The following is a 72,089-nucleotide window of genomic DNA, read 5'->3' on the forward strand; positions in this document are numbered from 1 at the left end:
CTGTTTCTTCTGCCTGGATGCTAATCTGGCCTTGTTCAGGAGTTTTCTGAGTTTGACTTTGACTTTGACTTGTTCCGCCTTCTTCTTCCTGAACACGTTTTTCTACACCTATCTGATCCTGCTCAGGTCTTTCGATTTCTTGATTGTCTTCTGCCTGAGCTTTCGCCCTAATACCTATCTTTCCCTCCTCAGACTCAGGAGTTCTAGTTGGAGTTGCAAATGTCTGAGTCCATTGATCTCTCCTTATCAGGTCCTCCTCAGAATTAGTATTGGCTTTGATTTCTGTAATCTGATTACGTTCTTCTATTCCTGACTCATCCGCACTATCACTCTGTCTATCTAAGTAAGTTTGACTTCTGGTTCTTATAATGTCTTCAGGTATATCAACTACTGGAATCCATTCTTCCTGACTGGTGCTCGGTTGTTCCTCATCAGCTACTTCAGTATCGATATCTTGGGACCCCTCAGCTGCACAACCTTCAGCTTCTGTTTCATCAGGTTCAGTCACTCTTTTTGTGTGACTTACATGGATCCAGTTGGGAATTCCCTTGCACTTCACAGTTGTGGTGGTAACCAATATTACTTGATGTGGCTTTCCCCACCTTGGAGCTAGGCAAGATTCTCGAGTATGTTCCTTTATCACAACCCAGTCACCTGGATTCAGATCATGTGCTGCAGTTGAATGCCTGGCGACAGCATCTTCCCCAACCCGGTGAGAGATAGAACGCACTTGGTCAGCCAGTTCTTTGCAGTACTCTAGTACTAAGTCGTCAGATGTAGTTATCAGTTTGTGTCCTGGCAACCATGCCTGCCTCATTGCTCATCCCATGAGTATTTCATGGGGACTCAAGCCTGTGTTTCTATCTGGGATGCTTCTGAGTCCCATCAGAACAAGAGGTAAAGCATTATGCCATTCCAATCGGGTAGATTCATATATCTTTCCCAATCTTTACTTAATTGTGCCATTCAGTTGTTCTACCACTCCAGAAGCCTCTGGGTGGTATGCACAGTGCAGCTTTTGCTCAATTTTGAAGGCTTCACAAATAAGACCAATTATTTCATTATTAAAATGAGACCCGCGGTCTGATTCAATCATAACTGGAAAACCGAAACGTGGTATGAGTTCTCTGAGTAGGAGTTTGGCTACAGTGATGCTATCATTTTGTCTAGTAGGGAAAGCTTCCACCCATTTTGAAAACAGGCAGACAATGAGAAGGACATACTTCAGTCCTCGACAAAGGGGGTAACTGGATGAAGTCAATTTGTAGTCATATGAAGGGACCCTCTGCCTTCCCAATCTTTCCTGGTAACACTACAGTTTTCTTCCCAGGATTCATTTGTTGACACACTAAGCACCTCTGGCAAAGACTCTCTGCTACATTCCTGAATCTCGCATTGAAACAAGTTTGTCTGAACAACCTGATCATTGCATCCCGCCCTAGGTGGGAATCTCCGTGATACATCCTAGCCATAGGAGCAAGCATACAGTCTGGTAACACAGGCCTACCATCAAGGTAAACAATGACACCATCTCGAGCCCTTCTCTGACATCCTATCTTTTCACACTCTTCCTTCTCTTTTAGTTCTGCTCCGTCTTGTGGTATATAAATAAATAATACCGGATCTAGGTTTGACTGGACATAGCAATAACAGATAGCTCAATAAATAAGAGTCAAGATTCGAGGTAGTAGGAGTTTGCAGGTTTAATACAGCATAAAGGACAGGAACAGGACAACCTGCACGGGAACAGGATGGCAGCGCTGCCTGGGACAGGATTGGACTGGCGTAACATTTAATAACAGTACACAAGCATATATACTAAAACTGTTGCATTGCAATACATACAATAGGCGGAGCAGTGGGTGTGGTCAATAGCAGTCGCGAAAGATAAGGGTGAAAGTGGGTGTAACAAGAGGCGTATACATGGACATGTGATGTAAACGTAACAGAATATGTCATAAATGGGGCGGAAACATGGAGGGGGCTACCTAAGGAGCCGGGACCTCTAACCTAATGGTGCGCGCAAACTGACAATGACGTGTTACTAGGAGAAGCTGGGGGCTATGAACTCTGCGCTAGGAGCAGAGACTGAAGTCTGGAGAGTCAGGGCGACATGTACCTAAACCCTATCTAGTATCTAATGTTTAGAGGACATGTTGATATAAACTAAGAGTCAGGAGGGGAGAGGCTAACAGATACTAAGACTGGAGCATGCATTATTCTACATGTAGTGCGTGTTGAGGAATATTAAATGACCATTAATACAGTATTTCTCCTACATGGAGTCGTAAAGGCTAGACAATGACGGAAACTATTGATGCGATTCAGTAGCTTAGGAATGCAGAGAAGGAGGGCTGGACTGATAACTAGAATCATAACATACTCTTGGCAGACTCGTAGGCAGAGCCAGGCTGGGCCGGGCACTGTGAGGCAGGAAGTAAGTGAAGGGTCGAGGATACAGGTGGGGGCTGTATCGCTCCTCAGCGAGGGCTCAGGAGACAGGAGCTGAATCTGGTGTCCGGGCCCTTTTGAGGCCTAGAAACGGGGACTTTTCAATGAAATAACGTGCACACTGAGAAACGTGGCAACGTAACTTTACATAGGCCTGATACTCGTAGCTTTCACGAGAACTGGAAACTAGCATACTAGAGATGGACACAACTGTAATTGCGTCTTTAATCAAACATGGGGAATACATATGCATATTAATCATGCACACATAACATAAGATGGTGGACACGTAGGGACACAGAACATGGCAAAATTTACTTTTCCACATTCCCTCCTTGTCACTACGTTTCCATCAGGAAACATCAATATTCATGATACCCTCTATCATTTCATACAGTATCATTTGCTCGTCTCGAATTTTCTTGAAACGGGATTTAGAACGGGACTTGGGACTAGGAATACAAGAGGTAGCACAAATGCCACAAATCGCAGGGCCACATTGTAAACAGAGGCAGCAACTGAATATGATCGCTACTGCAATACCCAGAAATGACAATACTTTCCATCCCCAGGCGGAAATTATATTCCAGAACCAACCGGACCATGTCCAGGTGCCTGGATCTTGGTGTAACATATGGGCAATATTATGGAGTCTGGTAATAGCTGAATAAACAGACGGTGCGTTATTAGGAATGAAAATGCAGCAACTAGATCCGATGACTCTACATGCCCCGCCCCTATCGGCCAGTATGACGTCAAGGACGAGACGATTCTGGAGCACGACAATTCTCATAAAGGATTGCTCTTCGGTTAAGTTACCTAGAGCAGAGGTAGTCTCAATCACTACTGCTTCGAGTGTTCTGGTTAATCTACGTATCAGTTTACTATTCACGACAGTACCTAAGTAGGGAAAGACACCTTTATTGATATCTATGTATTGTTCTAGAGCAGTTTCAGTATAATCGACAATCGGGAGGTCTCTTTTGTGTCTAGTATGTACTAGGTGGGAATTCCTATGGTAGTCAGGTGGGGCTAGAAAAACTGGTGGCAGTAGGAAGGCAATGTAACAGGTTCCCTCCCAATCGAGGGGCAGACGAACATATGCGGTCTGACCACAAACAAAATAAGAATGACGTGAAGCTTTGAAAATAGATTTCCTACTGCCACTATACTTGACAATAGTAGTACAATCACTATGGCCTACATGTACGGAACCATTATTTCGGACACATAATTCGCCTTTGACTGGTAGTACCGACATAGCAGGTAAGTCTGGAGTAGTATCAGACTGAACATTCAGGACCATAAAATTCGAAGAATAATTACCCAAATTATAAACTTCATTTTCTAGATCTAACCCTGTTCTGTGGGGAAGACCTTGCTTGTCTGGAAAACATGTACTGTTAAGAAAAGACATATCTGTTGAGGATGACGTTAACGTGGACCATGCTCCACACGAACCATTATGTGAAAATGGATAAGGAAAGAGTGGCAGAACTCCCTTCCGTGTCTGGAAAGGGGGGAGTCGACCACACACCCAACAATTAGTGGCATTGCTGGTCTGGTGTGAATAATGTAACATGCGGATAAAGGAATTATTTCGCATAGCAAGACGATATGTAAGTTCATGAGGAGGTAGATCACTAAACGTATGCTCTATTGTAGCATTAGCAGACTCATTTACATTAGAAACTGGAAAACACAAATAAAATGCATAACTTGTGCAGGTAATCATAAGGCTGAGATATAGCAGAAAACATAAAATAATAGTGCAACTTTTAGAGTTCTCACTAACTCTCTCTCTGTGGGGGTCTATTATATACATGTCAGAAACCGGTCTAACCGTTTCACCTAGGGGAGGACTTAGACAATCAAACTGGCTGACTTATTTTACTAGACCTTAATTTTTTCTTATACTCCTGCTGCGGAGTTTTCTCTAACAGGGAGGAATCTGTATCATTGTCTTTTGCGGGACAGTCCTTAAGAATAGTACTTTGGCAATCCTTAAAATCCTCGGAAATGTTCTTGGAAACAGTCTTTAGTCCGTAAAACTTTTTCACGTGAGACAGGTGGACCCAGCCCTTCCTGCCTTCCAGCTTGACGGCAGTACGGGTGGCCAGGAGGACTTGCTTGGGCTCCTTCCAGCGAGGCTCCAGCGGACTTGAACGATCAAAATTCCGGACAAGAACCATGCATCCGGGAACGATTTCATGCGGTGCCACCTCGGTATTGTCTGGAAATGCGGCGGCAACCTGTGAACGACAAGAGTGTAGGGCAGACATCAAGGAAGCTAGGTAATCTGTCAGCATATTACTTGAAACATCGGTAATACTTCGAGGTCTAGGTGTACCCCACATGTTAGGGGGGCGGCCGAATACGACCTCGTACGGGGACAGACCTGATCTGGAATGTGCGACCATGCGCATATAAAACAAAGCGACTGGCAGAGCTACCAGCCAGTCCACACCTTTCTCTTTACATATTTTGGCGATGCGGATTTTCAGGGTCTGATTATGCCTCTCTACGAGACCGGCTGCTTCAGGATGGCGTACACAATGGAACTTCCACTGGTACCCTAACAAAAGGGAAATATGTTTCATGAGCTCAGATGAGAATGGCTGGCCGTTATCAGAATATACGACCCTAGGGAGTCCGTAACGGGGGAAGAATTCACGAACCAACTGCTTGGCAGTGGTCGTGGCTGTGTAATCTGGGACTGGATATGCTTCTGTCCATCTGGACAAAGCGCATACAACTACAAGGACATACTTGAAACCTCGACATCGCTCCATCTGAATATAATCCATTTGGAGGACTTCAAAAGGGTGGTCAGGGGGCTGGAATCCACCTTGTTCCACCGGGACACTTTTACCTGGATTGAACTGGCAACATATCATACAGGTACGGACTTTCTGCTTGGCTGCAGCTCGTAAATGCTTGTTGAACCAAATGTTCTGGATACTATCTAACATAGCTTTTTCTCCTAAATGTGCTGGACTATGTGCGGTATTGATAATGACTTGAACCATAGAGTCGGGGAGAAACCATGTGGCTTTTCCCTTCGTTACCCATCCCTGATCTGTCTGGACCCCTCCTTGTTCGGACCATTTCTTGATTTCATCGGGAGTAGCATGTAACTGGATATCTATGACATCTTGAGTGGGGTCCTTAACTGTCATACAGGTAGTCAGATCTGGAGTATGTGTCTGTGTCGGATTAACTGAAATGTCTGGAGTCTGTGCTGTAAGCTTGGCTGTGCGATCTGCTAGATCATTACCTTGAGAAATAATGTCAGTAACTTTCGTATGTGCTTTGCATTTCATGATAGCAATAGATGTCGGTAAGTGTATGGCATCTAACAGAGCTTGAATAAGGAGACCATGCTGAATCTTGGTTCCATGAGAAGTCATGAAACCTCTCTCCTGCCAGAGCACTCCGAAGTCGTGTACAACTCCGAATGCGTAGCGTGAATCTGTATAAACATTAACTTTCAGGTTCTTGGCGTGTATGCAGGCTTGGGTCAGAGCAACTAGCTCTGCTGCTTGAGCGGACAGAGTGTCAATACGGTGTGTTTCTATAACTTCAGTGTCAGTAGTCACTGCATACGCGGCTACTAGTTCTCCTGTACTTGTTCTCATACATGAACCATCCACATAAAGTGTCAGGTCGGGATCTGGTAATGGAATATCCGTCAGATCTTGTCTTGGCTTAGTCATAGTGTTAACTACTTCCACACAGTCGTGTGTGGCAGGATTCGAATTAACTGACGGTAACAGTGTAGCAGGATTTAGAACGTTGCAGCGTCTGATTTCTATGTGTGGCTGGAACAATGTCAGTTCATAACCTGTTAAACGTGCAATTGTCAAGTGTTGAGTCTGTGTTCGGTTTAAAAGAACTTCCACGGAGTGTGGAACTTGTACTGTCAAGGAATGTCCTAATACTATGGAATCACTTTGTCTGATAGCTAGTGCTGTGGCTGCAACTGACTTGAGGCACGCAGGCAGAGCCTGGGCTACAGGATCTAGTGTGCTCGAAAAATAAGCACAGGGCTTGTATTGTCCTGCTTGATCTTGTGTGAGAACAGATAATGCTGTACCTTCACGTTCAGTGACGAAAAGTGTAAAAGGCTTACTGTAGTTCGGTGTAGCTAGAACAGGAGCTTGGCATAAAGCTTTCTTTAACTCATTGAAACTAAGTGTATGTTCAGATGTCCAAGGGAGGACAGTCGATACGGCTGCCTCCTGTGTCGTTAACTGTATCAGTGGCTTAGCTAGAAATGCATACTGAGGAATCCATTGTCTGCAGTAAGAAGTGAGGCCGATAAAAGCACGTACCTCCTTCTGGGTCTTGGGCTGAGGAAGACTCGCTATTAACTGGATACGGTCAGGTGTCAACTGCCTACCCCTCTTGGACAGTAAGTGGCCTAAATAGATCACTTGCTGGACACGGAATTGAAGCTTCGAAGGGGACACCTTGTGCCCCATCTCGGCAAGGAAATACAGGACTGTAAGGGATGCTCGCTCGCAAGCACGTTCAGAACGGGCTGTGATCAGTAGATCATCGACATACTGGAGCAGGGCAGTGTCTGTTGGCATGTGAATGTTGTCTAGTTGTCTCTTAAGTGCTTGACTGTAAATACTAGGACTTTCTGTGAAACCTTGAGGAGCTCGTGTAAATTGGTAGCTCCTTCCATTTAAACAAAATCCGAAAAGAAACTGGCTGTCTGGATGAATGGGGACACTGAAAAACGCGTTCTTGAGGTCTATGACTGTAAAAAATGAGGCTTCGGAATCAATGGCTGTCAATAGGGAAGAGATATCTGGGACAACTGGGTACTGAGGAATAATACATTTATTGAGTTCTCGAAGGTCAATCACTAATCGATATACTGGGGGTGCATTTGGATCAGTACGTTTCATGACTGGAATGATCGGAGAATTACATACATTGGAGTCAGTTTCTACAACTACTCCTTGAGCGATGAGCTCGTCAATTATTTTAGATAAGGCTGCTACAGCCTCAGGTGGCAATCTGTACTGTCTGATTCGTGGCAGGACTATACCTGGCTTGAGAGTCACACGATGAGGTGTGATTTGCATGAAACCAACATCAGTTGGACCTTGCGCCCATAGATGCTGCGGAACATTAGACAATCTCGGATCAAAATCTCGTAAAACATAGTGACCCTTGAAGTCACGTAAAAACAAACGTATTCCCTCTGGGGAGCAGCAAATAACTGCACCTAATTCTTTCAGTGTCTTAATACCTAACAAATTTTCTGGACATGACTTCGTAAGTAACAGATCAGTAGTGCGGGACAATGGACCTACTTCTAGAGTAACTGGCTTAGATATCTCGTTTACAATAGGCTTTCCTGAAAATCCAAGGGAAACATTTCTAGAGCCTGAGAGCGGAGCCCCTGGAACTTCGGCGTGACTGATGGTCGTCCTACTTGCCCCTGTATCAATCAGAAACTTTCTGTCTTTCCCTAATACTTGACTGTGAACATAGGGACCCTCTTGATCTACAGGTATCTCGATGAGAGGCAAGCCTACCTCCCTCTCTAGGCTGTTTCATGAATATGGCTGATACTCTGGATACTCGGACTGTGCATACTGGTACATCTGCTGTGTAACATGCTGTGTTGCAGCAATAGGCTGCGGTGCTGGAACTGTCTGTTGTGCATTCTGTGGCTGAGAAGTCTGTGAAACTTGTTCTTGTCTAGGCGGACGTGGTCTTTCTTTAGTCTTACCGGTAGCTATGTTGTGTTTCAGAACTGCACATTCGTTTATATAGTGACCTGGCTGTTTACAATAATTGCAGGTCCCTTTAACGGGAACTGCAGGATGACTGGCTTGATTCGTACCCCTCTTCTGACTGTCTTGAGGAACAGATTGTGCAACTAGTACTTTCATTTTCGTGTCTTTCATACGTTTTCTTTCATGATCTTGCTCTTCTCTGATTCTATTCTGGTGGTACTGGAGCATCTGTAACATCTGGGACGGGGTACTAGCTTGCCAGGTACTTTCGACTTTCAAAACTCGGTTCTTAACTTGTGGACTTGAATTCTCGACTAATTTAGTAACAAAGAGATGAGGGTATGACTCGCTACTTGTCTTCAAGCCACTGTTTATAATAAAACATTTCTCGAATCTGGAATAAAAATCACTAGTGTCTTCGTCTTGTTTCTGTTTACAGGCTGAGATTGCATCCCAGTCTTCCTTTTTAGTGGCTAATAACCTTGGCAAAACTTGTATTAACAATTCTGGTAATTCTTTACATTTCTCTCCAAGACCGGTACCTGGTACTCGTATCTTATCTTCAGCTTCTAGAACTGCCCAATCGATCTTTTTCTCTCCCACCTCCCATTCTTTTTCCTTGAGTTTTTCATATACCCCTGCGGGCAACAGGACTTTTAACATTTTAATTATATCTGGATACGTGTATTCTCCCATACGGAGCATGTCCTTTAATTCTCGGTGGAACCCTGCTGGATCTTTGTCATGACAGGGAATTAATTTCTTCATCTCTAAGAGTTCCATCTTTGTAATCGGGGTGTAAACAAATACTCGTTGCATTTCACCATCTGCTGTCCTGACTGGGTGTACTTCTCGTAACGGATTCTGTCTATCTATGTAAAACGGTTTACTTTCTGGAGGTGAGACATGAACAAAATGCGGGTTCAAAAACATACTATATTTGTGGCGCTGTTCTAGAATGACACTAATTAAATCGGTACCTAAACCTTTCCATCTATACTGGAGTAACTCGTTCAGGACATCGTGTAACGGACCTGGATCAGAATGTTGACCCTCATACAGAGTAATGAGGTGCTGGATCATATACATACCCACCAGTCGTTGCTCGGCTGGGGGCAGTTTCAGAAACATTTGAGCCACTATTTCATCTGGAAAAGTGGTAGAATCAGTAATCCATCGGACTGCTGATCGGGCTAGTTCTTGTTCATGCATAGTACTTAACTCACTATAACCGATTCGTGATTTCAGAATGTGATCGGTAGCTTGAAATACTTGTTCTAGAGAACCTTGTTCTGGTGCTGGGTAATGAAAAACTGACTTGTGTTCTAGGCGTAAATGGCGGTCTGGAAATCTAGATTTTCCTACATACGCTATTCTGGCGGGATTCTCGTCGTCTACCTCTTCAGTAGAAGAGTCATTCTCTTTCTCGCTTACTTGTGCTGCTTTACGTTGTTCGTGTAACTTTATTATTTCCTTACGAATTCTCTTGTACATACTCTCTATACTACTGATAGTTCTGTGTTTACCCTCGGCTATATTATCACTCCACCTTGTCAGGATTCTCATTTCGGCCGGATCTTTGGTCGGATAATCTTGTTCCCTTATTAAACAATTAATTAGAAACTTTAATATCATGAGCTGGATCTCAGCTTTCCTTTGAGACATGGCTTCGCCAATACTTTCTGGATCATCCCCTGTACGGATGAAACGATATATTCTGTCTAGATCTTCTTTCATATTCGGTAGGGTGTCCAAATACCCGGTCACCCGTCTTACACGGATGGAATTTATAACTGTACTATCATCACCTGCAACTGGATCATAGCGGCATTCAGTAAGGGCTCGTCGGATTTCTGCAACGGACTTATATTTGGGCGTACGCTGTAACGCACGTTCATGTAACTCGACTAACGTTACACGTTGGTGTGGTGGCGGGGTACCAGGAGGACCTCCCCCTGCGGCCCCTAAACTAGAATCGTCGACTGATACTCTTCGTGCTGGCGCGGTGGGAAATTGTAATGTGGGCTGGACCGGGGGTACCGTAGCAGGTACTCCGGTGTCTGGAGGAGCAGGATTTACATTATTTACAGGAGCTGGCGGAACAGGATTTGCATATTCTGGGACTGTGTCGTCCAAATAGGACGAAATAAAAATATCAGCTGCGGTCGGTTGGTGACGTAGCTTGATCGGAACTAATGGTGGCGGAAAATTACTGGATGCCTCCGGGGTCGCTTTTGGCAAGCCCTCGGCAAGAAGAGGGTACATACCCTTAATAAGGGCATTCCTCTGTCTGTCTGACTGTTCGGTTTTAACTCGTTCACCTATCTCGATTAGTTCCCTTTCTTGCGCTCTTTCTAAGGATTCTCTACTTAATTCTGACTTTCTGATTTCTTTTTCGGTTCTTTTATGAGATTCTTTGCGCCATAACTCGATGGCATCTTTCTGTGACTGTCTGGCTTTCTTTTTCCATAATGCTTCTTCTACTCGCATGATGCACTCGGCATCCCACGTACCTGATACGGGCCATCTATACTTTTCTTCTAACTGTTTGGTGTACTCCACCCATAAATCTAGATATAATATGGCACTTATGCCATGCTTCTGATACATAAAGTGACCTGGACTGTCCCTAGGCGGGACAGGAACTGCTGCTTCTAACAGACCTTTTCTGGTTTTTAACTGACGTAGTTTTGAGAACAACGGCATGACGGAACTGTAATCTAGACACAATACAATACACAATGAACACGATAATTACACCACTTTCATACCACGACATTAAAATACGTGAAGAACATTTAAAATAACAGTTCGAACAGAATACTACCTGGAATACGGGAAACAGAATACATGAATTTTCTCGAGAACAGAACTGACTAGAACAGAAACTAGATGCACTGCTAAAACAGTACGAAACTTACCGGTCTCATAAAGAGACACGTCAGGACCCGCATCCACCGAAGTGGACACTTCGTTTTGGGTCTGTGTACCACCAAAACCCACGGACCAGAGTCAATTAGATTGACCCTGTCTAGATACTACCCCAGCAACGGTACTCACCGGGCAGCAAGAACGGAAGGCCTCTGACTGGACTGGACTGCTTCGACGCCGGACGGACGAACTTCGGACTTCAGTTACGGGTGGGCCTCCGGATACCTCGGACCTTGGACTCTCGGCTTGGGCTCTGGTCGGGACTCGCCGCGTTCCTCCACCGCCTCGTCTGGATGCTGGACCGCCACCTCCGTCTCCTCCGTGGGCCTGAGGGATACTTGAAGCAGAAATATCTGCACGTGCACGGTATGGTTCCGTCACGGCTGCAGAGGGTCAGGGGGCCGGCGTGGCTTCACCGGCGCGTGGGGAAAGGGCAAGTCCCTATTCGGGCGCCATTATGTGGTATATAAATAAATAATACCGGATCTAGGTTTGACTGGACATAGCAATAACAGATAGCTCAATAAATAAGAGTCAAGATTCGAGGTAGTAGGAGTTTGCAGGTTTAATACAGCATAAAGGACAGGAACAGGACAACCTGCACGGGAACAGGATGGCAGCGCTGCCTGGGACAGGATTGGACTGGCGTAACATTTAATAACAGTACACAAGCATATATACTAAAACTGTTGCATTGCAATACATACAATAGGCGGAGCAGTGGGTGTGGTCAATAGCAGTCGCGAAAGATAAGGGTGAAAGTGGGTGTAACAAGAGGCGTATACATGGACATGTGATGTAAACGTAACAGAATATGTCATAAATGGGGCGGAAACATGGAGGGGGCTACCTAAGGAGCCGGGACCTCTAACCTAATGGTGCGCGCAAACTGACAATGACGTGTTACTAGGAGAAGCTGGGGGCTATGAACTCTGCGCTAGGAGCAGAGACTGAAGTCTGGAGAGTCAGGGCGACATGTACCTAAACCCTATCTAGTATCTAATGTTTAGAGGACATGTTGATATAAACTAAGAGTCAGGAGGGGAGAGGCTAACAGATACTAAGACTGGAGCATGCATTATTCTACATGTAGTGCGTGTTGAGGAATATTAAATGACCATTAATACAGTATTTCTCCTACATGGAGACGTAAAGGCTAGACAATGACGGAAACTATTGATGCGATTCAGTAGCTTAGGAATGCAGAGAAGGAGGGCTGGACTGATAACTAGAATCATAACATACTCTTGGCAGACTCGTAGGCAGAGCCAGGCTGGGCCGGGCACTGTGAGGCAGGAAGTAAGTGAAGGGTCGAGGATACAGGTGGGGGCTGTATCGCTCCTCAGCGAGGGCTCAGGAGACAGGAGCTGAATCTGGTGTCCGGGCCCTTTTGAGGCCTAGAAACGGGGACTTTTCAATGAAATAACGTGCACACTGAGAAACGTGGCAACGTAACTTTACATAGGCCTGATACTCGTAGCTTTCACGAGAACTGGAAACTAGCATACTAGAGATGGACACAACTGTAATTGCGTCTTTAATCAAACATGGGGAATACATATGCATATTAATCATGCACACATAACATAAGATGGGGGACACGTAGGGACACAGAACATGGCAAAATTTACTTTTCCACAGTCTTGCAAGTCTCTCGCTTCCTCCCACATTTTCACACCTCCAAGCAACATAAGTTGGCAGCTGTTTCCACATGCATCAATTTTCTTATTTATTGTCATCTTATGTTTGGCACAATGTTGGGCTAATTGGTCAGCATATCGGGTACCTGCTGTCACTCTGTCGTTGCCAGATTGGTGAGCAGCACACTTGACCACAGCCACTGTTTCTGGCAATTGGATTGCTTCTAGCAAATCTCTTACATAATTTCCATTTTAATAGGAGTACCTGATGAAGTCAGAAACTCCATTTGCATCCAGAGTTGGCCAAAGTCATGCACAACTCCATAACCATACTGACTGTCAGTGTATATGGTTACTTTCCAATTTTTCCCAATTTTGCAAGCTCTTGTCAATGCAATCAATTCGGCTACTTGTGCAGACTTGACTCCAGGTAAATAGGATGCTTCAACTGGACCCCATAAAGTACACACAGAATAAGCAGCACTCAATCCTCCTTCCTCATGTTGCATGCATGAACCATCTACAAATAGTTCATGTTCTGAATTTATTAATGGCTCTTCTCTTATGTCTGGGTGAGGTTTGGTACAATACTCTGTAAGGTCGATTGTTGCTGGGTTCAAGACAGTACATAGGGCAATAGTCACATTTTCTGCACCTAGAATGATTCATTCATACTTAGTCAGCCGACTAGGAATCAGATATTGAGTCTGTGTTCTCGTTAACAGAATCACAACTGCATGTGGAACATACACGGTTACAGGATGTCCCATAATGATTGATTCACTTTGCTCAAGACTCATGCAGGTTGCAGCTACTGCTTTCAGACATCCCGGCAATGCAGATGCCACTTGATCCAGTGTAGCAGAAAAGTATGCCACAGGACGTCTCATTAGACCATGGGTCTGTGTCAAAACAGACAGTGCACAATTGTCACGTGCATCACAGAAAAGTGCAAATTTTTTTGAATAGTCAGGCATCCCTAAAGCTGGAGCAGAACACAGACATTCTCATAATTTCAAGAAAGCAGTCATGCTGTCGTCATCCCATTCTACTGGGTCTTTTGCACTTTTCTTTGTCATCTCTATCAAGGGTTTAGCTAGGACTGCAAATCCCACAATACATTGCCTGCAATAACCTACAACTCAGAGAAACATTCTGATTTCTCTCTGTGTTTGAGGTAGATTCATGTTTCTGATTATTTTGATTCTTTCTGAAGTAACTCGTCTGACACCTCTCTCTATCTGGTGCCCCAGATATTTCACTGACGTGGTGCAAAATTGTAACTTTTCAGGTGATGCCTTATGTCCTCCTTCAGCTAAATGATTCAGCAATGTAACGGTATCAACAACACAGTCATTTTGTGTTTTAGATGCCACCAATAGGTTGTCTATATACTGCACCAGGACAGACTGTCCGGGCAGCACCAAAGACTCAAGGCACTTTTTCAAAATGTGAATAAAGATCGAAGGACTCTCTGTGTACCCCTTAGGGACATGGTTCCAAATGTACACATGGTCGTCGAAATTGAACGAGAAAAGATATTTGCTATCTGGATGTAATGGAATTGAAAAAAATGCATGACACAAGTCAATCACCGTGAACCATCCGGCTTCCCACGGTATCTGATACAAAATCACTGCAGGATTTGGCACAACCGGACAACATGGGACGACAATCTTATTAATCTTGTGGAGGTCCTGTACGACCCTGTACTTTCCGCTCGGTTTCTTTATGCCAGTAATGGGTTTTGAGTTATGAGTTTTGCTGCCGGGGCTCACTGCTGAATTCTTGCTTCTCTGTTGCATGGCCGGGCTTGGCTCCGCCTACAATCACCGCGAGCGAGCGACCGGCCGGGCTTGGCTCCGCCGGTCTGACACAAGGACCACAATCCCCAGGATCCCTTGGGGCGCAACGACGCCGCCGCTGCTGAGCGCGCCAGGAGGCGCTTAAAGCAGAGCCAGGTGCTGAGTCCTTTGACAATCACTCTTTTGCTGCCGGGGCTCACTGCTGAATTCTTGCTTCTCTGTTGCACGGCCGGGCTTGGCTTCGCCTACAATCACCGCGACCGGCCGGGCTTGGCTCCGCCGGTCTGACACAAGGACCACATCCCCAGGATCCCTTGGGGCGCAACGACTACGCCGCTGTTGAGCGTGCCAGGAGGCGCTTAAAGTAGAGCCAGGTGCTGAGTCCTTTGACAATCACTCTTTTGCTGCCGGGGCTCACTGCTGAATTCTTGCTTCTCTGTTGCACGGCCGGGCTTGGCTCTGCCTACAATCACCACGAGCGACCGGCCGGGCTTGGCTCCGCCGGTCTGACACTAGGACCACAATCCCCAGGATCCCTTGGGGCGCAACGACGCCGCCGCTGCTGAGCGCCCCAGGAGGCGCTTAAAGCAGAGCCAGGTGCTGAGTCCTTTGACAATCACTCTTTTGCTGCCGGGGCTCACTGCTGAATTATTGCTTCTCTGTTGCACGGTCGGGCTTGGCTCTGCCTACAATCACCGCGAGCCACCGGCCGGGCTTGGCTCCGCCGGTCTGACACAAGGACCACAATCCCCAGGATCCCTTGGGGCGCAACGACGACGACGCTGCTGAGCGCGCCAGGAGGCGCTTAAAGCAGAGCCAGGTGCTGAGTCCTTTGACAATCACTCTTTTGCTGCCGGGGCTCACTGCTGAATTCTTGCTTCTCTGTTGCACGGCCGGGCTTGGCTGCGCCTACAATCACCGCGAGCGACCGGCCAGGCTTGGCTCCGCCGGTCTGACACAAGGACCACAATCCCCAGGATCCCTTGGGGCGCAACGACGCCGCCGCTGCTGAGCGCGCCAGGAGGCGCTTAAAGCAGAGCCAGGTCCCTCGTCCCGCAAGGACGCGCGCGGGACGTGCCGGACGAAGCCCGGACAAAGGGCGGACAGTCTTAGACAGTCCGAGACTGGCCGCGACTGGACTGGGCCGACCACTCTGCCCTTATTAAGTTCGAGGCATCTTCTTGCAGTAAGACTATTTTGCCTAAATCTTATAGAGGATTGTTGTTGTGTCCTCCCTTTTTCTAGTTTGAGTACTGCTTATTCTGGGCTATAAACTTCCAATATTCTTTTGAGCGCTAACCTGCAATTGTGTAGCATGCCGAAAAAACTAGCTCCAACCACGTCCAACACAATGGATAATTACATGGTCCAAGTGGTAACGAAAATCAATAGCGAAAGGCGACAGTCATTAGGACTAAGTCAATCCCCAGTTCTCCCTCCTTTGAGTCCATCTCCATCATCCTGCATGGGTGATACATCCTTACAGGCTGCTGGCAGTGATGCTCCTGAAACCGATCTTCATGCCAGTGGCAAGTATGATCAAAGCGCACTCCCAGCGGTTGATTTAGAAATTGACCCTGAAAGTGATGCTGATTCTGATCCTGAGACACATGTCCATGTCATAGAAGATGATCTTTCCTCTGCAGAGCAGGAAACTAGGACAGCTAGAACATGTAAAAAGACCCAACCCAAGCGTGGCGGGCTACGCTCAGGGTTAAGGAGGAAAAGGGCTTCACCACCACGGAAAACTAAGGATAAGAATATGGATGCGCAAAGCATATTATGGATGATGAGCTATTTCTTAGGATAGCAGATATGATTGAGTGTAAAATCAAAGCTATTATCAAACCAATGGTAGCCAAAATTGATAAGCTCACTGCTGAGGTGCAAAACTTGGGTGGGATTCAGAATAAGGTAAAGGGGGAGGTTGGTAATATAGCAACTCTGGTTTCAAATCTAGCAGGTATATCTGGGGAGAATGGTGTGAGTGTGGTAGAGGCTGAGAGGAGTACGACAGCAATCATCCCCTCTGGTCAGGCACCAGCAAATGTAGATAATCACCCAGTAGTAAGAGAGGAGGTTTTGCCAACATCAACCGTACCACCTGTATTTTGTCAGGAGACAGACTCTCCTCAATTTATAGTAGAAGCTTCACCTTTGGTGTTGGTACTGGCAAACGTTCCACCTTTGGTACCTGGGCAGCCAGAATCCCCAACATCTCTCTCTAGTAAGGCGCTGCACTGGCTGTCAGGTAACATGCAGATGGCCCCTGGAGGGAAACAGCAGTTAGCAGGGGAGATTACGTCGGCTAGAAGGGCAGCCTGGATAGGGAACAGACCGAAAAAGTTTAAAGGAGATTGTGTAGTGGTGAACTTCTCCCATTCGGCTGTGCTCCCTAATGTTTTGTCAAATATACTCCCCCCTCAACGCAGGAGTGGCACCATTGTTCCCCTCACCTTAAAATTCTTTTATGGTGAGCGGCAAAATGTGACGTATCCTAAGACTCCAGGGCCAAGGTGGGACACCATGATGAATAGGTGGGGTGCGGGCGCACCAGCTAATGAATGGGGGATTAGCCTAGGAAATAGGTTTGGGATCCTGTCAGGCCTAAACGACTGCGACTGACTCTTGAGGGATCATAATACGGCGTGTATTAGAGTATCTGAGGTCTGTGAAATGAATGACACTATAGCTCAGAGTGCTGCCCTTACAAGTGACATCCGCACGCCCCTGACCAACACAATGGGTAAATGTAATATCTCAGTGGATCTGGAAGGAACAAATGGCCCTAATCAAACACCTGATTGTATGGTTGACAACACAGCACAAAACAAAATTGATTTAAATCAGGAGGCATTAGATATTAGTCTATGCGGGGGTTTACTACCCAAAGAGGGCATGGTTAGCGTTGACCCCCACACCGAATTTGAAAGTACGAATTCTCTTGCCCTATTAACTCTGGTGTCATGGAATGTGGCAGGGCTGAGAAGTAAGGTAACATCTCTGGACTGGCTAGCCTTTCTGGATAATAAGGATATAATCCTCCTTCAGGAAACATGGCAGGTAACTCCGGAATTTAAGCAAGGATATCTAAACTTTTACACTTCTGCCATCCTAGCTTACGGGGAAGACCGAAGGGAGGCTTGCTCACATGGGTTAAGCAGGACAGTAGATATTCCGTTACTCAGCTGGTCACAAATAGCCCGGATATTTTGCTAATCAAACTCAAAAGTTCAGACTTTAAGGACCTCCTTGTCTTTAATATTTATTCCAGGGGGCTCCCAGGTGGTAAACCCACCAAAGCAGTTGATCAGTTAGATATTCTCCTTGAGCGATACCGCTCAAAAGGTAACATCATTGTGGCAGGAGATTTTAATTGCTGTTTTGAACCCCTAGACAGCTATGATATGGATCTTACAGTGGAAGAGGACTACATTTGGAAGATCCCTCAGCTGACAATACCACCTATTAAAAAATGGTCAGAGGCAGCACTACAACTCAAAGTCCTATGTGTGGAGCATGGCTTACGTGCCACTAATGGAAGAATGGGTTCCGACAAACATGGTGCCTCTACCTTTAACAACGGTATATCTCATAGCCGCATAGATTATATCCTTACAAATAAGGAGAACTGGTCTATTATTGATGACATGCGGATAGAGGAACGGGTAGAGAGTGATCATAACCCATTAATCATGTCATTCAGGTTATTTGATCTACTAAAACGCGAGGGCCTGGGGGATTGTGTGGAGATAGCCCTCTCAAATAACCATAGACGAATCAGATGGGCAAACTGTGTAATGAATGAAGAGGGTGTTGCTGCCATGAGGGATCTGACTGTTCAGGCTATAGTGGAATTAAGGAACAATTCCACTGTGGAGGCAATCGTGTCAAATGCCAGTCGGATTCACGACAGTTTTTTTAATCAGTTAAGATCTTTCTTCGTCAAAAAGGTGACCAAAAAACAGAGTAGGCCAGCGAGAAAGGAGGATCAATGGTATAGCAAATCCTGTAGGGTTGCATACAGGACCCTATCGGATGCAGTAAAAACCAAAGATATAGTTAAGATCAAGACCGCCCGAGTCACGTACAAAAAAACACAACTTAAGGCCAAAAGTGACTGGGACAATGAATACTGAAGGGAGCTCCTGAGTGCTAGTAAAGAAAGATCTATGTGCTCCTTTTGGGATATGGTCAAATGGGGTAGGGGGATTAAAAGGGGTGAACCTATCAATTATGTTTCACCAAATGCTTGGGTCTCTCACTATGCGTCCCAGTTTGCCGCTGTGGACGAGGAGGGAGAAGAGAGCGAGGCTCTTTTAAAAACAATTGAGGGCACAAATTACCTTTCCTTTACCAAAGCTGATATCACTAAAACTTTGAACAATATCCCTAAAGCTAGGGCACCAGGCCTGGACTCCGTTCCAGCAGACCTTTTTATGCATGATAAGGACCTTTGGGCCTCTTATATCCATCTGCTAGCTAATGGCATTGCGATGTGCTCACCAATACCTGAGTCCTGGAAGGGTGCCGAGATTATTCCAATTTTTAAAAAGGGGGAGTCCTCGGACCCAGGAAATTACAGGCCAATTAGCTTGATTGCTTGCATACAAAAGGTAGTGGCAAGGCTCTTACTGCAGCGTATTCAGGGCTGGATAGAGGAAAAGGATATTCTGTCGCCTCTACAGGCAGGGTTTCGTAGTCACACCAGTACTATTGACCAAGTTTTTAGATTTGTTTTATTATATTGGCGTGTAGTGTTACTAGGGGGGGTATGCTTTTTGCAGTTTTCGTTGATCTTAAATCAGCGTTTGTTTTGGTGCCTCGTACTAAGCTGTGGGCAGCGTTACAAGAACAGGGCATCCCCCTTGATATTTTGTCACTTGTAATTAGACTGCATGAAAATAATTATGCCCGGGTCCGCTGGAACCAGCAGGGAAGTGTAACTGATAAATTCCCTATCACCAGGGGGGTTCGCCAAGGGTGTGTACTTGCCCCTACACTCTTCTCACTATACATCAACAGGGTGATCGGCTATTTTGAACAGCAACCAACCGATGCCCCCAAGCTGGATGGCAAGCTTGGGGGCTGATGTTTGCAGACGATACGCTATTAATTTCGAAGACACAGCAGGGCCTCCAAAAGGCTGTTGGAGTCATTGAAGCTTTTTGCAAAGACCATGGTCTTGTCATTAATACATCTAAGACAAAGTTCATGGTCCTACATAAAAATACATTTGTCAGAGGGAAGATGGTTATGGATGGGGTTCAACTGGAGCAGACCCAAGTATTTAATTATCTGGGCATAACCTTATCATCCAAATTAGATTGGAAACAGCACACCAACCAGCTGGTCACGAAACACGCACAATTGACAGGAGCACTCACTAAGGAATTTTACTTATCTCATACTAGGCCAATTACCCCGGTTCTAAAGATTTATGACGCTAAAGTTGGAGCAGCAGTTCTCTATGGGGCGGAACTGTGGGGGCTCAGCAATTTGAAAAGGCTGACGGCTGCGCAAAATAATTTTTTGCGCAACATCACAGGCTTACCGGCTTCCACTCCACTGATCCCTCTCCATTGCGACCTAGGGTCTCATAGCCTCGAGGATATGGCCAGATATAGATCGGCTGCCTACTGGAGGAGATTATGGGTTACTCCAGAATTCTCCCAGTATGCACGGGCCTTCCTCGAGGTAAGAGACTTCGATAAGGCTCACAAACTATTATGGATGAGGGAGGTAAAGGCAATATACAAGGCTATGGGATTATCTCCATTGTGGGATGACCCAGTAGGGAATCTCTTTCCACCTAGAAAAACATTTCGAGACATGCACTGGAACATGCTCAAGGTAAAGAGATTTGGCCGCTGTATTGAACCATTTTTTACGTCAGATTTCCTAGAACTTAAGCATTCTCCGGCCATAGAGGCATAATGGGATTGGATTACCATCCCAGGGGACAGGAAGAAATATCATCAGCTTAGGGTGGGGACACTACCATTAAATGCTCTCACCGCAAAATAGCAAGGGGAACAACGATCGGCCTGTCCCTTTTGTCCTGATCAGCGGGAAGTCATTGGGCATGTTCTCTTTGCCTGTCCAGAATATAAGGTTCCTAGGAGATCTTGGCTAAAACCTATTTGTGTCCAGTTAGGTCTTAAAACGGGTTGTGAGGCAGTCAGGATTTTACGTACTGACAACTCCCAAGCCGTAGTTATAGCCATAGCTAAATTTCTCCACTGGATGTGGATAATTCGGGCCCGTAAAATGAGCCTACAGTAATTTTGGCCTAATGACACTTGAAACTGTAAAATGTATCTAGTGAGTAATGTACCTAGTGATGAATTTTGAAAAATTGTAAAATATTTATGTCTTCTTTTTAACATAACTTATTTAATGATTGTAATTTATGGATTTTATGTTTGGTGGTTGGCCAATAATTGCTAATCGAGAGACGAAGTGATGAACTGTGGATTTTACTAGCAGTCAATGAAGGGTAATTTTAAAAACTTTTAAATTGTAAAGATTTTTGAAAATGTTCAAGGTTGTAATCGTCTTTTATGATTGAAAAAATCAAAATAAAGACTTTTTTGAATGTGAATTTGGGTGAATTACATGGACTGCTCATTATTTCTTGTAAAATGGCTTGCTCGACCAAACACTTTATTTCTCCCAGGACACCTGCTTTTATTTCTGGGCTCATTTTGTACTGTCGAATATTTGGGTAAACTGCACCTTCTTTCACTGTCACTTTTATTGGATCGACATCTGCCATTAATCCTACATCTTTTCCTGTAAAATCCCACACTTCAGGTTTTACCGTATGCTGTAATTCTCTTGGTACATATTCTACAGTCATCTTTTTATTTCCAGTCTCCTGTTTAGCTAACTTTAATTTACAAACTCCATCTTAGTCTGGGGTTTGAATTTCAACACCACTTGGGGTGCAAAAGATTGTGCAGTTCATTTTACATAACAAATCTCTACCTAACAGGTTCACTGGACTGGAATCGCACACGACAAATGTATGCCTTTCTTTAAAGTTGCCTATTCTAACTTCCATTGGTTCTGTAACTGGGGTACTAATTTGGTTAATAGAAACGCCCACTACTTGGATCACTTCTCCCGAGAGGGGTAGGTTTGGAACGTCTGCTGTTCTCACAGTAGAACGGGTAGCGCCAGTGTCCAACAGAAAGGCAACATCAGTTCCCTCGACTTTTCCCTCAATGTATGGACCTGACTGATCTACCGGCAAGGATGCGCAAATTACGCACTCCTCGTCCTCCCCTCTCAGGCACCGTCAGTAGGTGTCTTCGTCAAAGAATGTGTCACTCAAAAGAAATTGTGGGGGGAGGAGCCAAGCCGGCAACCGCAATGGCTGCTTAGTCCCTCGGCTCCGATCACCATCTCATCCTGAGACCACATCCTGTATGCACTACCGCAGCAAGACGGTGTGCGCGGGGACATGAAAGCGTCCGCTTCCCGATGGTGAAGCCCCGAGGTCCGTGCCTGCTTCTGGAGGCGAGTTAGGGTCGGCGAAGTTTGCGGCCCGCGACGGCCCTGAGACCGGGGCCTCGGCTGGACTGAAGCGGGTCCCTGAGTGCATAACAGCGGCCGCCGGTGACCTGGAGGGACCGGTCAGCTCCGTGGTGGTGTGTAGCGGCAGTTTTTCTGGCGGGCCCATATTGGCGGACTGTGCGCAAGTGTGAGGACCGTGCATATCGTTCTGCCTCCATGTGGACGGATGGTGCGACACGGTCTTCGATAGTTCTCCGCCGAGAAGTGTTTTGTCCCGCTCATGGCGGGAGGCTCCCGAATTTCCAACGAGCGGTGCCTTTTAATTGCTCTTGGTTACACCGCTTGCCGCCTTGCTGCCTGTGCCGCGGCCCCGCTCCGGCCCTGCTCGGCCCCGTGCAACTATGGAGAAGGGGTACATGATACACGGGGGCACGGACCGGATCTACATCTTGGCGATTTGATGGCTTCCCTAGCTGCCCTCCGTGACACCTTGGTTCAGGGCGCCCGATTACTGGGGGGCAAGTTGGACGGGGTGGCCCTCGCGGTGGAACGAATGAGATCGGCTGACCCGTCAGCACATGGCGAGACGCCGTCTTCGGCACCCAGAAGCTTCAAGATGGCGCCCATTACTGCAGCTGGAGGATCAGAACCACCGTGCCTCGTAACATTCCATGATCGTGCCCTTGGATGCACTGGACAGTTCAGCGGCGCTGGACTGCATTTGACTTATGGACCCTTTTCCTGCGACCTGCTGCCGGAGATCCTGGTGCTGCTCCTGTCGTTTTCGGACATTGCTATGTTGTTCTCCTGTGTTACCTCGTTGCATGATGTGTGGGAGGTCTGTTTTCAAGCTGGGTCTTGCCCGTCGCACTTGCTGGAGTTTGGTAATGTTGCTGGATCTGGTGATATACGTAAGACTGGACAGGGATGACTAACTCTCCTTCGGGTCCTCGTCTTTTGGGCTGGGGGCTGTGAGGGTTACGCGACACGTTGCCTTCCTTACTGCTGCGCTGGGTTGATTTTGTCCCTTGCGACTAGTATACTCTGATCTGACTTTTGCTGCTTTGGTTCCCATCCTGTGTGACTATAATGATTATGTGAGGAGAGGCCGAGGGTCTGCTGTAACTTTGCTTTTTATTTTTGTTTTTGGTTTATGCTGCATGGGGTACTGTTTTCATAACGTGGTTGTTATAGTGGATGTTGCTGATATGGGGGGCGGAATGTGCTGTTTTTTTAGCCAATCCTGTTCCATGCTTATTACTGCTTCCGCTCCGCTCGCAATAGTCCCGTCTGTCTACATTTTGCTCAATGATGACCCCTTGTACGTTTAGGTTTTGATTGCCGGCTGGGGGCGCTGAAGGCCCGGGAGCGAGTCTGTCTCTCTCCTCCTCCACTCTTTATATTTTTCCCTACTGTGGGGCAGTTCCGGGGCGACAGGCACACTGTTAGTGGGTTTGCCCATAGCCATTACAGGGGTGCGGGGTGGAGGGTGCGGGGGGGGTTGTTATTTTAGTTTGTTTTGTTCTATGGTCTCTATCGCTCTTTTCCGGCTTTGGGAGGGTTCTTTCCTCTTTATTAGGGTTGGCTGTCTCTGGGTCGCACACCTTCTTCTTTTCTGTGTCTTCACAAGCTTTTCTTTCCTGTTCTTGGGGGTGGGCTCTCTGGGTTTACACCCAGAAATGTTGATTCTGTAAAACTGCTTGTTGTCCAGTCTTACCGCTGCGGCTGCTCAAATTCTATACTTGCCGAACTCATAGCCTATCTCTGATGGTACATGGGGTGGTTCCCCCTTGTTTCTACTGTATCCCCTTATGTATGGTGTGTAGTCCTTGTTGTTGCAGCCCCCTCTCTTCTTCTAAATTTAAAATGAAACCCTCATATCCTGTGTAGCGCACCCCGCAATCACGTCTGGTGTATTTTGTACTATCCTGAGTGTAGATTCATCTACGGTTATCCTGTTTTTATTGACTGTCTTTGTGGCCGGCCACGATGGTTGTAGGCTTACGCATGTATCTTCTACTTTTCACAATAAAGGTTTAAAAAAAAAAAAAAAGAAATTGTGATGTCACAACGTCTCTCCTACCACTTCCCTCCCAATTCGTGGTATCCACATTGTGCTTGCCTTTGCTCCCAGAATCTGGCATAGCTGCAAGTGGTAACTGGTTTTGTATTACCTGTTGATGTTGCTTCCTTGACACCCCATTCTGTGTCTGTGAATTCAAATTGTCAGTTTGGACAGGGTTATTATTTATTACAGCTTTACACTCGCTCTTCCAATGCCCCAATTTCCCACACCTGTGACAGGGAAACTTCTTTTTGGCATCATCTCTGTTGAATTTTCCCCTTGGTTTGTCCCCATTTCCATCTCCTTGATTCTGACTATTTTTCAACTGACTTAACTGGAGTTCTTGTTGCTCTGCTATTTTAACCTGTGCTCACATTACCTTTTCTTCTAAATTCTTTCGTTTATTGTCAATTTCATCCCCACAGTATTTTGCATGTTTTAGAATTTCATCTATAGGTTTGGCTTGCCAGCAAATCTTATGGTCTTTAATCATTTGCGAGATTTCTGGCTTTAACCCTAACACAAAATAATAAATAAAATGGGCCATATCTTTCGTATCAATGTTTCCAATCCACTGTACTGCTTGAATACCTGTAAAAGGCGTTCGTAATATGCATGTACTGATTTATCTTTATTTTGGGTAGTTCTATCTATCCTTGTCCAATCTGTTTCTTTTGAGGGTACTTTCCCTTTCAAAAATGTTATGACTTGATGATATTTCTTCATAACATTATCGGAAGGTGCTCCTGTTTTTGGGTCTCTAGGATACTCATCATTAGGCCAATCAACAGTAAGTTTGCATTCTGTCCATAAATCTGCAGGAACACAATGTCAAATAACCCATTCAAATCATTTAATAGCGCTTTCGAAACCTTTACAAACCTTTCGACTTGCCTGTACCACTCTACAGGTTTCTCTCTGTGTTTCGGGAAATCATTTGTAAATGATAAAATATCCTGTCGGGACCATGGAACATGCACATACCCTCCTCCTGGCATTCCTCTCATCAGGCATAACCTTTCCACCTTTTCTGTTTCTTTTAAAACATATTCAGATGCAGTGCTTTCTCCCTGTGCTTCCTCCTTTATCTTTGTCCATCTAGCTTTCCATCTTTCTATATCACCCCATTTTTGCAACAATGACAATAATTCCTTAATTTGCAATTTACGTCCTGACACATTCATATTTTCCAAATCTTTTTCAGAAAATTCAGCTCGATAAGGCTTTTGTAACACTTTATATATACCAATATCAATTCCCATGTCAGCAGCCATATTCATTAATTTTTCATGAAATACCTTAGTGTTCCGAGTAATACTCCGACATATAAATAACAATTCATCTTCATTGAGTGTATTCAACCTTTCTAATCCCACATTTCCAGCAATCATTTCTTCTAATTCAACTCTTAATTTAAAAATATCCAATACTTTGGCTGTGATTTAGGGTTTTCTATTTCTCTGGACCATCTCTCTATTTCTTCTGGAGTTATCACAGTAGCACTTCTTGTACCTGAGGACGTTTCCATCCGTACCTCTCTAGAGCTTGCGGGGGTGTTTTTCCTGCCCCAATCACCCACCGGTTCTCTTATAGGTAAATCCATCCGGGAAATCACTGACTCGCACTTACTTGCTTGATCATCAACTATCAAAGGTTCCTTTCGAGGTTGCACTACAGGTGTAGTCAGAACTGGAGTTTTAGGACTAGACTACTTTTCTCCATATAACGGTACAACGGGACCTATGGTTACCGGAATGGTCAAGGCTTCAGGACTAGATTTAACTGTGAGATTTTCTGAATTAACTCACTTCCCTGTTCATTTATTGCTTCTCGTTCCTTTTCCTGTAACACTTTTTTTAATTATGTTTCATGTACAACTTGCGGAACCAAAGGTGGTTTTAAGAACGGGGCGTTAGGATTAACTCTATTTGCTTCTTCATTGTAAGGTGGTGGGTTTTTCATTAACAAATCCTCTAAGTAATCCTCATCCGAATCACCATTAGTCATTAAATCTTTCCTTTTCTCTGTGCACCGGCTTCCTGATGGTTCTTCTATGGTTAATACAGGATACAATCCTTCCACTATCATGGACGGTCTCCACTGCTTCATTTGCTTATCTCTTGTTTCTCGGGGAAATTTGGGATAGAACTTACTTAAGTTCCTGTCAGTTCTGGGTCGATCTCGCTCAAAAGCCTCAATCTCCCATTCTTCTAATGCTTCTTATTGAGTTAATCTAGGTCTGGGATCTAATTCATTCATGCGTGTTCTCAAATTGTACAAAATCCTACCATTAAAGGTACCTTTTTCTGGGAATGCCAAAATCCATCTTCATTAGTGTATTCAGTCCAATTCTCTAACCACACGCAAGTGTGATAGCCCCTTTCTACCATCATGTATGATGCAGGCGTATTTGGTGGTGGAATGATAATCCCTTCTCTGGTTTTAATGACTTTATCTTTCTTAAAGAAGTTTTTAACTCTTTTGAAAATTGCCATTTTTCTTTTATCTCCGTACATGATATGAGGTCTTCCTCTTATGTATTGCTCTTGCGCAAAACCTAAGTACCTCCTATCGGGTCTGTTTCCTATAATTTCTGGATCTAAATGCCACATATAAATTTATGCCGATGTAATTTGTGATGACACTCGATTGTTCAGTAAATGCTTCCAATACCAGCTTGTTTCTTATTTTTCAATGACCAATCGAATTTTTAGAATTCAAATAAAACCCAGCCAATAGGTGCGCGGCTTTTCCCGTGAGACATGTTCTCACGCTCCTGCACTCACCCCTCCTTTACAATATTACCTCAGCAACACACCCGCTGTCTCAACCAATACCAGCGTGGCTCTTGGTGATGTCCGTGCAGCTCCGCAACTGACTCCCTCTGTTGCAAGGTAATACGAAAAATTATTTCCTTTCATTAATTAACAACGTAGAAACATTCGCCACTGTGGCTAAATTCAAAGGATAGATGATTTTGCACTCGCTGCGAGTAAATCCCTTCCGCTTACTCTTCATATACTACGAGTAGATCCCTTCCGTCTACTCTTCATACAAGCATTAGAGCACCTGTTACTCCCTCGGGCTTTCTAGGTGATATAAGGCCAAAGTTTCACCAGCAAACTCCTTTGCTATCATTTATTCACCCATTTATACAGAAAAAATCCCTAATCAGTACTTCCGGTTTTACCTAACCATGCACTTACTTCCTCAGGCCAGTGACCTCACTGCAGTGTGGCTTCCATTTACCACCCGCTATTCTGCCCCCGGGGATTCCAAAACAAACATATAACAGGTACAAACAAGTTTGGTTAATACATAGATCAAGTACTAGTCAATACTCCTAACGCGACTAACTACCTACCTTAACTAAACCCTAACCATAGCTCTGCTACTGAGGTTCCATGATTTTCGACTTTGCTTCATAGTCAGCCGCCATTTTGTGACAGCCGCCATTTTGTGTTGCCCTCACTCAGGCGACACGGCGAACACAGTCTTTTTGCTTTTCCAGCCGCTCGTCTCTCCTGTTAAAAAGTAACCCTTTGTCCTTGTTTGTTAAACCGATGTCAGGGACTGGCCGAGTTAGTTAATCCATGTCTAGACTGATTGATCCTTGTCTTAGTTGATTGTTTGGGTCCCACCATTCTTCCTTTACTTTATCTTGTTTAACTGGCCTTCACTATTCTCTCTGTGTACTCTCCTGTTACACAACTATCCTTTGAGGTTTGCAAATACGTCCTGCCACCTGCGAATTGAATTAAATGCATTAGTATTGATTAACTTGAGGGGAGGGGAGAACACGGGGTCTGAAAGAAGGGCGTACACAAGATACTCGATAGCTTGTTTTCTAACTTTTCTCATTTGTCAGTTTTGTATGTTTTGGGAGTAGGTATTGTAAATATGTATGGTATAAAAGACTTTGCGCCACGGAATGAAGTGGCAGTCTCCTGAAAACCTACCATTGGTGTATTTCTTGGACAACTGTGCTTAGCTGCAGCTAATAAACCTGATTTTCTACGCCTAACGGAGTGTCTTGTGTCTCTGTCTGATAAGGCAGGTGAACCCGGAGATTTTAGGCGTGCCCTGCGCCGCTCGGCCCATAAGGCCAAGTTCTCCAATTTGCGTCCCAACGTGGGGCGACTTCAGTGGTAGAGGTTCAGCCCGAAGGTCGTGAGGAGCCTCGCAAGAAAATTCTGGAGGATTCGCAAACCACGTCAAGCGACCCCTGTATGACGAAAGTGGACCGAAAGTCTTGTGCAGGGCGGCTACTCCTTTCCGACGGCTGTAGACGGCTCTGCCCTGATTGTTGCCCTGCCTTGGCCCTCTGGTGATGATTGGTATCGTGAGACGTTAGACGGACACCTGTTGGCGTGAGAAAATATTAAGTTAAGTATTCGTGGGTAGCGCCCACTCTTTTGTTTTGTTTTTGTTATTCGACTCATGCATTAGTCGAAGCCGAGGGGTAAGTACGTTTGTGCTGTATTAATTGCCTTACACCCCTTGAAGTCTGTGAATAGTCCAGTTTGTTACGAAATGCCTGGACTTAGTAAGTTTAAGAAATTTTGCTGTTTTAATTGTACTAGGGATTCCCGGCTAGAGGACTTTGGTCCAATTCCTCCGGTTAGAACTCCCACTTATGAGCTCTATTCGAAACATGGTCTTGGTCCTATTATTTTTAATGAAACATGGATTCGATATACAAAGAAAGATGGTGTTCTGCAGTGGCCACAAAATGGTAGCTTTGAGCCTGATATATTAGACAATTTAGAAACAATTTTATTTAAGAGCAAAGCCCGGCTGGCAATGTTTGACTCTTTCCGCCTACGGCGTAAGGAAGCCAAACAGAAAGAAATTAAACAAGCTTAAAAAGATAAGAAAGTACAGGATTTGACGATTCTACAAGCTGCCCGACAGTTTAAGAATGATGTGACTGATCAAATGATTGAAAGATCAGAACGACAGCATCATATGGCAATAGATAGATGTTATCCTGTGTTGCCTCCTTCCACAAAAAGTAAAGATCTTGACGAATATCCTTTAATGTCTCATTTGTTGAGATTACCTCCACCTTATGTATTAGGTGCTAATGCACCCCCAGTACAACCTGTTGTTCAGCAACCTGTTGTTCAACCAGTTGTTCCGGTTCTTCCACAATTGCCTCTTCCAGTAATTCCACCTCCTTTGCCACCGACTTCCGTACCTCAGTCTCCTTCACCGTCAGTTTCTTTTACCACTGACAGTTCTTCTCCTGCTGTGCTTAACACGTTGTCTTCGGTTTTACTGTCAGATTCTCATACGGCTCGTCAACGATTAGTTGATACTGTTTCCGGTATTTTGTTACCTTTCTTCGGGTCTTTTAATTTGACTCCTGCTTCATCCCGAAGACAATCCCGTAGTCATATTCCAGATACTGATGAGCAAATTAGGTTAGACTCTCTCGCTCACAATTGGATCATGAGTGGTTCACAGTATAATGTGCGTGATATCCTGGATACTTTTCTTCAGTGGAATGCACCTACACAAAGATATGTTTTTAATGCTATGTGTAACACTCTTGTTAAAGGATGGGGTGATATGGCTTTGGATTTACCCCCTCAGGGTTTGTTTGATATACAGGCGAAATTTGATAAAGGTCTTATTGTGGGTTCCGATGTCGAGGAAGCTGTTCGAACACTTATCACTTTTAGGTCTTCCTTTTTCTCTCAAGCTTCTCTTGAACCTGATCCTGCAGTAAGGCATAAAGTGAAACACTATCCTATGCGAGAGGTTCCTCCAATATGGAGAGAGGCAGTTCCATGTGCTAATCCGCCTGTCCCTGCTCATTTTCAGCATATATGGGTACATGTCCCTTGGAAAAGATCTGAAGTTCTGGCGCTTAAACAGTCTCTACCGAACCCTCGCAAGAATCCTGCTGGGTATTATAAAGAGTTGTCCCAGACTGTTGATGCGTGTGTTATGAATTTGGCAGATATTGATTTGCTCATGGGAAATGTAGTCCCTCAAGCATTATGGGCTCGGATTCGTAGGGAAGACCACGATCAAGCTTTAGGTGGTACTTGGGCTGTTTTAACTGCCGCAGATGCAGCACAAGTAGGTGGTGCTAAACCCGATGATTTGATCACTGAATTGCCTGGTAGAATATTAGCTCTAATGAAAACGATGATGCCTGCCCTCCGAGTTAATTGGGATAAGTTAGCTGCGTGTAAACAGAAGAAATATGAGAGTGTTTCGGACTTCTTTACTCGTTTCGAAGAGACGTTCATCGACCACAGTAGTCAGGATATGAGTACGGAGGGTGGACAGTGATTATTTGTGGATAAATTTGTATTTAATTTACTTCCCGAATTATCGCATAAATTGAAAGACTCCGAGAGTTCATGGGCTGTTTCTTCGTCTGCCCAAATATTGGCTACTGCTCAGTATTACGAGAATAGGGATAAGGAAGAAAAGGATAAAGTAGAGAAAAAGACTAAAGAGTTGAAAACAAAGGTTATTTTGCAACCAGCCTATCCCCCTCGTTCTGTTCAGCGTCAATTGCAACAGCCTCCAGAGTTTCAGAGATTATTACAGAAACCTGCACCGTTTGTCCCGCGACCTTTGTTGGGTCCTAATCAATGCGCCTATTGTAAAGAGGAAGGTCATTTCAAGAATAATTGGCCGATTTTATTACAGCGTACAGGTGGACTATCAGGGCCACGAGGCCGTGGTGGTTTTCAGTCGACACCTAGGGGTAGAGGGCGAGGTGCGTTGCCTCAAGGACAGCGTTCCTTTCCCCCTCAGAATACTATGAATTATTTTGATCAGCAGAATTCTCAGTCTGCACAATATTATAATGACGATTATTGTGTTGAGAACGAAAATCCTGATTTTCATACCAGCTAGGACAGCCGTAGACAAAGCAAGGGAGTGGTATCAGTTCCAGTGGATCAGGATGGGCCTTATGTTAACGTTATTGCATTGGGTGTTTCAGAGCCGTTTCTTTTGGATACTGGTGCGATGAGAAGTTCTATTATCCACTCCAAACTCCCTGGGGCACCTTTGTCTGGCTTAACGAATGTTTCTGTAGGATTCTCTGGCGCCCCAGTTCGCAACCCGGTTTCTTGTCCTTTGCCTATCTCCATTGGTCCTTATGATTTGGAAGCCCCGCTCATTTTAACAACTGGTTGCGGAGAGAATTTGTTGGGTTTGGATTTATTGAAACGTCTACATGCAACGTTGTATTGTTCCCCCTCTGGTGTACATCTTACTTTGGGTGATAAATTGGTTTCCCCTATGTATTTATCTAAGGATCAACTACCACTTGAATTGCGTTCACTTCCAGCTACGCTTTGGGCCACGGGTCCGAATGATGTTGGTTTGCTCAAGATTCCACCTTATGTGATCACTATCAAACCTGATGTTCAATTGCCACGTATTCCTCAGTACAAGATTTCTAACGATGGCGAAAGAGCTCTGTTGGCTATTGTGTATGATTTAGTTCAGAAAGGTGTTGTTGAAGAAACGAGAGGAAATGTTTGTAACAGTCCTGTTTTGCCTGTTCTTAAACGCACTGATCCTTCTAAGCCTCCTGTATATCGTTTTGTGATTGATCTTCGAGAGGTCAACAAAATTGTTGTCCCTCAGTTTCCTGTAGTTCCGGATATTACTGCTTTGCTCACAATGATACCTGCTTCGGCTGCTTGGTTCTCAGTTATTGATCTCAAGAATGCTTTCTTTAGCATTCCTATTCCTGAGGAAAGTAGGGATCTCTTTGGTTTCTCTCTTGGAGGCCGAAGTTTTAGATTTCAACGTGCACCTCAAGGCTATTGTGAGAGTCCCTCCATTTACAGCCAAGCTTTGAAATCCCAGCTGGATGTTTTTTCTTTGCCTCCAGGTGCTACTCTTATTCAGTATGTGGATGACTTGTTAGTGGCTGCTGATTCAGAGGATGTTTGTAAGGATGCGACTGTTTCGCTTTTGCGTCATTTGTCTGATTTACATCATAAGGTGTCACCTTATAAGTTACAATATTGCCGCCAAGAGGTTACCTATTTAGGTCATCTCTTGTCGAAGGAGGGAAGGCGATTGACCCCAGAACGTATTCATGCAATTTCACGAATGTCTGTACCATCCACACAAAAGGAAGTGCGTGCCTTTTTGGGCATTACCTCTTATTGTAGACAGTGGATTCCAAATTTTTCTTTGTTGGCTAAACCTCTGTTGGCACTTACTCTGAAAGACACACCCCAACCTCTTCCTTGGACGGACGAATGTCAGAAGAGTTTTTCTGATTTACGTACTGCTTTGTGTTCTGCTCCTGTGTTGGGTACTCCAGATTATAGTAAGCCTTTTACACTCTACGTGCATGAACGAGAAGGTTGTGCATTGTCAGTTTTAACACAACAATTTGGAGACAAACAAAGGCCATGTGCCTATTTTTCGGCTACTTTGGATCCAGTAGCCAAGGCATTGCCTAGTTGTCTCAGAGCAACAGCAGCAGCGGCAATCTCCATTCGCCAATCTGCTGGATTGGTATTAGATCACACGCTTGTTGTTATGGCACCACATGCAGTAGATACTCTCTTGAACAGAACAAAAACGCAACATCTCACGAGTGCTCGCTTGTCTGGATATGAGTTAACGCTTTTAGCTAGCCACATACATATCAAGCGATGTAATGTTCTAAATTCAGCAACATTGTTACCTAATCCAGAAGAGGAGGATATACACAATCAGCATGATTGTTTTCTTCGTACAGAGGAGGAAACTAAAGGCAGAATAGATTTAAAAGATACACCACTCGTGGATCCGGATGGGATCCTATGGGTAGATGGGTCGTGTTTTAAGCTTCCTAATGGTGATACGACTGCCGCCTATGCTGTTACCACTTTGCATACAGTAGTAGAAACTGCACGTATTACACACAATTCAGCACAAGCAGCTGAGTTGATTGCACTGACGAGAGCGTGTGTGTTGGCAAAAGGAAAGAGAGTTACTGTTTACACCGATAGCCAATACGCCTTTGGCGTGGCTCATAGTTTCGGTCGCTTGTGGAAGGAAAAGGATTCTTTACTTCCCATGAGGATTCTTTACTTCCCATGGGACTAAAATACAGCATGGTCAGTTGGTTACTGACCTTCTCGAATCACTTGCCTTGCCTATCCAAATAGCGATTGTGAAGTGCAGTGCACATAAAAGGATCACTGATGATGTGGGTCGTGGGAATGCTTTTACAGACGAAGTAGCGAAAGAAACAGCGAAAGATGTTAAGAGTCGTATGTATGTTGCAGGTCCTGCAAGATGGGTCAGAGAAGGAGGTATGTGTGAAGACACAGTGGAAAGTGTGAAAATGATCCAAGCAGAAGCAACTGAGAAGGAATTGAGTAAGTGGAGAGAAAGTACGGGAATGTTGGATGAAACAGGATGTTGGACGGAATTGTCGGAACACCAACGTTGGCTGTTACCAGATGCCTATGTACTGCCTGTAGTTACTATGGCGCATGGTCCAGCTCATATCAGTGCGAAAGGAATATGCAAACTTTTGGCTCCAGTATGGCAGAATGAAGGTATTCCTAAATGTGCCGAAAATGTGGTAAAGCATTGCATTGTTTGTTTGATGCATAATCCAGGAAAAGGAACACCAACTCCGGCAGGTCATTTTGCTCCTCCTACGTATCCTTTTGAGGTTTTACAAATAGATTACATTCACATGGAACGTTCCAATAACCTCAAGTATGTCCTTGTGGTGGTTTGTGCCTTTTCCAGATGGATAGAGGCCTACCCCCTAAAGGATAATACTGCCTTGTCCACTGCTAAAGTCCTTTTGAAGGAATTCTTCCCAAGGTTTGGTTTGCCGCGCATTGTCTGGAGTGACAATGGAAGTGAATTTGTGGGTCAAATTATGAAGAAGGTGTGTGTGGGTCTTGGGATTAGGCAGAAATTCCATGCGGCAAACCATCCTCAGTCAGCGGGTTTGGAAGAGTGCTATAACGGCATTCTTAAGCTCAAATTAGCGAAGATACAGGCCAGCACGGGCCTTGCCTGGCCTGACGCCTTACCTTTGGCACTTTTCTCTACGAGAACAACTGTACATTCTCGTTTAGGACTTAGTCCTTATGAGGTTGTTTTTGGACGCCCAGCTAATGTTTGGGGAGTCCCTCGACCAAAGAAATACTCTGACATTCCATATCCATTGTTGGTTGATTACTTGCATGACCTCACCACTAAATTACGTGTTATTCATCAACAGGTTCAAAACGCTTTGCCGGAGGCCTCCTCAGATCCAGGTCATTCCATTCAACCTGGTGATGTTGTGTGCCTCAAAAATTTCCAGAGGAAGAAGAATCTGGAACCTCGCTGGGGGCCGCCGCGACAAATCCTTTTGACGACACATACAGCTGTTAAAGACGTTGGGAAGAAAAACTGGGTCCACGGCGTGCACTGTAAGAGGGTACCCTTGCCTTTACCCTATGATCAGTGGGTTCAAGAAGGCGTTGGTGATAGTGAATGTGAGAAAGTACCCCGATTTGTACCTTTTAGTAGTGCACGCCTGGACTGGACAAGTTCTGAGAAAGAAGATGACGACGTGCTGCAAGAAGCTGTACCACCACATCTGAGACTGGAGACGACTAACCCAGAGACTTTGTTTCAAGACCAAACGATACCTGGAAAGATACAACCTAAGACCTAGGTTGTCGAAAGACAGTTGAACTTTGTTTTATTTTTCCTTTGGTTACCTTTTTTTTTTTTGAAAGACATTTCCTTTCCACCATCCATCAAGTTGCAGGGTCACGGTAGGAGTCTTAGGCTGTGACCTGAATAGTGACTAGGTCAACAGGACTTGCAGTGTCATAGGACGGCTAACAATCACAGCTAAGTGATCTAGGAAGATTACCGTGAGCAACGCCTTTAGAGAAATGGATATTGAAATGGAAGGGAATGATGTTAAGCTTGTAAAAAGAAATAAGTACAAGAAATTGTTGTTTAGTCGATGTGGCGTAGCATTATGTATTCTAGTGTGTTTATGTAGTTTATTAGCTTGTGTGGGATGGGTTATGCACACTATGCAGCAGGCACCTGTCCCAACTTCTGTTCTTTTGCCCTTTTCTCCTACTAACTCTCCGCATAAGTTCTATACACTCCCAGACCATGAACAAGTTAGGAGAACAGAATATTTTAACAATTCATTCATCCAGTTGTTATATCAGCATCAACTGATAGTTAACACTACTGATTGCTGGGTTTGTGGGCTCATGCCCCATAACGCTGAGAAAGGGATGCCATATTTAGTTCTCCCGTTTTCATATGTAGGTTCTGCTTGGGCTTATCTGGCTATGTTCTCCAATGCATTTCAGAATCAACTTCGATATCCTCCTGGTGATATATATACTGGTGGATCAGATTATAGTTATAGTCCTTTGATAAAGGGAATAGTGACTATGGCTAAAATTGCCGATATTAGTAAGATTCCCATTGACGAGAAACAAGCGTATGATGGTTGGAATATGACTCGTTACATTACTAGCCTCACTGATAAGGCTAGACAAAGAAGATCCTTACCAATTTGGACTGTACCTCATAAAGGTATCTTATGTTTGCAAGTAACTGGTCAGAATAATAAGAAAACACAGGAAAAGAGTGTTTGTTCCCATACCTATGTCTATTCCCCTTTGATTTCTTCTCCATTAGTACCATCTCAAGGTACATATTTTGTTTGTCACAATAGGGCCTATTCATGGCTTCCTGACAATTTTTCAGGAACATGTTATATAGCTTTTCTTCTTCCCCCTACATACACTGCTCCTTCGAGTCATCACAGAAAGAGATATGGTAGAGGGATATTGATTCTGGAGACACAGCTGGACAAGAGGGAGGAGACTTTATTAAAGGGTTTCTTCCCTTCTGGGGCCCAATGGTCAAAAGCAGAAACATTAGACAGCTAGTTCGTGTTGTCGAGGCTACGATAAATGTAACTTCCGGAGCCTTGAGTAACTTGACGGCTGAACTTCAGGCGGATCGTCTTATGACTTTGCAAAACCGAATGGTTTTTGACATCGTTCTTGCAGATAGAGGAGGAGTCTGTAAATTGATTGGGTCTAGTTGTTGCATTTACATTCCCGATAATGCTCCTACAGTACACCAAGCCATTTCTAAATTACACGTGATTTCTGAGTCTATTCATCAGGACACAGGAGATTGGTCCGTGATGGGATGGTTTTGGGGACTACTGTCCACGTGGGGATGGAAAGTGTTAACTTTCCTTGGAATGATTTTAGCCATCATTTTCTCTTGTTGTCTCTGTTTGCAGTGTGGTCCCGCCATCTGTGGTCTTTGTGCCACCTTGTGCGTACCAAAATCTGCGTCACAGAAAACAGAGAACATTAGGATGATGTTGCAGCAACAGCTCAATGACCTCATGACCATTGATATCGACTCAGGTTAACTTGAGTCCTTTGTGTTTTGCCTGAGTAATGGCAAAAGGAGGGTCTGAGGTTCCGTGATTTTCGACTTCGCTTCATAGTCAGCCGCCATTTTGTGACAGCCGCCATTTTGTGTTGCCCTCACTCAGGCGACACGGCGAACACAGTGTTTTTGCTTTTCCAGCTGCTCGTCTCTCCTGTTAAAAAGTAACCCTTTGTCCTTGTTTGTTAAACCGATGTCAGGGACTGGCCGAGTTAGTTAATCCATGTCTAGACTGATTGATCCTTGTCTTAGTTGATTGTTTGGGTCCCACCATTCTTCCTTTACTTTATCTTGTTTAACTGGCCTTCACTATTCTCTCCGTGTACTCTCCTGTTACACAACCATCCTTTGAGGTTCGCAAATACGTCCTGCCACCTGCAAATTGAATTACATGCATTAGTATTGATTAACTTGAGGGGAGGGGAGAACACGGGGTCTGAAAGAAGGGCGTACACAAGATACTCGATAGCTTGTTTTCGAACTTTTCTCATTTGTCAGTTTTGTATGTTTTGGGAGTAGGTATTGTAAATATGTATGGTATAAAAGACTGTGCGCCACGGAATGAAGTGGCAGTCTCCTGAGAACCTACCATTGGTGTACTTCTTGGACAACTGTGCTTAGCAGCAGCTAATACACCTGATTTTCTACGCCTAACGGAGTGTCTCGTGTCTCTGTCTGATAAGGCAGGTGAGCCCGGAGATTTTAGGCGTGCCCTGCGCCGCTCGGCCCATAAGGCCAAGTTCTCCACTACCAAAATAACTGATAGGGCGTGGGTTCACCTGCTCGTTTTACCACACTCACCTGGGCCCATAAAACACATACACACTTTGAACAGGTGACCCTTTACGCTCCAACAAGTTTAAGTTTTACCTACTAGGACCTATACCATTGACTTACCAAATCCTTGTTGCTGGTACCTAGAGTCCTAAGGGATCAAGGGTGTTCGAATAATAAGTAGCTTAACAACATTTGCATTTACCTTTAAATAACCACAAACTCGGGTAAGGTATAAACACTTTATCTATGTAAATTCTTAAATGTCAGAGCCCATAGCAATTCAATTAAAGCTTGTTCAGTTAGAAAGACAATGATTAAAGTAAAATATGCAGCGATTTGAAAAGAAATGTCGTTAAGCATTTGAACATAGGGAGGGTAGAAAAGGGAAACGATACAATGACAAACTCACACAGATTTTATATTTACCTAGAATGGTGTGAAGACCAACCCTGGCCACGGGCTGGGATTAAGGACAGCACTCCCGAAGGTTCAGGTGTCAGTAGACAGCACAGGTGCAGATCAGGACAGGTGAAAGCCAAATTAGGATAGATGCCGACTGAACCAGGTACCCTCAGCTAAGTGCAACGCCAGCGTCACACCCCTCTCTGCGGCTAACAGTGGACCCCGACTGGGTTATCGAATCTTCTCCCTCAGAATCCCGATTGGGTAATCGATACTCCCACCAAACCCCGATTGGGTTATCGAATCTTCTGGCAGAGTGCTCCGCCAGCAGCCAGCAGCTCTGCTCTCGCTCCCTATTGAATGCGTTGGGTCAGTGACAGGTCAGCTATTCGGACAAGTCAGACAATCTAACTAGCTAAGCCTACCTTAGTTATACCATTTTCCAGGACGGTGTACCACCCCCCAATGTTGCAAATTAGTGTATTCCCGCAATTTGATTGGACAATAGGCGAGGAGAGGTCATCACACCATACCAGTTATGAGGTCACTTGATTCATTATTCAGATTTATTTCCCCTCCCAATATTTTATGTTCCCATGCACTTTTATTCAACCCAACAATTAATGTTTCAAATATGAATACAACGTAGAAGAAGATTTGCAAGTTGTCTTCCTCTTGGAGGGTCATCGGGTCAGGTTCCCAGGCGCATCTCAGTCAAGACTGTCACTGGTACTGGTTCAATGCCATGACTCGAGGATTCTTGGACTCTTGTGCGCAGGCTCAAGTCTTTCAAAATGGAGTGCATCAGGGTTACATCAGGCCCAAATACGAGCTAATAGCAAAGTAGAAAAGAAACAGTTTTAGAACAAAGAATAAATGAATGCACTGTATACCACTTATCTCTACTCTATTCCCATTACTTTATTTTAACTACAGCAGTAGGTATTAAGCAGAATGAACAATTTAGTAAAAGCAGCAATGCAAGCTTTAGCACATTAAAACACAGAGTAGCCATCTTAGTTCTAGTGCGCAGAAGCAAAAGTTTCTCACCAAGCAGAGAATACGTCATGTCACGTGAGTGTGACAGACGCTTGCGCAGTAGAAAATCCCGTGCTGCAGCGGCCATTTTAATGCATTCGGATTAAGGTTAGTAAAAGCACATATGCAAGCTTCCCCAAGATGCTAGAAATGTTGTGTGGTGCACTTATTAGTAAACATATTGATTAGCATATTATACGTTATTCTGAGAGGGTTGAGTCCAAGCAAGTCGCTTTACGTGCGAATCCTTGCTCCATCACTAACCTAGGGAGAGAACCAAGGAGATGCCTTGAACACAAAGAGCACATCATGCTGAACGATTGGTGTTGGTCCCATCCTCCGAGGACCACCCCAAGCACAGTCATGGGCAAAAATACAATCCCAACCAAAGGCCCTGCAAAGCATTATGGGACAAGATTCTAGAGTGCAGTGAATATTATAGTATCCAATATCAAAACATTCCTCAAATGGCAGGCTCTCCAGGCTAAGCTGAGAGCTAATACTATAATATTCACTAAACTCTAGAATCTCGCCTCATAATGCTTTGCTGGGCCTTTGGTTGGCATTGCATTTTTGCCCATAACTTTGCTTGGGGTGGTCCTGGGACGCTGGGACCACCACCAAATCGTTCAGCATGATATGCTCTTTGTGTTCAATGCATCTGCTTGTCCTCCCCCTAGGTAAGGGGTGACCCCAAAATCATCACCTCTCTCATTGCCTGGTATTTTTCTAAGTTTACTTTTGTGAATTGGTTATATGCTTTTTAGTATGTAAAGGTAAAGTTATTTTATCAAAGAGTTGTGGGTGCAGTAGCTAACTCCACTACGTAATGGAATGTTTTCAATGAAATGGGTAGTTACCAAATCTACGTGTTCTCCGCTAGTGCCCACGGTTAAAAACAAGCCAGACTTGTTGGCTTTGCCAATGCTTACTGTCAGTATCAGAGAAATGAGTAACAACACTGATTTGGTTGCAAATAATTACAGTTCTAAATGTTTCCATTCTGAAGATAGGAGACTGTGAATTACATTTGACACATATATGACCATCCTCTGCAGCATTTACTCCCCGCAAACTGTCCACGGATTCAATGAGCACACGCTTTGAACACCATTTTAACCATTGAGAGGAACCAAAAGAAACTCACACTGCCTTCAGGACCACTCAGAGTTCTCAATAGTGCCCCTTCATGAAAACTCATCGACAACCTGAACTCACCCCAACACCTAGAGGTGGCTCAGTTCTCCATATGTGCTACACAACATTTCTGTGTTGCATGAAGAAAATTGCAGAAACACAGCAACTTGTAAAACAAAGACACTTACGGAATGCAAGATGTAGTAAAATAAGCAATGTAAGGATGAACTCCAGCACTCATATGGATTACTTTAAAGGTTTTTACAGGCATTCTTGAGGAATTGATCAATGTTTAGCCTGTACATGTGATAGAGCAAGATTTCGCATCGCGACTTGCTCGATTCATGAACCTCGAAACCGTTGTAACCTCGTAACGAATTGTATGTTTTACTAATATCTTTTATTTCCGATATATATGTATGATAGAGAAGCTTGCCTATGTGTTTTACTAATACGATTAATCCGTGTTTTTAAAATGGCCGCTGCTTGACTTTCCTCTTCTGCGCATGCGTCAGTCACACTCACGTGACTTCGTGTAGAGATAGTTTTGGAGGGAAAGGGTGCGCATGCGTAATAAGCAATAAGATGGCTATAACGTGGTGAAGCTTTGTGCTGCTGCTCTTGTGAAATTGTTTGTTGCACTTACCAATAATGCATAGTATATTTTTATAATGATGAACCTAAAATGTGAAATCATGACATGTAATACATTCATTTATTTTTATGTACTAATTTGTTTTCGCTTACTTTTCATGTATCACGGGAAATGGGGGTCCTAATGGGTCGTGAGCCATTTTGAAGGTCCTTTCTGCGCATGCTCAAAATGCGAGGCCAAAGACAACCTTGGACCGTGGAACTCAGCCAGCTGGCAGCCACAGTCAAGATGCTCCTGGGAGAATTACCTCTGACCCAGGAGGATGGCGCAAATGTCCCTATATTGTAACAAATGTATAAGTTTTCATTGTATTCCGTGCGACTTCTCGTGGGAACCCAAAGCTTGCTAGGCGGCACCTTAGGATGCAAATTAGGCCTTAGAATAGTCTGTTCTGATTGGTGTGTTAACCAAAGCCTACCTTAGGACCAATCCAAATTGGGGATTCTGACACTTTGCAACATTTGGGGGGTGGTACCCTGTCCCAAAACAGTATAACTAGCCTAGGTTTAGCTAGAGAATTTGTCCGACTTGTCTGAATAGCTGACCTGTCACTGACCCAACGCACTCAATAGGTGACTTGATACAGAGGTGCTGCGGAGCTCTCTGTCCGAAATTTGACCATAGACTCTGAAGGTTTTACTGAACCTTAAGTGCTGGCGGAGCACTTTTTCTGGGAATTCGCTGACCCAATCGGGGTCCTGATTGATAGCTGCAGAGAGGGTGGAGCGCAGGCGTTGCTTCCGAACTGCGGGTGCTGGTCGTGTCCTGGTGGTCCTGTCCTGATACGAATCTGGGTTTCCTGTCCTGTCCTGGGGTGTCCATTCTGCACCTGCTGTCCTACTGAGGGTTATCCTTCCTTGAGGGTTTTCCTGTCCTTAACTGACCCGTGGCCAGGGTTGGTTTTCACACCAGTCTAGGTAAATATTGCTCTGAAACTCTTAAACTGCACCTTTCTATTTTTCTGTCTTTGCTTCAATAAAGACATACCTTTGCACGTGATAATTTTCCATGCTTTCTCCTGCAACCATTGCATTTCATAAAGTCATTTGCATTTGATTTCATAGCGTGTTCCTATGTTACCCTACCTTTTAGAAATCATTTTCTGTATTGCAGTTTGCAACTTCCTGATATGGTCTTGGTTTTTCTCTCGAAAACTGACTAAGTAACTCAGATTTATAGCGTGTTCATCTTGCCCCTTATCTTAGTTTTCCTCTCACTTAGCGGGTTCCCTGTCGCACTAGTATTCTATTGATAAAGCTGTATGACTGCCCTTTATTTGAATTTAAGATAAACTTTTCAAAACTTCCAGTTGTCCGTGGTCATTTTATAAAAAGTAAAGCCATATTTTGAATGGTGTATTTTGCTGCCTTTCCTTTTACAGCTAGCTCCCTGACCCATCGTGGTCATAGGTACCCATAACGGTGGATGGTAAGTTGGGTACACTGGAAATAAATCGAAAAGGAACTCACAATTATTGGTAGTAGATTGTGTGGGCACCTGATCAATGTATATGATAAAGTAAAGTATATGGGCCCGAAGCCAGAAGTGGCGAAATTATTGGTCGGGTGACCCGCGATCTCTAGCAGTAATTTTCTGGTAGCAGAGTGATGGTTAGGGACTAGTTAAAGGATAGGTAGGACTAGTTAGTCTAGCCAAATCGGATGCTGCTATAAGAGTAGGCGCTTCAAGGGAAATTGATCACTCACTTGAAAATCGTTTACTTTGAAAAAAATTATGAAATGTTTTAAAATTGTTATTCTTCTTATCATACTGTTATATGTATTAATCCATTCGTACGTAAAACGTCTTGCATGTTGTTAAGAATCCCCGGGGAATTGAATAGCGAGTGGTGAATAGAATCCATTCGCGTTGAGGTCACCTGCTCTAAGGAAGGTTGGTGCAGGTTAGGCAGAACTGGAAGCACTAACTAGGGTTTTTTCTGAATATATGGTTGAATAAATGTTAGTAACGAGGTTCATTGGCAAAATTCCCGTTGCGGCGTAACCTAGTCAGGGTCACATCGGAAGAGTAGCGGGTTCATCGAAGCTTGCGTGAAAGCAGAGGGGTTCGCTGGGGAAACCTTAGTCTCAGATATATCCCGGAGAAGTGGATGAGTCTAGGGGAGTAACAGGTTCTCTAATGCTAGTGTGAAGGGTAGGCAGAAGAGATCTACCCGTAGTGAGTGAAAAGTAAATGGAAGTAGTTTACTTGCAGCGAAACAAATTCTTTCCTGTCTAGACACTTGAGCACGGTGGCGAATGTGTATTCGTTGTGAAATAACCAAGCACTAAGCACTTTAAAAAGAAAGAAAGTTTCCGTTACCTTGTGAAGGAGGGAGTCAGTCGCGAAGCGGCTCTGACGTCACTCCGTGCCGCGCTGGGATTGGTAGACACAGCGGGCTGCTAGCGTAGCTGGAATTGTAAAGGAGGGGCGAGCGCCGGAGCGTGGGAACTGTCTCACAAAAGGGCCGCGCACCCATTGGTCGAGATTATTTGAACTCGTGCATTTCATTGGTCGCACGAAAATAAAAGACGCACTCGGATTGGAAGTGATTTTGTAAACAAAATCACTCGTAAAATCGTATGTGGCATTCGTATAGACCGCATACCAGACCTGATCCACGTTATATGGGATTTGAGAGAGGGGCGTGGCCTGGAGCCGTCGATGGTGGACGTGTAGTTCCCCAGCTCCGTCCTTAGCCCTGTAATATTAGCTGATTATCCTGCATTTCCCTACCTGCAGCGCACCTGATCCCTACCTGGATTGTCTCTGGGGGCGTGCGGAGTGGAGCGGTGCGGCTCTCTACCTGGCAGTCCGCTCCTCAGGCGAGTTCGGAAGTCGGAGCCTGTGGCGGCCTGTGCGACGCCGTGAAGCCCCGGCCTCGCGTGACTGGCCTGGCCGGCCTACCCCCTGCCCTCTTCGCGGTTCAGTCGGAACCCGGGCTTGGATTCCTGAATTGTTCCCGACCGGGGCTACGGTGAGAGAGGTGGTCCCCTGCGTGGTCCTGGGACCCTGCTGCCCTCTGGCCCGGCTGATTAGCAGGGGCCTGCCTGCCTGATGTGGTGACCTGCGGGACGCGGGAGAACTCCTGGGCTGTCCTCCCCCCACCCGCGGAGATACCGGGACCCCGGCGCTTTATCACGGGGGTCGCACACTGGCGAGCGGACGGCCCGTGTGATCTCCTGCCGCCACCACGAGCCCAGCTCCGCCCATAGCGGGCTTTCTGACACTCCTTGCCAGGCCGGCCTGACCACATCGAGGTCCTGCGCCATCTTGTCCGCGGCGAGTCCCCCCTGGGACGTAGCGCTCTTACTCTGCCTGCCCCTGGACCACCGGCCGGAGACCCTGGGCGTCCTGCTCAGAGTGGCGAGCACTACCAGCACGCAGTCCTCAGGTGCGGGGACCGGAGGAGGAGAAGAACGCATAGCGCTTTGACGCCCTTTACCAAGCGCCACAGCCCTGACTCTTGCCGCGCTGCTAGCCCTACAGTGCACTAAACCCCGCCATTTCTTCCATACCTCTGGCTCGGTGGAGCGGGGGCGATAACTACTTGAGGACCTACCGAGGCGCACCTGCCCATCCCCGGCGTTGTGACACCGAGTTATTAACCAGTACTGCGACTACCAGCCCCGGGGTCTTCGCTACTTCCACCTCAGCTCCACACGTGGTGATCCCTCCATAACCACTACTAGACACCTGCCAGGACTGCAGCGGACTGCTGCACACACTACAGCGCCACCCTGCTCACGAGATCCATGGGCAAACACAGGGACAAACCCCGGGCCCAGGGCGCACAGATGGACGCGCAATCGACGGGCTCAGACGACCCACTGGCCTCCTCCAACATGGAAATCATTCCGCCGACTGGTAAGGGATCACAGGACGCCAAGCTGGATCTGATCCTGAATGAGATACGCGCGACGCGAGAAGCGCTAGAAACTCGCATGGATACCATGGCGACCGGGCTGTCCCTGCTGAAGGCTGATCATAACAAGTTGGCGGACAGGGTGGCGGAGCACAAACTAGCGCTCGACGACCTAATCCCGCAACAGACGGAACATTCCGCGAAATTGGAAAACGTGGAGAAACAGCTGAAGAGACTCTGGGATAGGGTGGACGATGCAGAAGGACGTGCCTGCCGCAACAACGTCCGCATCCTGGGCATTCCGGAGAGAAGCGAGGGAAGGGACCCCACACGATTCGTGGAAGATTGGCTGCGGAAGCTGGTGGGCCAGAGAGACCTCACCCCCCTCTACAGTGTGGAACGAGCCCACAGAGTACCATCGAAGCCACCACAGCCGGGGGCGCCTCCTCGCCCCCTGATCGCTCATCTCCTCCACTTCAGAGACCGAGACACAGTCCTCCGAGCGGCCAGGGAGGAAGCACCGATACGCTTTGAAGATACGAATATATCGGTCTACCCTGATTTCACTCCCACTGTCCAACGGGCCAGGTCCACCTTCCTCGGGGTGAAACGTAATTTACGGGACAGGAACATGAAATATGCCCTTTTGTTCCCTGCTCGGCTCAAAATCCTGCATAACAACAGGTCCCATTTTTTCGACTCGCCAGAGGAGGCAGCGGAGTGGATGGAGGTCACCCTGTCCCCGCCGACGTCGCAGGACCCACCCACAGGCCGCCGAGGGGGCTCCCGCAGGAGCTCGCCGGGACGACGGAACCCCACTCACAGTCCCGACCGACATTCCTCTCCTGGAACATCGACAGTGGTGCACCCCCTTGGACGCACAGCCGTGGACCACTCTTCGCCTTCGCCGCAACGGCGTCTCACTGAGGCAGCGCTGGCCGCCCACGACGCGGGAGCACCCGGAGACAGACACACCGACACCACCGACACCTGCACTGAGGTGTCTGGCTCAGTTGACAGCTTACAGCTCTACCCAAAGATCACAGCCCAGATGGCGGCGGAGTTCTGAGCCACGAAGCGATTGATCCTCTCCGGGTGGTAAAGTATGACTATTCCCCCCTCCTTCACGTATGGTGAGCTGCATGTGTGGGGGCCCATAATCTTGTGGGCTTTCAAACTCAAGTAGATCGTTCAGTGTCGTACGACGGAGGCCTACCACCCCCGGTATGCACACGAACTTGACTGACTTGTGCCCACGTTGGGCATCATGGTTTGGCTCCTGGGTACGTTGGCTCAGGGACCCTTTTGTTCAGGGGTTGAATGTTTGCGAGACACTCTCATTTTTATGTACAACAAGACATGTGGGGTCACCCAGGAGATTCGCATTATTGCACCACACAAAGGATGATGGGGCCTCTTAACAATTACCGATTGTGCACCTGGAATGTGCGGGGTATGGGATCAGTGCACAAGCGACATCGGATCCTGGCGCAGCTCAACCGCAGGGGGACGCAGATTGCTTGTATGCAAGAGACACATTTGAACGCTGCTGAAGCGGTAAAACTGCGAAAGAAGTGGAGAGGGCAACTTTTTTCCACCTCATATTCTGCATTCTCAAGGGGGGCGGCGATTTGGCTACGTGGCTCACTTCCATTCCAGATGTTAGAGCAACGGATTGATCGGGAGGGTCGCTATGTGTTTGTACGGGGACTATTGGATGGGGAGGCGGTTGTCATTGGATGTGTGTACTCACCTAACGTAAACCAGTTGGAATTCTTGCAAACTATCAATGAGGTGATTGCGGGTTGGGCTGATCTTCGCTGGTTCATCGGGGGTGATTTCAATGCTGTTCTTGATGTTGGGCTAGATAGATCACATCCCCCATTACAGGCTACCGAGAGCAGGAAACAGGCAGACGCGCTTGCGAGTTGGGCTGAGGGCTGGGATTTGGCGGATGTGTGGCGCAGCGTACACCCTATGGACAGGGAATACACCTTTTACTCCCCCCCGCATCAGCTTCATACCAGAATAGACCACGTCTTTTGCTCCCGCTCCCTTCTGACATTAATTGTCCAGACCCAACACATGGGGAAAACCCTATCGGACCACAACCCCGTGGAGGTTATCTGGCAGTGGGGTAGACAACTGGCTCCCATCCCGACTTGGCGACTGTCTCCTGATCTCCTCGAGGATTCGGTCTTCCGGTCCTCCCTGTCCGATACTATTGACACCTACTTTTCCACAAATACACACACAGCCAGCTCCCGACAGATAGAATGGGACACTTTCAAAGTCTGTCTTAGGGGGGCTGCCATGGCCACTAAAGTAGGGAGGAGAAGTGAGGTGATTGGCCGACTGAAAGAGGTGGAGGGCTCACTTGCGTCCCTGGAGAATGAGGCAGCGGGCACCAATGTTCCCTTTACACCACTGCAAGACGCACATATTAGACACGCAGAGCTGCTGGAAGACCTGCGGCTTCTGGACTACAGGGAATTTACGAATAGGCAACACTCACAAGCAGACCGAGCCGGCCCCCTATTGGCCCGACTATTGCGGGACTCCCCGATCAGCCAACCCATTTTGAGGGTCTTGGACCAATCTGGCCACCCGGCTACCACCCAAATAGGGATTAATACGGCGTTCCGGGAGTATTACACTTCACTGTACGCTCCCCCGCAGCCCATGTCGACACCCGCCCTTGAGGCCTTCATGGAAGGTTTAGCTCTACCACAACTTACTGCCACCCAGCAAGACGACTTGAAACGTGCGGTTTCAGTAGCAGAAATTAGGCAGGCGATACGTGCCCTTCCGAGGGGTAAGACCCCTGGCACAGATGGCCTCCCGGCTGAATTTTACGCGACATTTATTGGTGTTCTGGCGCCCCGATTGCATACTATTTATTCGGAGGCTCTGCGTACATCCTCTCTACCGCAATCATCCATGCAAGCGTTGATCACGTCCCTCCTGAAGCCAGCCAAAGATGGTCTACAGCTGGCCGATTACAGGCCCCTGTCCCTTCTCAATACGGATTCTAAAATATTGAGCAAGGTACTAGCGTCCCGGCTCGTTCAGTATGTGCCTCAACTGGTCCACCCGGATCAGTGTGGTTTTGTGACGGGCCGCAATACGGCCATGAACCTTAGGCGTCTGGCCCAGCTCATGCTAGGAGAGAATGTGATCACGGACTCCGAGGGCTGCATATCTCTGGACTTAAAACAAGCGTTCGACTCCTTGAGGTGGGACTATATGTTTTCCACACTGGCAGGCTTCGGAATACCGCCAGAATTCCTTGATTGGGTCAAATTGCTGTATACCACCCCCACGGCCAGAGTACGCACCTCCCATCAAATTTCAGGCCCCATAGCTATAGCGCGGGGCACCAGACAGGGATGCCCGCTCTCCCCTCTCCTCTTCGTCCTTGCCCTGGAACCATTGCTTTGTAGACTTCGGTTGTTGGCCCCCCACTATGGTATACGACGACATGGTACGGATCACATAGTATCTGCATATGCGGATGACCTCATATTATATTTTAGGAACCTGAGGGGCGACTTGAGTCCGGTTTCCAGGATTTTTGAGGATTTTAGAGACATCTCTGGCCTCACCATCAGTGAATCTAAGTCCTATGGGTTCACCTTTACAGCAGTGGACGGGTCGGCCCCCCTGCCTTTTGCCCCCCACACCTTCCAGATGGCGGACACCACCTTCCGGTATCTTGGGATACAGATATATCGAGAGGCGGGCATGATGATAGATGGCAATTTAGGGAGGGCTATCAGGACGCTGAAGTCGCAAATTCAGTTCTGGCTGACATTGCCGCTCTCCATACCAGGCAGGGTGGCTATATCCAAGATGGTGATGCTACCCCGCCTCATCTATTACTTCACCAATCTGCCATTCCAGATCCCGGCGGTGACGTTCCGGACCCTCGATTCCCTCCTCACCGAACTTGTGTGGGGTCATGGCCGTCGGCGCATAGGTCTGGCCAAATTACAGCTTCCCTCTGATTCCGGAGGTATGAGCTTGCCAGACTTCAGGGCGTATAATTATGCATGCCAGCTACAATGGCTCGCTTACTGGGTGGCGGGCCGTAATCTTCATGAGATTGATGTTTCAAAGGAAGATCACGCTAAGGGGAGAGTGCACACCTTGCTACTACCTGGCTCGGATCTACCTAGAAACGCCCCGCCGCTTCTCAAACTGGCGGTTACGTACTGGCGGAAAGCAATAAAATACACGTCCCCCGGGACACCTTATGCCCCCACGGTACCTCTGTTAGGAATACCTCTGGGCCTGGGCACCCTTACGACGACCCTACTGGGGCCATGGCATGATGCGGGTGCCACACATGTGGGAGACCTCTATGCAGAGGGACACCTGTTATCGTTTGAGGACTTCCAGACCAAACAGGGCATCCCCGACGGCTCCTTTCTTCTATACGCCGGCCTCCGCCATTATCTTACACGCAAATGGTCACCGGACGGGCAGGAACCTGGTACGAACCCTCTCGTCGCAATGCTCGACCTTATGGGAACGGGTGGCCATCTGACCAGGTGGCTCACGGCTAGCATTAAAGCGGGTAGGGCACTCACACTAATGCCACTGAGGGCGGCGTGGGAAACAGACATAGGGAGGCCATTGCGGGACGCTGAGTGGAGGCGCATACTACAGTTCCCCAAAAAGTAGCTAGGAACCCCAAATACAAGTTCATACAACTAATGTTACTGCACAGAGCTTACCTGACACCACACCGCCTCCATGTGATGTTCCCTGCATCCAAGAGCAACTGCCCCAGATGTGATACAGACGATGCTACACTGGTACATATGTTATGGCAATGCCCTAAGCTGGGGTATTTCTGGTCCACTGTACATACCTCCCTTGAGCAGGCCGGTGCTCTATCCAGGTCCCCTACGCTAGAACATACATTGCTGGGGCTGGGGCCATCAACACGCACCAGGTCCGTGGCGACGCGCTTCTCGGATCTGGCGCTGTTACTGGCGAAGCGCGCTATCACGATCAGATGGAAGTCGTCTACACCACCTGACCCTGACCTGTGGAGGGCGGAGGTTGTACGCTGGGGTAAGGCGGAGGGTGAGGCCCTACAGAGAGAGGAACGTAGGGGGCTCAGGAGGACTCCGATCTCCTTGGATTGGTTCGCCATGGTGGGGGCGTTTGAGGCTGACAATGCCGACGATGAGGAGGACGCGAGTGAGTAGCCACTTATGGTAGGGCTGAGCCCTACTTCACTCTCCCATACAAGAATACAACCCACGGTGCACTGCGTTGGGGTACGAAGGACCCTGACCCGTAGTACATGCTGCCATACCTTATGTGTGTTTAAATTCTAATGTGTTAATACATTGGGCGTCGCCCACTTGTCGATTTTTACATAATGTACCTGTATAGAGAGTGTCGGGTGGGATTTCATGTGGGTGGAGGGAGGGATCGGGTATAGTTGGGACTGTTCGTTTAAGGCAGAATGAAGTTGAAAATGAAAAATCTATTACATTATATTTCTTTCTATGATCGGAGCAAAGCATGTATGTATCACCAGGATTGTTAATATGCTCGTATATATATGGAGTTGTATGCATGTTGCTGCTCGACATACTGTGCTAATAAACAGATTTAAAAAAAAAAAATATGGGATTTGAGAACGATCAGTGGAAAGGAGTTAAAAACGACATTATGTACGGAACTAAGAGAAAAGTATCTCTTGTAAATAAGGTGAAGAATTATTTCAAAAAGGACAAGCCGATTAAAACTAGAGAAGGTGTTGTCATACTGCAACCCAACACTCCCGCATCTTTCATGATGTTCGATAAAGGGTACAACACATGTGTATGGTTGGAGAATTGGGTGAAATACACGAAAGATGACGGAGTATTGGCTTTTCCGTTAGATGGAACATTTAACAGCAGAATTCTATTTAATTTGAGAACCCGAATGAATGATTTACATCCCAGACCTAGATTAACGCAGTATGAAGCGCTAGAGGAATGGGAAATCGAGGCTTTCGAAAGGGATAAGCCACGGATGGACAAAGGGTTAACTAAATTTTATCCAAAGTTGAAGCAGGAAGCACGACCTAAAAAGATGAAACAATGGAGGCAGAATATGATAGTGGAGGGATTGTTTCCCATGATGCCAGCAGATGATCCTTCTGGGGGACAGAAACGGTTGGAAAAATCTAAACATTGGGTACCCATCGGAGAGTCGGATGATGAATTATTAGATGACCTATGTACAAGAAGTCCGCCTCCTTATAATGAGGGACATCGACCTTCCAGTACAGGAGATATTTCCCGAAGACTTCCTCCTCAGGAAGAAGTTAGGTCCGCAAGTGTAGGAGGGGGTTACCACATTCCTCCCTATACCGAGAGTCTAGGACCAGTGGATACAAGAAATATTTACCCCAGGATGTCAGCTAGTGGGGAGACAGGATATTCCCGTGAAGGAGATTTTTGTTCTCGACCTCCCTACGGAGGCGAGATGAGACCCTCAAGTTCAGGAATGCCATTATTACAGTCACAGTATGAGGAAGAAAGAAGATCCCTAGGTACAGGAAGTTTATTCCCAAGACCAAATTATGGTGAAGGACCTAGTGAGACTCATCCCACTGCCCCAAGTTATGCTCCCACACTAACCCCGCAGGTGTTACATGACCAATCCATAGAGAGATTACAGGAAGAAAAGGAGCGAGAGGTTCTAGCAAAACAGAGAGCTGAGATCATTCAGAAAATGACCCAGTTAAATACCAGTCCTGAAGCATTGACAATCCCAGTAACAATCGGACCCGTAGTTTCATTGTACGGGGATCGGCATGAAAGTCCAAAACCTCCAGTCATTACTCCCGTAGTAGCACAACCCAGACCAGAACCCTTAATTGTAGATGAACAGACGAGTGAGTGTGAGTCTGAAGTCTCACTGATGGATCTGCCCATTAGAAATACAGGGAAGAGAATGCAGAAAAGACATAATCCTTTCAATGCGAGGGAGATTCAAATGGAATCGACTTCGGGTACTAGAAGTGTCACTTTGGTCACACCTGAAGAAATTGAAAGATGGAGTCAAGAATTAGAGAAACAAACTTCGCAAACGAAACCTTTAGACCTCTACAAACTGAGAGTAGAAATAGAAGAATTAATGGCAGGAAACGTAGGATTAGACAGATTAAATACCTACTCTGAAGAAGAACTGTTGTTTATGTGCAAAAGTCTTACCCGTAATGTCCGAGTGCTTCATGAAAAATTGACCGATACTGCTGCTAGTATGGGAATAGACATTTCAAAATCGAAACCCTACCGAGCAGAATTTTCAGACAAAGATTTGGAAAACCTGAATGTGTCAGGGAAAAAGGCACAGGTCAAGGAACTATTGACAGTATTGCAGAAATGGGGAGACGTGGAAAAATGGAAAGCCAGATGGGCTAGGAAGAAAGATGAGGCCAGGTCTAGGCAGGTAACTCCCGAATTCGCTCTAAGAGAAGCTGAGAAACCAGAACAGTTATGCCCTATGCGTGAAGTGCCAGGGGGAAAATATGTACATGTCCCATGGTCTCGTCAGGATATTGTGTCCTTCACAAATGACTTCCCAAAATTACGAGAAAAACCGGTCGACTGGTACCGGCAGGTAGAGAGATTTGTAAAAGTGCAGAAATGCCTATGGAAAGACCTGGATGGGTTCTTCGACATAGTGGTCCCTGTAGATCTGTGGACGGAGTGTAAAATAGCCATCGCCTGGCCTAGTGAGGAATACCCGAGAGATGACAAAACAGGGGAACCATCGAAGGAAGTGATGAGGAAGTATGAACAAGTAATTCAACATTTGAAAATAAAAGTACCTGCAAAGGAAACTGATTGGACCAAGATAGATAGAACCACGCAGGAAAGGGACGAGACAGTGCACTCTTTTTATGAAAGGCTGTTGCAGGTATTTAAAACATACAGTGGTATAGATAACATCGAAATGAAGGACATGACCCATTTCATTTACAGGTTTGTAAACGGTTTAAGACCCGAAATTTGTCAGTGGATAAAGGATAATAAAATCTGTTGGCATACCAAAAAGATAGATGAGGTCCTACGGTACGCAAAGTACTGTGAGGACGAAATGGCAGAAAAGAAAAAGGCCCTGAAGGAGAAAGTGATGTGGGCTCAAGTAAAGCTCGCAGAACAACAGGAAAAGCAGCTGAGTAAATTAAATAAAGTTGCTCAGAACCAAGGTCCTGGGGGAGGGAATGGAGGAAAGCCCCGACCTAAAATGAGTAGGGAGGAAGCCAAAAAGAAATTTCCCTGCCATCAGTGCGGAGAAATTGGACATTGGCGAGATGAGTGTCCGTATTTACAAAATGATAATGCCCAAACACCTGATTTAATTCCACAGACGCAGAATGAAAAGCAAAGAAAGACCCAGCAGCAGGTAAAAACGATTCAAGTGCCTCGAGCGCCAAAGCCTATATTTAAAGGGAAGTCACCACAGGGTGATGATGTAGAAGTCTGGGGAGGCAATGAGGATAGAAATACAGCAACTTCGCAGTATTTGTTGAATGACACCTTTTTCTGTGATGACCAATACTGACGGGGCCTGAGAGGGGAGGACGAGGAGTGCGTACTTGGCGCCTCTTTGCCGGTAGACCAGTCAGGGCCATACATTGAAGGAAAGGTTGATGGAAATGATGTCACCTTTCTATTGGACACTGGTGCTACCCGTTCTACTGTGAGAACAGTGGACGTTCCAAACCTACCCCTCTCGGGAGAAGCAATCCAAGTAGTAGGAGTATCTAATCAATTGATTAGTACACCTGTTACCGAACCCATGGAGATCTCAATTGGAAACTTTAAACAAATGCACAGATTTGTTGTCTGTGATACCAGTCCGGTAAATTTGCTGGGACGTGATTTGCTGTGCAAAATGAATTGTACCATCTTTTGCACACCAAAGGGAGTCGAAATTCAAACCCCAGATGAAGACGGTATCTACAAGCTAATGTTAATTAGACCTGACTCAGAAATAAAACGAATGACTATACAGGACTTACCTGAAGAACTCCAGCAGACAGTGAAGTCGGAAGTGTGGGACTTTACTGGAAAGGATGTAGGGTTAATGAAAAACGTAGATCCCATACAGATAACAATGAAAGAAAATGCAGTTTACCCCAACACTAAGCCTTACAAAGTGAGTGCCGAAGTGAGAGCAGGTGTTGCCATTGAAGTACAGAAATTGCTAGAAGCAAACATCATACAGGAAGTAATGAGTAGCCCGTGTAATTCACCCATTATGGGCATTAAGAAGCCTAGTGGCAAGTACCGAGTAGTGCAGGACCTGAGAAAGGTAAACAAAATTGTGGTTCCTTGCTGTCCCATTGTCCCAAACCCAGCAGTCATCCTGTATCAGATTCCCTGGGATGCTGAATGGTTCACTGTGATAGACCTATGTCATGCTTTCTTTTCGATCCCATTGCATCCAGATAGCAAATTTCTTTTCTCATTTGCTTTCAACAGTAACGTGTATGTCTGGAACAGGGTCCCCCAGGGGTACACAGAAAGCCCCTCTATCTTTAATCAGATCTTGAAAAAATGCCTTGAAACTTTAGTCTTACCTGGAAAATCTGTTTTGGTACAGTACATTGACGACCTATTGGTGGCGTCTAAAAGCCATAGGGATTGCGGGGTTGACACCATTGCCCTACTGAATCACCTGAGTGAAAAGGGACATAAAGTGGCCCCTGAAAAATTACAGTTCTGTTCGAAATCAGTGAAATATCTGGGACACCTGATAGAAAAAGGTATCAGAAAAGTCACCTCAGAGAGAGTCAGAATAATTCAAAATATGCAGTTACCCCGTACTCAGAAAGAAATCAGAATGTTCCTCGGAGTTGTAGGTTATTGCAGGCAATGGATTGTGGGATTTGCAGTTCTTGCAAAACCTTTGATACAAATGACAAAGAAAGGAGCAAAGGACCCAGTTGAATGGAATGACGAGAGCCTAACAGCTTTCACACAGTTGCGAAATTGCCTGTGTACAGCCCCTGCTCTGGGAATGCCTGACTACTCCAAGGAGTTTGGCTTATTCTGTGACACTCGTGACAATTGTGCATTGTCAGTCCTGACTCAGGAGCATGGGTTGACCAGAAGGCCTGTGGCATATTTTTCTGCCACTTTGGATCCAGTGGCTGCTGGACTACCTGGATGTCTAAAAGCAGTAGCCGCAACTTGCACCAGTTTAGAACAAAGTGAGTCTATCATTATGGGACATCCTGTAACTGTATATGTTCCACATGCAGTTGTGATCCTATTGACTCGTACAAAAACTCAGTATCTCACCCCTAGTCGGCTGACTAAATATGAGAGGATTCTCATGGGTGCTGCAAATATCGTTATTACCCGATGTAACATTTTAAACCCTGCCACTCTACTCCCTGACTCAATGGTAATGGAAGATAAGGGAGATAATGAGCATGACTGCATTAACCTGACAGAGTTCAGTACCAAACCTCGCCCAGACATTAAAGAAACTCCTTTGCCTGTGCATGATGTGGAATGGTTCGTGGATGGTTCCTGCCTAAGACATGAACTAGGAGGCCTAAGTGCTGCCTACGCTGTGGTCACGTTAAGCAAAATTGAAGAAGCATCTTATCTATTTGGAGTAAAGTCTGCACAAGTAGCCGAATTGATCGCCCTGATAAGAGCTTGCAAATTGGGAAAAGACAAAAAAGTAACAGTGTATACTGATAGTCAGTACTGTTACGGGGTTGTGCATGACTTTGGCCAATTATGGCTACAAAGAGAATTCCTGACTTCCTCAGGTACCCCCATTCGGAATGGAAAAGTTGTCCAAGACCTTTTAGAGGCAATCCAATTACCAAAAGAATTGGCAGTGGTCAAATGTGTTGCTCATAAGAAGGGCCTTGACCCTGTATCATTGGGAAATGATTTCGCTGATCGGGTGGCAAAACAATGTGCTATGGATCGACTGAGAATAAATCCCAATCGGGGTGGGGTTGGAAACAGCTGCCAACTTAGAATGTTTGAAGAAGTGCCTACTTGGGATGAAGTGAGAGAATGGCAGCATGTGACGCCCTGGGAAGAGAAAGAGAAATGGAAAGAACAAGGTTGTAAACCGAGACGTGAGGATGGTGTCATGGTGGGCCCAAATGGTATGCCTGTGTTACCAAGACACCTGCTTGCCCCAATGGCTCGATTGATACATGAGGGATCACACATTGGGAGGGACGCCATGGTTCTGGTATTTCAACAGACTTGGTACAACAAGAAATTCAGGAAGGTAGCAGAGTCCCTTTGCCAGAGGTGCTTGACATGTCAGCAGTTCAACGCTGGCAAGAAAACAGAAGTTGAACTGATGAAAATTGGGAGATCAGGGGGTCCCTTTGTGAGAATACAAATTGATTTCATTACCATGCCACGATGTGAGGAAAAAAGATATGTCCTTGTCATTGTCTGCTTATTTTCAAAGTGGGTGGAAGCTTACCCTGCCACTCAGAATGACGCCATAACAGTAGCTAAACTCCTACTAAAAGAGTTGATACCTAGGTTCGGGGTTCCAGTCTTTATTGACTCAGATAGAGGCACTCATTTTCAGAATGAAATTTTGGCCCAGCTTTGCAAAGCATTCGGGATCACACAAAAGCTACACTGTGCATATCATCCAGAGGCTTCTGGAGTGGTAGAACAAATAAATGGCACTATAAAAAATAGATTGGCAAAAATGTGTGACTCTACTGGCTTGAACTGGATAAATGCCTTGCCTCTTGTTCTGATGGGACTCAGAAGCATTCCAGATCGAAGAACAGGCCTGAGTCCCCATGAGATATTGATGGGAAGAGTGATGAGACAAGCTTGGGTACCAGGATACAAACTGTTAAGCATTTCTGATGATTTGGTACTTGAATACTGCAAGCAACTGGGTGACCAAGTGCGTTCTATCTCTCGCCAGATTGGGGCAGACGCCGTCGCCAACCCGACAACACCAGTTCACAAATTGGTTCCTGGTGACTGGGTTAAGATAAAGAAGCATACTCGTTCAAGTTGCCTTGCGCCAAGGTGGGGAAAAAAGCGTCAAGTAATCCTAGTAACGACGACAGCAGTGAAGTGTGCAGGCGTTCCCAAGTGGATCCATGCCAGCCATACCCAGAAGGTGATACCAGACGAGGAGCCTGGAGCTGAAGGTCGTCCCGCTGAGGGGTCTACAGACGTTGGTCCTGAAGTAGCTGATATCAGACGGCCGAGCACCAGTCCCGTTGAGGGTCCTTTAGGCGTTGGTCCAGAGGCAGCCGATGACGTATGGCCAAGCACCAGTACTGCCGAGGAGCCCACAGACGTTGGTCCGAAAGTAGCTGATGACGAGCTGCAGAGGATTTGGCCAGAGGATTGGATACCCATAATCGATCTTACTGGAGATCCACTGAGAACAAGAGAGCGAATAGGGGAAGACAGAGAGTGGAATAGAGAGGTCGAGCAAGGCACAGGCGAAGACCCTCAGATCATTGAGATTCACATCAAAACTGAGGACGAAGAAGAAGGTCAGACAGGGACAGAACAAGTGATCGATACTCCTCCACAGACTCCTGATATCGAAAAGGGACAGACTAGACATAGTGTAATAGTTCGAGCAGAAGAAAATCAAGGGATCGAAGTGCTCGAGCAGGATCAGACAGATCTAGGAGAACATGTTCAGGACATAGAAACAGAGACATTTGAAAGCGAAACGCAAAATATACCTGAACCAGGCCAGTTTAGTAACCAGGCAGAAGAAATAGATACAAGACCTGGGACTAGTCAGACAGAAAAGGAGAAGACAGAAATTGAGGTGCCACAAACAAGTGAAAATAAAAGGACATTAGAAGAAAGCCAAGTAACAGTGCCAGCTAAAAGACTCAAGAAAAAGAAGCACATTGAGCCAAGGTATATTAAGAGACTAAGATTAAGAATAAAAACAGTCCAAGAGAAACTTGCAGACATAAGAAAAAGTCCCCGAATTGCAGAAATACCTGAAGATAACTCCAAGAGAAGGAGTGAAAGAATAAAAAGACAAAACGAAAAATACAAGGATCCAGAGTGGACCTACTTAATCTTGGAAAACTTTGAGGATCTTGATATTACTGACGAAAGCGACGGAGAACCAATTCCTGATTACTCTGCAGAGGAAGAGAAAGAACCTCCGTGAAATTGGTCAGCAATAAAATTACCTGAGAAAAGCTGCAAAGAGGGGTTAAAATTTCCTTCTGAGCCAAAATGTCTGATTCAAACGTGAGTGGTAGACCTAGCCGCAGTTGTTGCAAAACATGCTGCAAAGTGTGTATATGTAGTATAGTTATAGTAATATTAATTTGGATAGGATTAACAGTTTTCATTCCATTTATGGTTAGCAAAAATACTAATATTGACCCTACTCAGATTACCGACACTGAAGAACTGACAACACGAAGTGTAGAAAGACGTGAGAAAGCACTCAGACAGACAAAACGAGACTTAGAAGCATCAGATGAGGAAGGACTACATTACCACGGAGTTAGAAACAAGACACATTTAAATGTTTTCGCAAATTTGTTAGTGCATTACGTAGAAACTATGGAAATAGAAGATTGCTATGTCTGCATGAAGCTACCTACTTCTGTGGCTGAAGGCGTGACATACCATCATCTACCTCTGACCTATGGAATCTCCTGTAGTATTTTAGCAAGCTTATTTTACAAAAGAGGACCGTTGAAAGCGTAGGGGAAATAATGGGTAGTATTTTTAGTGCACTGATACCTGGAGTGGGAGTGGTTCTGAACACTCACAGAATTTGCAAATTGTCCACTATAGTGCATGTGCTGTCTACTGACACAGCTGATGGATTTCTGCTGGTCAATACCGAAATGGTTGCGATCAGATCAATGGTTTTGCAGAACAGACTTGCTCTTGACACCTTATTAGCAAAAGAGGGCGGAGTCTGCCGAATGTTGAAGGCGCAACATTGTTGCACTTACATTCCGGACAAAAGCGTACAGCTCAAAAGATATGTGAAAAACATTACTAATTTGGAAAAGGAACTTAAACCACTCGAGGTTGACAGTGCCTGGAAGAGACTGGTTGATGGTCTCTTCAATGTAGGTCATTGGTTTGCTAGTTTAGGTAAAAGCTTATTGTTTAAGGTACTGATGCCAATTGGAGTGATAGGTCTTATCCTATTTCTCATATTCGTCTGTTGCAAATGTCGCCAACACCGAAAGAAATACCAAGTGAATGCGAGAGGAGTGAAACGAAGTGCGGATGAGCTTGAATTAGAAGAAATGAATAATAAGATTTATAAAAAGGTGAGAAATTCTCACCCTACTTTAAATGAGAAAGACAAATTGAATCGCCTGTTGGAAGAGATAGAAATGTACAAGGTGTGAAAGAAAGTTGGCATCTGGTTCCATTTTTTGTGATGATAGTAAATATCATCAAAGAGGGGATTGATAGAGCAAGATTTCGCATCGCGACTTGCTCGATTCATGAACCTCGAAACCGTTGTAACCTCGTAACGAATTGTATGTTTTACTAATATCTTTTATTTCCGATATATATGTATGATAGAGAAGCTTGCCTATGTGTTTTACTAATACGATTAATCCGTGTTTTTAAAATGGCCGCTGCTTGACTTTCCTCTTCTGCGCATGCGTCAGTCACACTCACGTGACTTCGTGTAGAGATAGTTTTGGAGGGAAAGGGTGCGCATGCGTAATAAGCAATAAGATGGCTATAACGTGGTGAAGCTTTGTGCTGCTGCTCTTGTGAAATTGTTTGTTGCACTTACCAATAATGCATAGTATATTTTTATAATGATGAACCTAAAATGTGAAATCATGACATGTAATACATTCATTTATTTTTATGTACTAATTTGTTTTCGCTTACTTTTCATGTATCACGGGAAATGGGGGTCCTAATGGGTCGTGAGCCATTTTGAAGGTCCTTTCTGCGCATGCTCAAAATGTGAGGCCAAAGACAACCTTGGACCGTGGAACTCAGCCAGCTGGCAGCCACAGTCAAGATGCTCCTGGGAGAATTACCTCTGACCCAGGAGGATGGAGCAAATGTCCCTATATTGTAACAAATGTATAAGTTTTCATTGTATTCCGTGCGACTTCTCGTGGGAACCCAAAGCTTGCTAGGCGGCACCTTAGGATGCAAATTAGGCCTTAGAATAGTCTGTTCTGATTGGTGTGTTAACCAAAGCCTACCTTAGGACCAATCCAAATTGGGGATTCTGACACTTTGCAACATTTGGGGGTGGTACCCTGTCCCAAAAGAGTATAACTAGCCTAGGTTTAGCTAGAGAATTTGTCCGACTTGTCTGAATAGCTGACCTGTCACTGACCCAACGCACTCAATAGGTGACTTGATACAGAGGTGCTGCGGAGCTCTCTGTCCGAAATTTGACCATAGACTCTGAAGGTTTTACTGAACCTTAAGTGCTGGCGGAGCACTTTTTCTGGGAATTCGCTGACCCAATCGGGGTCCTGATTGATAGCTGCAGAGAGGGTGGAGCGCAGGCGTTGCTTCCGAACTGCGGGTGCTGGTCGTGTCCTGGTGGTCCTGTCCTGATCCGAATCTGGGTTTCCTGTCCTGTCCTGGGGTGTCCATTCTGCACCTGCTGTCCTACTGAGGGTTATCCTTCCTTGAGGGTTTTCCTGTCCTTAACTGACCCGTGGCCAGGGTTGGTTTTCACACCAGTCTAGGTAAATATTGCTCTGAAACTCTTAAACTGCACCTTTCTATTTTTCTGTCTTTGCTTCAATAAAGACATACCTTTGCACGTGATAATTTTCCATGCTTTCTCCTGCAACCATTGCATTTCATAAAGTCATTTGCATTTGATTTCATAGCGTGTTCCTATGTTACCCTACCTTTTAGAAATCATTTTCTGTATTGCAGTTTGCAACTTCCTGATATGGTCTTGGTTTTTCTCTCGAAAACTGACTAAGTAACTCAGATTTATAGCGTGTTCATCTTGCCCCTTATCTTAGTTTTCCTCTCACTTAGCGGGTTCCCTGTCGCACTAGTATTCTATTGATAAAGCTGTATGACTGCCCTTTATTTGAATTTAAGATAAACTTTTCAAAACTTCCAGTTGTCCGTGGTCATTTTATAAAAAGTAAAGCCATATTTTGAATGGTGTATTTTGCTGCCTTTCCTTTTACAGCTAGCTCCCTGACCCATCGTGGTCATAGGTACCCATAACGGTGGATGGTAAGTTGGGTACACTGGAAATAAATCGAAAAGGAACTCACAATTATTGGTAGTAGATTGTGTGGGCACCTGATCAATGTATATGATAAAGTAAAGTATATGGGCCCGAAGCCAGAAGTGGCGAAATTATTGGTCAGTTGACCCGCGATCTCTAGCACATGTAAGGACATAACTACTGGGCCAGTAGGGATCTGTTTCAAAATAATTTTTTAAGTACTGCCTGATCTCAGTTTAGTTTTATTTCTTGTGCAGTCTCAAGTACTTGCTCTATGACAGTCTTAGACCATTGATAAAACATACCCATTTAATAGAGGCTGACGATGTGTGAGTGAACCTGAACGAGAGTCACCCATGCTCCCACAGTGCTGCTGGTGGCTGCAGGGGTTTGAGACGACCTCTTCACATCGCTCTTTTCTAACTACATAGTCAAAGTAGGTAAATTAATGTTCCATCAAACATTAGGCTGTACTATAAGCAAGTGTTTACATTGCCCCAGTGTGGAAAACTCGTAAAACGTTTTGTCCCATTCACTATTGTTTTTTTTGGGCTTTTAGCACAGATCTGAACCCATGAGTTTGTGTGTGAAAGGTTCTGGAGGAGGAGCTGAAGCTCATTCTGTAATGACTACGGCGAGGAAGACTTGTACTCGGAGTAATGAAGATACCAGTGAGTAACTGGAGCATTACCGCATGAAAAGGAGAGCTTTGCCTTACCATCAAATGTCAGGCAGACTCTTGCCTGCGGCTGGTATATCCCATTCACGTTAGCACTGCAAAGAAGAGTCCACATCAAGAGGTGGGGTACAGAGAAGGCCATCTCTTTTGATTGGTGATCTGCAGTCTATAGAGTAGGCCTATAGAGAAAGAAAATAATTAACACTCAGATTTCCATTCAAATAGATCAATCACATGGAAGCAATGATGACTCTTTTGAGTTTCTTCATTAAGAAGCCTGATCTAAAGAGCGGTATTGTAACTAGTGTGGAGGCATGGGCTCAAGACGAAGGAATAAAAATGGACCCTTCTAACTCGAGTTAGGTAGCTAGGTATGGAAATAGAGCCATATTTAATGCATAGAATGCCCCCACCCTTGGGTCCAGGTGGCACTCCAACTACTGCACTACTGATAAAACGGACTCCAGGTTTCAAGTTACAAATTGTGTCTTCTTGGATCTGTTTTGTGCACTAGGCTATACAGGAGCAGTGACAGATGTGACTACTTGAACAATATACCAACTGATATTAACAGACGTAGCAAGGCATCAAGAACTAATACCAGGAGTCGAGTGACCACCCTAACATTCTGCAGAAAAGGACAGAAGGTGATGGTAACTTATATATATTAGCTAGGGACAGTTTGAAACTTGTCAACCACAGCTTTCCCACTTAAACTGTTGGAATCATTAACTTTTTGTAATGAGACGTATTTCATGAGGAAAACTAACTGCATACCATCATCAAAATATAATTATTCTTAGGACCCTGAATGGAATGCTGTCATTGGCTTAGCTTTCACTGCCTGTTGTTATTTGCCTGCACTCTGAGTTCAAGAAGTGTATCTCTAGTACATGAGGTAGGCAGACAGTTGACATGGTTATCTACCTGTGTGGGTGAGATTAGGGGGACACGTGTTAATTGTTTCATTGCCGACATGCTATCAGGCGTTAGCACATATTATTTGCCCTGAACTTCAACATGTGCCTGCTTCTTCAGCTCGGGTCCGTATTGAGAGCAATTAACGCATTTGGAGGGTATTATTGGCTATTAAAGTCCTGACCAGCTGGCAATGAAAAATATATTGACACGTAAATAATCTACGTTTTAACAGCGATGACTGCTGTGGCCAAAAGTAAAAACAAATCTCACGGCTGGAAACTTGTCAAATTACAGGATACAATGTAGTTCCTAAATATATAGGCGTATGTCGTATTCTTTAATGTGAAATCATATACTTCGGCTGGAATTGGAGCTGGGGTGAGAATGCTCGGGTTGCAGAGGGCATGCCTGACGGCCATGTAGGCTGCATCTACCTTCACCATATCAGTGTGAATAGCGTGCAAACCTATTTTTATCTTCTTCATTTTTTTCACTCACAGTGTGAATGTTATTGGAGTGGACGTATTATAAGTTGATATATACGCCATTTTTTCTGTGCATTTACATAGACTGTCGTAATTGGGATGGATATTTTATAAAATAGGCAAATGAATGTGATACGCTCTACCCCAAACACATAAAGGATAGGGGAGAAAGTTGCCAGCCCTGACTCCACCTGTCGTCCTCGCCATGTGGGGCAACTGAAGCCTAGGTCGTCATGGTGTGGAGAGGAAGGAGCTGCTCCATCCGTGAAGCGCAAGCGAGGGGTATATCTTGGCCCCGCAAGGTGAAGAGATGCGCCACCGTAGCTGCAGGAGTCCCCTCGTGTGCAAAGAGCCACGAGAGCTCCCATGACCGACCACAAAGGGCGACAACGACACTGCTCCACTGATGATGCAGCCAATGTGAAGACTCTGAATGGCTGGCTGAAACCCTGCAGCGATGACAGTGTGAAGAGCCCTATGGGAATGGGATCACTTCCAGGAGCGTGAGGCGAGGCAGGGCAGTAACACCACCATGGGCAGAAGAGAACCATGCTTCCATATGCCCTCTAGCGAGAGCCTGCATGCACATTTTAAATACTGGTGTGGTGCATGTCAGCAGCTGCTAGCACATGTGCATGCATGGCATATAAGGGAGTCAGTTGCAGAAGGCCAAAATAGAGCAGCAGGGCAGGCTCTGGACACTCTTTGGAATTGAACTACAGTGACCGTCCACCCTCCTACTGAAAGAGCGCCTTAGCTGCCTGTCCCATCGCCATCCAGCCTAAAGCACGGCCCATCAGCTACACCACGTTACTCCCCCAAGAGAAAAGGTACTGCACTGTCTAGTCTTTCATTTTGTTAACAGACAGCTATACAAAAGGAGGGGGCACACGCACACGAGCAGCTCCTAGGCCATGATCATCACCTACTCTCAACTTCTTCAGGATTGAAAAAGAGCACATGGCTTTGTTAGTTACAAAAGGTGCACAAAAGAAAGCATAGACTGCATGTAAATCCCCAACAAGTTATTTCTAGAAGGGCCCACCTTACTGCATTGTTTTCGTTTCTAACCAAGTTACTTGTAACCTTGACACTGTTTTATTTGCTCAGTAGTTTCACACCTGGCATTGTTACGTTTTATTTTCCTTCTCAAATGCAAACCATTCCCTCCTTGAATAATCAGTCTACATATATCTATCTTGTACCTGTTGCAGTGCCTGACAATTCAAACTCTTTTGTCTGCTTCCCACAAATTGTATTTTGCCCATGATTGTACTAATAATGACGCAGGTGCTACATTGAAATGACGCACAATGTACAGAGCTCTCAAGTTTCCCAGATCCATATGTGAGTAGCTCCTCCAGTAGTGGTTTATGCTTTGCATTCTTGGACTTGTGGTCCTGACTTTACAATGAGCTAAACAGGACTACAATCCTGTAGATCGAAAGTCTATCAGACTTGAGTGTTTTCCATAACATCATCAGCTGAAAACTATATTGAATAACCTTATTGGTCTTCATAATGCAAAATCCATAAGAGTTTGTTTCTTAATCAAATTTGAAGACACCTCCAATAAATAAACTACGAACTGCCAAAATTCACTTTTCATTTATAGACAGTCAAAAATGTCTAATTCTCAAAAAGTTTCCTATGAGTAAGTGTTGCCTTTTTCTGGTAATTCAGAAGTTAGACCTAAATCAATAGTAAAACACAACTGCTCACTGAAAAAGCTATGCAAATTATGCCCAATGTAATTAAATGTTCATCTTCGCAAAGGTATCACCGGATACCGAGTTCCACTAATTGTCAGCTCATTTTCCAATTTGATACAGATCAGTTCATCACAGTGCAGGTTATATCTTGGCCGTTTTTTTCTTTTGAAAAAGCTCAAAATATATAACATGGTTAATCTGTAATATCTTCAGGTTCGATGTTTTATTCTAAAGGAAACTAGGCAAAATTGTTAAGGAGCAGATTTCAAGTAGCGGAAGTCACTGCGGTCTCACTGAGGGCAAGTGACAACATCCTGACTGTGAATGCTTACATTTTTAGATTAGATTCGTTTTGATTAGTTTAGATTAGATTATTTGTTCTTTCAGTGCTTGATCTCCATCCACACAAGTTAGAGTGGAATAACATTTAAAAAAATCATTAAAAACAATGTGGGATTCTATTTCGGTGCAAATGATAGACAGCACAGAGATAGTCTGTTAACTTCAGCGTCGGCTGCAGACCCTCTGGTCAGTCTGAGACTATGAACTCCGGCAGAGCATTGAATGTGCAGACAGATTCATCATGAAGGAATCTGGTGCTGCGGGGCAATCATTGTCCGTCCACCTGAATGATTACAATGTAATCATTCAGATGGACAGACCGGAAGGTGGGACGGACGGTTCTTTATTTCATTTCATTCTTCTCTCTCTCACCTGCTGAATTTATTTTATAGTTGCGTGCCACTGCCGCCCGGCGCCCGCAGCCACAGACAGTAAAAAAGCATCAGGCTGGCTGCAGCAGGGACAGGCACGATGCACAACACTTGAATGATGGTGGTAAGTGGTCTCAGTCTCTCCACGCACTCCGTCTCCGACAGCAGGACAACGGGAGGGGCGATGAGCGCGCACTTGCGCAGCGCGTAACGTGCCGTCACACTGGCTGGCTACGGTGCGGCGAGGGCTGGGCCAACGGTCCTTACAGGGCCGTCATTGGTTGCGCTCGTGCGCACCGCGCACGCTGTTTGACGGCCCTGAGAGGACTAGTGTAGTGTGTGTGCACTCGAGGCTGGGAGGTGGCGGGACCCCCAACAACGGTCAGTGACGTCGGTCGAACCGATTATTTAATTCCAGGCTGCATATTCAATTTTATTTCAAGCGCCGCCACAGTCACAGGGGCCACCGCGGCCGCAACGGGCCTAGGTCGGCCTCCGCTCCAGTCAGTGACAGTGTGAGTGTCAGGCCGCGCGGTCGCCTCAATAAAGGTGCCGCCTGAGGCGGACCGCCCCCCCCTATCTACGTGGGTGGGCATCAGCTAGCGCTGACAAATAATTGAGGCATTGGGTAACTTTGTTGCCACACAAACCGACAAAATCAACGCTGCTGGCAATTAACCGGATACAAGATATGCCGACAGGATTAATGCATTCACTCTGGGTCCACTGACGCTTCAAGGGCTGCTCTCCAAAGCCATAGAACCCTGGCCTGCAGTGCAGCAGCCGCACTCCGCTCTGAAGCAGGTTTCCCAAATTGCAGAGTCAACAAGCCCTCACCCAAAGGAAAAAAACAAAAAACGCGCGGCTGCGAAAGTGAAAGTGATTGTGATCAAGCGGGCGGCGAGCGATGCGCTTAATGAGCATGAGGAATGCCATGTGGCACCTCTGCTCAAGCGCGTGCCCGCGCACATGCACTGCAAGCGGTAGCATTTTTTGGGTAGCATTTTCCGAAGCCCTTCTTACTTAATGTCTGGCCAGACTAGCGCAAGCGCTGGGTCAGGCTCGACCTAAAAATGGTTGTTCTTTCCAAGTTCCTCTATGTGTATTTTAACCTCCCGCTCCCCCTCAACAAGAGTTTCAGGCACAGGCTGCGATCGAACCTGATATCCCTGGATTGGGCCAGAAAACAACCCATAATTTTTTGGCAAACCCCGACATTACCCTCTGAACAGGGAGGTCTGGGTGCCCCAGACATGGAGCTTTATTACAATTGCGCCCAGGCTCAGTTCAGATTTTATTGGCTTTTCCCGAAGCAATTCACGGCGCATACAGTGCCACAACATGATCAAGCAGCTCCAACACCACAGAACATGGCCCTCTACTGATCACAGTCCAGACCGTGCTCTAGGGTAGACATGGTGGGGTATACAGAATGGGCTTGGCAGGAGCTGAGACGCAGGGCACAACTGGAGGTGATGTATGCCCCCTCGGTACCACTGTCTCGACACCTAGCATTGTCGTTCTCGGGAGAAAAAGCGCCTGCAATATACTTAGCAAGCTCCACCTTCACACTTTAGGAGATGCGTACCCGGTGGGAACATTCATAGAGCCAGATAGGGTGCTGGCAGGAGATGGCATGGGGCTGCTTGACAAAATGACGTATTACCAGCTCCGCGCAGCTCTGTGCGCTAACTTCGCCTCCTTTCCAATGGCACCCCACACTTTCCAAGTACTGGATGACTTCTTAAACAACCTGTCATCAGGCAAACTTATTACCCAACTATACACAGGCATGCAGCGCGTAGCGCCGATATGCGCTCCCGGTGCATGACAGGGGTGGGAGACGATGCTGGGATTCCCTATAGAGGAGGATTAGTAGGCATACTGCTGCGCGGAGGCATGGGAGTTGTCACCGAATTATAGGCTACAGTTGACCCACTTTAAGTTTATACATCGATTATACAGGACTCCTGAATGGCTGCATAAAGTAGCCTTGAGTGATGATGCGTGATGCCTGAGATGCCTCTGAAAGCAACTTTTTCACCAGGCCTGATCTTGTCCATAAATTGTACGTTAATGGGAAACCATTTTTGATGCCCTGGATAAGATGCTGGAGTATCAGATAGAGAGCTCCCCTTTGATAGCGCTGCTCAGGTATGTGAGAAATGCACTAAAAAAACTAGTGGCTACGTTCCTGGCTAAACGTAGGATGGCGATTTGCGGGAGCCGCCAACGGAATCCACGGGTCGCTGATTGGCTTAACCCCTCCCATGCACATGACGAGCTCAGCTCGTCATGAGCCACGGTTCCCGTGTGTTCATGTCGAGCTGAGCTCCCGGTTCCCGTGTGTTCATGACGAGCTGAGCTCCCGTGTGTTCATGACCTTTGGAACGCTCACACGTGGGGCTAATTACCCTGCTGTGCTGAGCGTTCCATTAAATGGGCGTGGTCGTGACGAGCTCAGCTCGTTATAAGCACACGAGAACCGGGTGCTGTGCGTGCTCCCCCCCCCCCCCCCCAGCACAGCAGGGGAATGTGCCGCACAGCCAAGGGGTTAAAGAAGTGGCGCTCTGCCATGGACAGTTGTTGGATTATTGGGAATTTATGCCTGCACATGTCCCAGGGACATCTGGGAACCACTGCAGAGATACCATAGCACCTACACACAAGATCAAGATGAGACTCTCACCGCCCCCCCTCCCCCCCAGTCTGAGTGATAGTTATACCGCGGATATAATATACTTGTCTGTGAGTAGCGACTGAGTAAGCTGGCATATGGGTACACACCCTTCGGAGGCCAGCACCTACTCCCCCCCTACCCCCTCTATACTCCCCTTCTTGCCCCCTGTTTCCCCTTATGTTTATTGTTTGGGGCTGCAAATGTGACATTGGAACCGTGACACCAGTGCAAATCACTTGGACAAGATGATAAAGCTTAGCAATATTGAAAGTTGGTTGTTTAGTGCTGATTCCAGTTATGCCATCCTACAGCCTGTCACATTCTATTGGAATTATCAATTTTTGGACTGTGCCCGCAGTTGTATTCAATGTAATTTTTTTTTTAAAAGACACTCATGTTGTCCCCATACAACACTTTCTTCTGAAGTCTCTCACACCGTTAGACACTACAGCCGTTTCATCCTCACATCTTTCTGAACTCCTCCACTCGTTATCTCACACTTTCCCACAATTGCATAGATGGGACCAGCGCTCTGTGTGATCTGCAGAGATGCTGAGAATTGGACGTACATGTAGTCTGCACACCTCTACGACCCACTGACAGGCACTATGAAAAACGCTTCTTTATCAATAACATTCAGAGCTCTCCATTGTGCCTGGTGATAAACCCCCACCCACAAGCAGGAAACACTCAGACACATGGTGACTCAGTTCAAAGTATGCACTGTATATGTGTCATATAATGGATGAAAAAAATAGGAAAACAATATGTTGAAAAAAGCAAATATTCATCCAGAATATAAGATGAAGCAAAATATGAAATATAAACAATGAATGCATCCTTGAAATGGCTTTCCCTTTGGGTTTTTACAGTCACTAAGAAATCGATCTGTGTTTTTACAAGTAAAGGTAAGGACATGAATATAGAGCTCAGGTAGTGACCTCTTTCAAAATGGGTTTTTAATTACTGCATGTACTGGCCCACTCAAAGCCCTATAAATAATAGCAGTCATTATAGAAGATCTAAACATAGTACAAATATTTTTTTTGTTATTAGTACTACAACACTAGCCATCGCTTTGAACTATGGCCCAAATGTATCATGATTTGATGCAGCACGACGCAGCAAGACAACTTGTTGTGCTGTGCTGGGTCAAATAGGGAGGGCAGGAATGCACCCTGTCAAGATAGGGTGGATTTCTGCTCTCTCCTTGTGCTGGCGCACTTGTGGCTGCCTTGAGCCAATGCAGGCCTCCTTGCGCCATGGTGCAAGGGAACCGGCATTGCAGGAAGGATTGTCTTCCGGCACAAAAATGTGTGCTGCAAAAAGAGAAAAAAACGAAGAGAAATAAAGCAATTTCTCCTTGTTGCGCCTCTAACGGGAAGGCGTACAATTTTGACGCATTCCCAGATTTACAAGTCTTGGTAAATATGGGAATGTGCCAAAATACATGGGTGGATGCGTGGGAAAACCCACGCTGCCCCCATGTAACACTTTCCCAGCACAGAGTAACGCGAGGCAGCAACTGGCACTGCCTTGCATTACTCTAGATTTGCCAAGTCACACAGGGCCACGCAAAGTGTCCTTGCATGGATTGGTAAATCTCACTTAAGGATTGTGTTGCTTTTGTGTCACCTTGTGTATCGCATCTATGATAAATCTGAGCCCATGTCTTTAGCACCACCCCTACATCTGTCAAACAGTGATCTTTGTTTCTATTTGTACGTTGCCGGCTAAATAGTACATATTTTCTGCTTTTTCAGCTAGAGGCTGTTGGTGACAGACCAGCACCTTGTCTGTCTGTGGTGCCTAAGTGCGACCACGACACCAAGTCATGCTCCGAATGCCAGGCCATGGCCCTGAAGGCTTTGAGGGAGCGGTCCCTAAATCTGCTAGCGGCCCAGGGCATGACTCCGCGATAGCAGCCAAATACACTATGGCCAGTGACAAATCCCTTTATATGGGGTTCATGGATCTGGCAGCTGCCTTTGATCATGTTAACAGAGGTAAGCTCTGGAATATGATGACCAGTATGGGGATAGAGCTTGGCCTCATCAACATATTAAGGAAGTTGCATAGTAATACCTCAGCGCAAGTCAGGTATAACATTGAGGGTGGATGCACTGAATCCTTCTCATGTAAAAGTGGGGTCCGTCAAGGCTGCAACCTGGCGCCTTTCTTATTCTCGCTTTATATTAATGATCTTGAACAGCACCTCTTACAGTTAGGATCTGACTGTCCACGAGTAGGGTCGCGTCATGTTCCTGTTTTACTTTACGCAGATGACGCGGTCCTCCTTGGGCGCACACCAAAGAGTTTACAGATTTTAATTGATGGTTTTGTTTCTTTTATGGGTTCATTGGACCTTTCTGTTAATTTGGGCAAATCTTATGTTTTATCTGCTGGTAAAAAACCCTCCAACAAATGTACCTTCACAATAGGGAGTCATAAGATAGAGAAGGTTAAGTCATTCTCATATCTAGGCTTACTGTTTGACGGGTTATTAAAATTTAACGCCTTGATAGAGGATCGTTGCCGCAAAATGAATGCTGCCAATGGGGCAATAGCTGGTTATGGCCGAAGGCTGGGGAGGTGGTGCCCCGAACAGGTGATGATCCTATACAACTCAATATGTAGCTCTAAAGTTACCTATGGGGCAGAAGTGTGGGGCTTTGCAAACATTTGCCAACTCCAGCGGGAGGAGAATAAATATCTACGATCCGTCCTGAAAGCCCCACACAGTTTATCAGCCGCAATAGCACACAGGGAGTTAGGGATCCCCTATCTTGAAGATTCGATAAAGGTTAGACCAAATTTAGCCTGGCTCAAAATTTGGATAAATCCAGAGGCGAGCCTAAGCAGGGATATATTGAAGGACTGCTTGGCCAGAGAAAAATGGTCGCGAATCCCGTGGCACAGTTATGTAAAATCAGTACTGGTAACTCTGGGCCTAGGGAATCTCTTTTCCGACCCGACAGCGATCATTCCCCACCATAAGACTATTGTCAAAAAAGCGTTTTTTGCACACAAAGCCGCACAGAGAATAGAACAAGAAAGGGCTAAAATCACGGTGTGCGCATATAACCTTGTAAAGACCACTCTGGAATGGAATCTTACCTATATTTGCTACACAATGCACAGGAAAGGTTTTTAATGACCCGTTTTAGGCTCAATTTTTTACCATATTTATTGGGATCACCATTTGGGTATTAACCGACTATTTAGCAGAAGGGAACCTGCGGCTGCGACAATAGGTCTCCGCAGGATTCCCTTCATTTTGTATTGATATGTTCATTTTATTCTGAACCCAGGCGTAGATTCTTGGTAGATATTTTGAAAAAATCAAATATAAAATGTGCTAAAGAGGCTTTGATGTTTTTTACAGCACGCGTCGGACCCCCTTACATTGTGCTGTATCATTAATTTTATTAAAGTAGCTGTCCGACTAAGAGCAACTAGAGGGGCGGGGGAATTGTGAGAACTGGGAGAACTCTGTGATTGTTTTTAATGGATTATAATGTTTTCTTTATTTCACTGGGACTTTGGCGTTGTACTTACACCAGGTTACATGTTAATTTGATAGTTCGTCTTTTTAAAAGAAATGAACTCAATATACATTGAATGTTTGTACTTTTATGGTGATTTTTAATCATCGAATAAAGAATCCAAATGAAAATGACTCCGCGGAGGTCAAAGTCTCTGTCTTAGTCAAGGGGAAAGTCTCAGGATCATTCACAGAGCCCAAAGACCTCTTCGTCCTGTTTGAAGTCCTCAGGACACTCAGTTAGGAGGCACAGGAAGAATATAGCAAGAAGTCAAAGCTCTCCGCGACTTCTCTTTGTCTGTCACCCGATGAGGGAGCCTCAGCATTCTAGGCCTCGTTCCCCGGAACCTGTGCCTGGGCCAACTCTGCGCCTCCCTGATTTCCGAAGGCCGGAGCTACCCTCACCCAAGTGAAGGAGTTCTATGAGGCCATGATCCTCATACTTGGGTATCCCAACCCCGTCAACTCACCTTGGGGCCCTGCGAGATCGGAGAGAGCCCCATCTGCTTCTGTGCCAGCGGTTCTGACCCAGTCCGTTCCTGGCATTGCGGTCCGTGAACACCGCATGCCTTTTAGGACATTCTTCCCACACTTTGTGGGATACGGCTGTGCAAGTGCTGCAACAGGCCCAGGCT

This window comes from Lissotriton helveticus, chromosome 8 (assembly GCF_964261635.1).
Source record: "Lissotriton helveticus chromosome 8, aLisHel1.1, whole genome shotgun sequence".
Taxonomy (NCBI): domain Eukaryota; kingdom Metazoa; phylum Chordata; class Amphibia; order Caudata; family Salamandridae; genus Lissotriton; species Lissotriton helveticus.